This window comes from Neolamprologus brichardi, chromosome 2 (assembly GCF_056152115.1).
Source record: "Neolamprologus brichardi isolate AB-2024 chromosome 2, ASM5615211v1, whole genome shotgun sequence".
Classification (NCBI taxonomy): Eukaryota; Metazoa; Chordata; class Actinopteri; order Cichliformes; family Cichlidae; genus Neolamprologus; species Neolamprologus brichardi.
In genome coordinates this window covers 32,114,857-32,186,945 of record NC_142105.1, presented here as the reverse complement: position 1 = coordinate 32,186,945, position 72,089 = coordinate 32,114,857, and the positions used below count along the sequence as shown (strand labels likewise).

Here is a 72,089-nt window from a genome sequence, read left to right as displayed (position 1 = left end):
TCAAACAAAAGTCAGTCATATCTCCCAAACTAAATCTTTCAATGTGGGTGTGATTATTGTCAAACTAATCCGAACATTATGTCTTAAATGTGATCTGACCAGGATGAAGCCGAGAGCTGAGATGTTGTCTGTGGGTTACTCCAGACTCTTTTTGGTTTTATGAGGTAATCTCAGGCTTCACTGACTTGAGGTGGTTTCACCAAATTAAATACCTTTCAAGTATTAATCCTTTTCTCAAAACGCCTTTAATGATCATGGATTCTTTTACCAAATACTTTCTGACATATTACGCCACCATGCTTCTACACTAGCATATTTACACAGAAGGTATTCATGAGGGTCTGTGGTCTACGGAAAGGAGCAGATTGCATGTGATGGTCTTGTTAAGAAACATAACTCAACCGTGGCACAAAGTTCTGCAAATTGCTTTAACCATGCTATCTCATAACCTAAAAGTCGATTACATTATTGAAGACAGATCTGAGAAATTGCAGACTGTAGCCATTCGTTCCCCAGAGCCCCGCATGCTGCGTTACTGTAAAATGTGATACCTCTTCATTAATCTTGCTGATTGGAGCACAGCCCAGTAGGATGTATGCACTTTGAGACCTGACTGTACAGCTTTGTGTGTGTGGGCATGTGCACACATAAACTCACATCTGTTTTTCGCGAGTACATGCATGCATGTTCATTCACATCTGAGCACGCGTGCGCATGGTAAGTGGAACACGGGTGCCTTGAGACTCCCATCTCTCCACCTCTGAGCGTGTTTGTGTGTGATTTGAGCACCAAAGGAGAAGTCTTGCATCCATCTCATCCGACAGCTCCTGACCTTCTGGTAATCCCAGTATTCCTCACTATCTCACTCCCTATTACCTCACACATAAATGAATATATGCATGGACAGAAGGCATGTGACCTACTGCAGCATCAAAGCCAGCCAGTTCATTCATCTGTGGCTGAATTGACGTGCAGTCGCACTCAGTTCTCCGACATCAGCAACTGGCCGAAATCTGCCGTTGTTCCATCTGCATTCCGGCTTTAAACTTTGGAGTCTTATTATGTCATCTCATTAAGGCCGAATCTGAAGAGCACTTTCATTTGTCTTCAGTCACTGGAGAAATGAGAGAGTTCCCCATGATGGGATACAGTTTCTTCAGTGGTTTTGTTTTATGAGCCCAGCTAACAGCTTGTTTTGTTTGCCTGTCAGTGTGTTCACCAGTTTGGTTCAAACTGAAATATCTGTGTCAAAAACAACTATCCCATGAAGTTATTCCGTGAAATTTGGCCCTCATTCTCTCACCCCCGATTGGTCACAGTAGATGGCTGTTCCTCCGTGAGCCATTTTCCATTGCCACTGTTGCCAAGTGTTTGCTCATAGGGGGTCTTTTTTATTGTTGGGGTTTTCTTTGTATCATTAGAGGATCTTTACAACATTAACAGCCTTGAGCCAGCTATTGTTGTAATTTTGCACTATATAAATTATATAAAGAACATTGAATTATCCAATTCTGGGTTGTGGGGGAGCTTGAGTCTAATAGGTATTTAATGCGTTAGCTTCAGTCCCCTAACCAACCACTTACAGGAATAATGAGACCAGTCTCATTTCCAGTATTCACACAGGTATGACGCTTGTTTGGGAAACACTGTTGTGACATGTAGTTGCACTGGATACAAGAGGTGGGAATTATCAGTATATCCTATAGGGGTGGGGGAAAAAATCGATACTGTGTAGCATCGTGATATTTTGTTTGCTAATAATGTATCGATACAGGGACAGCAGAAATCGATATTTTGTTACAAAAAAGGTTTTTGTGCTCTGACTTCAGAGCATGTTGATCCTTTTTCTGAGCAAGAATCCTGACATTCCTTCACTGTCCAAATGTGTTTAACTTGTTTTTGGCAGCAATAAACATGACAGTTTACTTATTTTAATTTAAGACATGTTTTATTTTAATTAAGTTTAAAACTTTTTTATTTAATGTAAAATTATATTTTGTTTTAATTTACTTTCAAATTGTTCAGTTGCTGAAGGGGCTGCATAGTTTTCATAAACTGCATAGTTCAGAATAGCTATAATTGTACCAGATGGTTGATTCAGTTAAGTTGGACTAGACTGTAATACAAACCGTTCAGTTTGTCAACAATAAAACTGAAATGAGAGAAAGACTGAGTGTGAGACTTTGTTATTAGATAAAATGAATATTGATAAAGTTTACCTTTATGTACAGAATCTGAATATCGCAAAATATTTTAAAAAATTGCAATAATATCGTATCGTGCGTTAAGTATTGTGATAATATCATATCGTGGGATGTATGGTGATTCCCACCTCTAATATCCTACAGTGGACAGTGTATTATCCTACAGTATATTACAGTGATATTATTACACATTTAAACATTTTGCAATATGTTGAGTATTGCAATTGACACATATTAAGGTATACTGTGATTTAGCACTTTTTTCAACTGCAAATTGTGCCCAAAAGTCCCAAAAAGTTGATTCTGTTCATCTACACGTACATCCAGATAAGCAGAATCAACTTTTGGGATTTCCTTACCTGGATGATTGGGCATGCATCAAGACGGGCATACCGACGTTTTGGGTTATAGTACGCGCCGGGTAACCCTAACCCTATTCCTAACCTTAACCAGCACTGAAATGACATAAAGTAGCGTTTTCCAAAGCGATTTGAAGAAAATGAACTAAAATGTGTAGAGTGAGTCCAAACGGTTCTTATGTTTTCTCATTTTTCCGATGTCGTCAGGAACGTGTTGGGTACCCGAAAACGTAAAATGTTGACGATTTGTCACCTAGCGTAAAATATTACGCTTAGGGAGTGAGAACGTGTTGTCAAGACATATATCCCAAAAGGTAACCTTTGTCACTATCTGTTTTATCTGTTTTATCTGTTTTATCAGTTTGCATTACAGTGTAGTCCAGCTTAACAGCATGCAAACATGTACGGACTGGTGTACTACTACGCGTATTTTGAACGCAAGATAGTACTTCCAAGTTCTCTATGAGATAATGAGCTGTCATGAATCCACAAGCTAAGTTAATGCTATCCTGTCTGCTTTACTCAGCAGAACTCCCTTCTATGTGTCCGTGACTCAGGGTGTGACCCTGAGCGTGCATTTCAGCGTGCATTTTCAACATCTTTGCACGGATGCAGGTCTTTGCACATAAAGTAGGTGATGGATTACATTATTTAACTGGAAGATAGCCTTGTCAACCTAAGGGTGTCAGTGTTGGTTGTTTTTTTGGGGTTGAGCTGATTTAATGTTAGCTTTACTGTCCTCAGCTAGCATTAGCCCACATGGTGCATGAGACGAACCCTCATGTTTGTAGTGTTCCCACTCTAATGTTTTACTTCCCTATGAGATTCCATGCAAATCCCATTTATCAAACGCATCTCTTTTGTCCTAGCCTGATTTTAAAAGTCCAAAAGAAGGTCATATATTTTATTTAACTGCAGATGTTGCTTTTTTGATTCCCTTTGTTCAGTTTACTGGTTTGATGTGCCCCTAGTTTTCTCAAACAGCTGGAAAAGTAATACCACTGTTAAAGAGATGGTGTACTGTTAGTGATCATCATATAGAAAATCCCCCTAAATGCTCCAATCTTGTTCCCTATGGTATGTGAAATGTGATTTGCCCTGCGTTTTTCATGCACATAACTGTTTGTAAAAGGATATATCTGCATGTCTTAAATCCAGATGTAGCTACAAAGCCAGTCCTATTAATACAGAACAGACTGAGCAGACAGAACTCAATTTGTTAATCACATCTGCACAAATAGTGGTTTTATTTCCTTTTATTGTCTAAAATTACCCACCCTTGAGTCCAGCCTAACAGCTCCTATAGTTTTGTTCCTCTCTTAAATGTGATCATCACTCTAGGTTACGTTCAGAAACTCGCCCTGAAAGTGGTATATGGGGGAGCAATGAAAACATCACCACGCCATTATACATTTTTACAGTAGAGATAACTCTCATAGTTGTTGCTACCGCAGGAAGGTGTTACTCCTGTTCTATATGTGAATCCCTGGCTGCAAAAGTTTGTCTCAGCAGTGCCTGATTTACTGCCCGTTATCTTCTGTTTCCTCTATCGCGCCGAACAATCTGGTTTCACTCGGGCTCCCAGCTCTATTTAAAAGCACTTTGTCAACACAATGAGAAGAGGCGGTATTCCTCCCAGCCAAAGCACCCAAAATTATGTATTGTCGTAAAGAGGACGGAGAGAAAAAAATGGTAAGACTTGTTTTATAGAGCTGGTGCTGAAATTTCCTAATTTCTTCAAGATGTTGGGATCTTTTGTGGAGGAGATGAAAAGAAGTTGCAGCATATGCTTGGGGTCGCTGTTTGTCTCGTATAAATAAAAAGAAATATTTATCAAAAACTAATTGCTGAGGGTAAAAATACAACTCTAATTATGGTGATCTATTCTGCCTAAATAATACCCGGTGGAGCATTTTAACTGATTAAATGAACTAGTAACATGGATATAAGAACTGTAGTACAGAGAAGCTGGGTCTTTCATTAGTAAAAATGGGGAGGGGACTGGATGGGATGGTTTTTAGAAATACTATTTGTCAATGTGATGTTGCAAAGGGCTTTGAGTTTCCAGCATGTGCATTAAATAATACACCTAAAAGGTTCAGAGAAACCTGAGACATGGCTGTTAAATGCTGATCTTGATGCCTGTGTTGGCTTTTGTTGTGGAAACTATTTTTATGCACTCAGAAAAGCTTCTGATAACCACCTCAGTCACTTCTTCCACAAATGCAAGTAAAAATTCCACAGGAAAACTCACTTCTAAAATGGAGCGGTACAGCCTAAAGATGATGGTTTGTTATCAGCACACAGTTCTAAATATGACTGCTGCAAAAACAGCAATGTTAGCTGTCTCAAAGAAAATGGTAGAAGAAGTGGATAACACGAGAAGGTTCATGCAAATTAACCTTGAATTCTTTGAACAGATCTGAATGCTGAGTTTGGTCAAAATCGTCTTAATTATGTCAGACATCGTTTGTGTATTGCCATTTGCCACTCAGATATACTCAGCTTTTACTGTCCTTATCAACAAGTCGGGGCGGAGCTATTGACAAGAGGATGGACTAGAAAACCTGCAGGTGCATGTTGCCCCCCTTTACTTCTGAAATAATTGCAGCTTCAGTATATACGCTGCCTACGGTCCCTACATACAGCACTAAAAAAAGAAAAGAAGCAAGTATCGCTGTGTTGATAGACATCATATATGTAACCGGTGTGATTCTGCGTTGTGTCTGATAAAAAAGGTAAAAGAAAGAAAGACCTCCAAGTAAATAATTTGCCCACTCCAGCTCCTCTCCCACAGGGGAATTGTAGAAAAGGGGCTGGCATTTATTTTTACATGAAACATAAAGTATGCATTTACACGTAACATATTTGACATAAGATAAAACAAAAACATGAAATCCGACATACCTGATAAAAGAGGTAAAAGAAAGAAAGACCTCCAAGTAAATCATTTGCCCACTCCAGCTCCTACGACCAAATACAAACAGTGGGGAAGAGGGTTAACTCAACCCACCACAACTTCCAAGCTAGCAAGGAGTATATATTCATGCTAGCATTTATGGCGCCTAAAACACATTTATGATACACACATACTACACACTTATAACATCTAACAAAAAACAGGCTTAATAATGACAATAATTGAACTAAAATCACAATCAGAAACATCCAGGTGGCTAAATATGCATTATATGTGTGTTTTAAAGTGTTGGAAAGAAATGACACCCACCTCTCCCACAGGGGAATTGTAGAAAAGGGGAGAGACAAAAGGGGTACACTGTATTTATAGGGTTGCACCAAAGAAGAAGAAGAAAAGAATGAGGAGGGGCTCTAACTGATAATGAACATAACTACAGGCTTGGAGGTCCTAAAAGTCAGGTATAAAAGGAACGGTTTGGGGGTTTAGGACACATTTTGGGTAATTATAACAATGTGATTTATGACCCTGTTACATATACACCAGTTTCAATGAGATGTCTTTGCTAATGAGTGTGCAAAGTGATGACTGCCTTGTTAGTTCTATAGTTTGCACTACACCTCATTTTCTTTGGATTTTTGTTTTCTTTTTACCTTGAAGTGCTTCTACACAGAATTTTTCATCTTTATAATATAAAGTTACCTCTTTACGAAAGATAACTTTAGCAACGTGTATTTTCAGTGTCACTATAGCATATTATGTATGTATATAACACTATCTCTGCCAATGACAAGACGTAGTGTCCAGTAATCACTGTTCTCATCACACAGTAGTGTTATAAATCTAACTTTCTGCTCTTTGTTTTGATTTGGTAAATGGATTGGTACGTATAAAGCACTAAAGCACTTTTCTACTCAGTTGAGCACTCTACTACAAGTTTCATTCATAATGCACTTTTATCTAAGTCTAAGCACTTTTTGAAATTCGCACACTCTCCAACTCCAATGGATGCAATGCAGGTAATTCGGGCTCAGCGTTTTTCCCAAGGACACAACATCCTGACTGGAGTAGTCAGGGATCCACCGACGTTCCGAATGATTAGTGATTCATGAGTCTCTGTTAAGTTGGAGACAATACTCTGGCAGGGAAAGTGTTAACGGCTACTGTAACATTAAAAAGTCACAACCATCCACATAATGATGATATTTGTGTTTGTTTTTTAAATTAATAAGTAAAAATAAACCTATTTTATAGAGGTGGGAATCACCATACAACTCACGATACGATATTATCACAATACTTAACGCACGATACGATATTATTGCAATTTTTTAAAATATTTTGCGATATTCAGATTCTGTACATAAAGGTAAACTTTATCAATATTCATTTTCTCTAATATCAAAGTCTCACACTCAGTCTTTCTCTCATTTCAGTTTTATTGTTGACAAACTGAAGGGTTTGTATTACAGTCTAGTCCAACTTAACTGAATCAACCATCTGGTACAATTATAGCTATTCTGAACTATGCAGTTTATGAAAACTATGCAGCCCCTTCAGCAACTGAAGAATTTGAAAGTAAATTAAAACAAAATAGAATTTTACATTAAATAAAAAAGTTTTAAACTTAATTAAAATAAAACATGTCTTAAATTAAAATAAGTAAACTGTCACATTTGGACAGTGAAGGAATGTCAGGATTCTTGCTCAGAAAAAGGATCAACATGTTCTGAAGTCAGAGTTCCAGTCCACCTGTATCCATACATTATTAGCAAACAAAATATCACGATACTACACAGTATCGATGACCCTACTATTTTAAGATTAGTCTGAAAACTTTCCAAAAGTTTTGCAACTCCGTCTTGTGTTTGAATTTACTCAATATTAATGTTTAACGTGAGATTTGAAGCCTTTAGTAACCAGCAAGAATATCCAGCGTTAGCCAACCTTGCTAGGTTTTCTATTATAATATTGACCTTTATAATATTGTTAACCATTGATTTTTTTTCTGCCCTTTTATTTATGTTGTTCTATTACTGGGAAACTGTGTTGCGGTTTATGAGGTCATAAAGCGGCACTTTGTACTTGGAGTCTGTACACTCTGGGCAAATATGAAGTTGGACAATCTGAACGGAGCAGTGCAAAAAAAAGAAACATTAAACTGTAATATAGCTGTAATCTCTGGGAAGTGGCGAGATTTGTAATCAGCTTTGCCAGGCCTCTGCAGTAGAATGGCAAACAAAAGCAGCTCAAAGATTGGAAGTGAGTGACCCTAACTTGGAAGTTCGATGTTTACTTTCTACAGCGACTGATGGCTGCATGCAGGACTGTACTCTGTATACGTGACTGAGATCACAAAACCTCTGATGTAACTGTGTGACAGGACAGGACTGCTTTTAATTAACTCCTTTCTCTTTAACTTATTCACAGTCTTTGCCTTTTTGAATGAGTTTCCTCATTATAATTCACTTTATTGTGAGCTGTTGTCTAGACCACATAAGAAGTGCTAGCAGGGTTCTGGAGGATTTATATCCAGCTGGAAAATCGAAAAATCTATTGCAGCCATTATGGTCACTGCAAAAATACCATCCACTCCTCAGAGATACACGAGAATACTGTATGCATCACAACCCACAGCTCACACCAACCATCCCAGAGCAACACAGGGGAACACCCATGCTGCATTTCCACCTTCACGTAGTTGAAATTCAAGCACTGCTGCATAACTCGCCGAATGTAATTTCTTTGGTTTATAGTGACCAAAAACTAACAAACAGCTGAATCCCTCTGCACCAAAACCCCCAAATGAGTCCTCGGCTGTAAGCACTCATGTTAGAGTCTTGATTTGATTAATTTTGCCTGTCCTCTTGTTCTGCGCAGATGTGACACTGGTTCATAGCCAGGTTTGTTGCTGGTTTTCAGAGAGCATCCGTGCTCGGCCACGGTGCCCTGCCTTCCCCTCTGCCTGAGCTTCTCTGACTCACACACTGAACACTGTTGCCAGGGCTACCATTTATTAATATTGGTCCATAACTTTAAGCCTCATCTCCAAGCTACAGCATGGCTGATGGCTGACAAAGGCACTAAACCCTCTGGCATATACACAGATCAATGAGCATGCAAACACAGGCAGAGAAATGACTGATTGATGATTGATGCAGATTGTGAAGGAGAGCTCCCATAATGGAGCAAAAAACAAAACAAAACAAGAAAAAAAAACAGGGTGTTCACTGAGGATGGAGAGAGAAGTGGGGATGCAGAACACTGAACACCAGTGACCCCCTGTGGTTATGTTCAGCAAAGTGATCAGTTTACCCTCACCATGCTGAGATCAGGTTTTTATATTGGACCTATATAGGAAATACGTACCCTTAGGTTCACAGTTCAATCATGTAATTCATCAGCTACTTTAAGTGCAAAGACCTGCTTCATACAAAGTTGTGGAAAATCTGAAATACTGCTATGTGACACGGTCACACCCCGAGTCACAGACACAGAGAAGTGAGTTCTGCTGAGTAAAGGAGAAAAGATTGCATTAAGTTGCAATGCACTGACATCAGAGGCTGTGGAGTCATACAATATTATCTCACAGAGGACTGGAAAGTGCTATCTCATGTTCACAGTACCAGTAGTAGTATCTATGTATGTATAAGTTGTACGCATTTCTGCATGGCTGCTTTGTCTTTTCGTGAGCTTCTCTTACATATAGCATGTGTCCATTCAGACCTGTTAGTGTTGCACTCTGAAAGTAGTTATAAAACTTACATTTTTCTGAATTGTTGGGAAAATCTTTAAAGACTATTCTTATTTAATTGTGTTTTGTTTTTGAACACATTTCTAGTTAATTTTTGTAGTTTACTGGCTCCAGGAGGTCAGAGTTCAGACGTGTGATGTCATCAGTAAGCGCAGAAAAAAAAACAGTGTCTGAGACGTGAGGAAGCGATGTTTTGCTGATGATACGCTATGCTGCCTGTAAACTCCAAATTGAACTGAGGCGAATAAAGTTGCAAGAAAAAGGAGAATGGAGTCATGTCTCTCTGAGGGTGCAACATTAGCTGCCTAGATTGTATAGGTTTTTCATGAGTGCCACATATTTTCGGTTTGCTATACAGCAATGAAGGACTGCTAGGACTACCGCTCTGTATACTGTGCACTTCATCTCCAGGTTCAATCCCCTATCGCTCCATACTCTCTCTTAGAGTCTGCCACGCTTGCTTTAGCGATGCATTTGGATACTTCGATATTAAGTCTGTGAAGGTTCTCAGTCATCCAGGTCATCGTAGTCAAAGTCGCTTGCAAAGAAAAGCGTCTGGACTTCTTTTAGTTACTTGAAGACGTTTCACCTCTCATCCGAGAAGCTTCTTCAGTTCTAAGGTCTCTAAGGTCTCTCCACCATTTGACCTTAGAACTGAAGAAGCTTCTCGGATGAGAGGTGAAACGTCTTCAAGTAACTAAAAGAAGTCCAGACGCTTTTCTTTGCAAGCTCCTTTGACCTCGATATTAAGACTTTCGGAAGCCAAAAGACTGCCACCAAGATAGGTGAAGTCAACATTATTAAGGTCTTTGCTGGCAGTCTTTATTTCAGGCATGTTTGCTGTTCATTCCTTTGCAGGCTGAAGACTTCAGTCTTCTTGGTGCTTATTGTGAGTCCAAAGTGTTTAGCGGCTACAGACAGAGAATCTCCATTTGAATGGGCAGCGATAGCTGCCATGCACATAGGTAAGTTGCTTAAATCTGCAGTCGCCACCAAAGGGCGATACCTGTGGTTGCAGTACTATTAAATTTGGTGGGAAAACAGCTGTCTGTGACTTGAGCTCTCTAAACACTTTTGTGACGAAGTTATAGGTTCATTTACTCACTTTGTATCATCCATTCACTAAGTTTTGGTCATAGCCAATGAGTGCGTGGTTTCACAGTCCTACCCCACTCTCATTACATTAGATGGCGTCTGTGAAAGTGCATGTCTGTAAGCTAAAAGATCAGCTCTCATGCTACTATATATGCTCCAAGGTTGTTTGTTTGTTTGTTTAATTCAGTCTACTGCTGCTATGGCGAATAGAACGTGTTACAAAGCAAAGTCTGTAATCACTTTACATTTTTGTTACGATACTGTACTAAATTTACAGTCACTAAGCAAACAGCTCTATTACTACTTGTGTTACATGAGTTCTCAGGTTATCTGCAGGTTGGGTGAACAGAGACAATTAGCTGACTGAGTTTTTGTGCAAGGAGGAGCAAAATGGTCTGTTGAGAAGGGGAACTAAAGAAAACTAAAATATAATTTTTATTGCATGAAAGGGCATGAAGATAATGGTAAAGTGCAAACTGTGCTCAGGCTAGAAAGAACGAGCATCACGCTAACACAAAGCTGGTTGGATCTTTGGATATTTTAAAGCAGAGGGAATGCTGGCTGCAACCAAAGGATTTGTAGCTTTGCAGCTTTTATTTCTTCCTATGCCTTCTACTACAGAATCACGGTGCCCGAGATCTTTCTTTGAAGTGGTGTTTCCAACATTTCTGTTGGCTTTGTGCTAAAACTTGAACACTAAAATGCAGCGATCTGAGCAGATGTCCAATCAGCCAACAAAAAAACAAAATATAATGCCTTTGGGTGCCTTTAAATCTCTGAACAAAAACACCTTTTCCCATTTAAAATTAATTTTTGACGCTGGAATTCCAAAGATTCTGTTTTGTAGGCATCAGTGAAAACATGTCGTTTGTCTTTTTCTGACAGTGCAAATATATTAGTGTGCATTTCAACAAAAACACACACAGTAAAACTTCACAGCCTGGAAGAAGGTTTGCTCGAGTTTGCAGAAACATCAAGAAACAACATGAGGCACTTATGCCCCCAAATGCTCATTTGAGTGTACTGCTAACAGAGTTTGTGTCAATATTCTCGGTCAACACCAAGGCCGTGAGAACAAGGGGTACTGAGAGTGCTGCAGCACCCCCTGTTGGAAAAGGCCAAAACAGCACCACCTGGCAAATAGAAAAGAAGAAGGTTTAGAAACATTACAAACACTATCTGTCGGTATTTGTTTAAGAAAATTGTGATATTGTGAAAGTTGTGATTTCAAAAGCAGTGATAAAAGCAAATATTCTTTGCTTTTCATCCCATATTACACACAATCACAGTGGTATGAACATTAATTTCTAGATTTTTTAAATGTACATATATATTTTGTTAACTACCGTGTTATAAAAAGAGTTGGAGAGATGTTTGTTTTATCACTTGGCAACGCATATGTCCATGGATGTCTCCACAAAGAAACCTATTTAATTTTTTATTAATGTAGGGCACTGAAGAAGGAAAAGAAAAGGTTATATGAATTTCTCTGGTGTAAGTTCTATGAGTCACAGTGATGGCAAAAGCATATTATATATACATTATCCATCCATCCATCCATCCATTTGATCCCGCTTATCCTTTTCAGGGTCGCGGGGGGCGCTGGAGCCTATCCCAGCTGTCATAGGGCGAGAGGCGGGGTACACCCTGGACAGGTCGCCAGTCTGTCGCAGGGCCAACACACAGGGACAGACATTCATTCGCACATTCACACCTAGTGGCAATTTGGATTATCCAATTAACCTATCCCCACAAGCTGCATGTCTTTGGACGGTGGGAGGAAGCCGGAGTCCCCGGAGTACCACGCAAACACGGGGAGAACATGCAAACTCCACACAGAAAGACCCCGGCCTGATGGTGGAATTGAACTCAGGACCTTCTTGCTGTGTGGCAACAGTGCTAACCACCGTGCCACCGTGCTGCAACGACTGTGGCTCAGGGGGTTGGGAAGCGTATCTGTAACCGGAAGGTCGCCAGTTCGATCCCCGGGCTCTCTGTCCTGGTCGTTGACACTTTACCCTACCGCCTACTGGTGTTGGCCAGAGGGGCCCAGAGGGGCCGATGGCGCGATATGGCAGCCTCGCTTCTGTCAGTCTGCCCCAGGGCAGCTGTGGCTACAACTGTAGCTGCCTCCACCAGTGTGTGAATGCAAGAGTGAATGAATAGTGGCATTGTAAAGCGCTTTGGGTGCCTTGAAAAGCGCTATATAAATCCAATCCATTATTAAAAAAAATATATATATATATTATAAAATGGTAAATGTATTTGTATAGCGCTTTACTAGTCCCTAAGGACCCCAAAGCGCTTTACACATCCAGTCATCCACACATTGGTGATGGCAGCTACATTGTAGCCACAGCCACCCTGGGGCGCACTGACAGAGGCGAGGCTGCTGGACACTGGCGCCACCGGGCCCTCTGACCACCACCAGTAGGCGGTAGGTGAAGTGCCCAAGGACACAACGACCGAGACTATCCAAGCCGGGACTCGAACCGGCAACCTTCCGATTACAAGGTGAACTCCCAACTCTTGAGCCACGATCGCCTATATGTCTTTAAGTATGTATATTAATATATTAATAAGACCTCACAGCATTACAGATTTCCTCATGGAGTATTGTCGTCACCCAGCCAGGCTAACGGGATAACGCTAGAATGAGGGGACATAGGATTTTCAAATTGATATCTTAAATGTATCTAAACAGCAAGAACAGACCTGTAGCCACTGCAGCCAAAATTGAGGAGTTGGCAACTTGGCAACAATTGGCAACTTAGGATACGTGTCAATTTATTTTTCCACAGTCTTTGCATCTCAGTTGCTGAGGATTAAACTGGCATTTGTGTAATTTCATTTGAAATAAGGTGTCTGTACACTCTGACTACATCACGCCTTTTAAGCATGCGTCATCCTCAGCTCAGAAAAGATTAAGATGTGACAAAGTAAAACTTCCCCTGGGGGATTTTGGATTTATAGAGCGCAGACAGATGTTGTGTACTCGATACTTTCACTGACATTCAAAAAAATGGTGCAGAGGATGAACTTATTAACACTGCAGCTGTCACACACTGAATTGATGGCGTTATTTTAATGCATGCTGCAAATGTGTAGTATGATGGAGAGAGGTCATATGCTCTGAGAATGACAGCAACCCACAAATGCATTACTTATTATGCATGTGGTGGCAGAGCTAGAAGAAAAATGTTCCCCTAAAAGAAATCCATGTACAGTTAATGCAAAAGTCTTTTACAGTTAACATGAATGCAAACAGCACATAGTTAACAACAAAGACTAATTCACTGTGCATATTAAGTGTACAAGAGAAACAAACTGCCAGGGCGTCAGCTTCAACAAGCGCTGTATCTTAATGATATCAAAGAGTAATCTCTGCAGATAACATTCAAAAAGTCATCACATTGCCCCAGATACCAAATGCAGATGATCAAAGAAAACTTCTCTTTAGTGGGCCTGGAATCATTTAACAACACATGGCAATAATTGGTCTGTTTGTTCTGCCAGAATAGTTAAGCATGTTTTAGAAAACATCTGCAGTGATGGACAAAATATTATGGATATGGGTCATCCTCAAAAACATCTAAGATGATCTTGTTTTTTCCTATTTTCTATTATTTAAACAAATAGCAGAAATTACTCCATCCATACACTGACACATTCATTTATTCCTGGGGTCATAGAGGCATCAGAAGTGCAGAAATAGCTTCCTGCCTGTGCCCATTTTGGGGTTTTCTGGGTGGCACTGAGATTCCCCAAATTACCTGACCAGAAAGGCATCCAGGAGGCATCCTTTCACTCATGTAGGGCACTATTTTTATCACCTTTAACTTTAGTTAAAGTCAAATTTAGTCACCTTTATTAAAAAGTTTAAATAAACCCTTGAATAGTTCGGCTTGCACAAGCTGAAATGTTGCAGCAAGTATTTCTGAATGTCACAGCAAAACTTTGCCTAAAGATGATTACAGACTTTATGAAAGGAAAATAAAGCCGTGACTCATTTTTCAGCAGAAATACATGTCCTGAAGGAGCGCTGAGGGTCTCTGGACACAGTACACTGCCCATCAACAGTCTACAGGGTTCGAATAAAAGTTGCATAACCATTTTTACTGCTTGTTCATCCACCTGTCATGTTCTCTTTGTGTTATCAAGATATTATGCAAGCTAAACAAGCTTTATGGGCAATACTAGGTTTTATTGACCCATAAGCAGATTGCTATTACAATGCACAGTGACAGATGACAGCCAAACAGCTTTAGCTCAATTTACTTCTGTAATGGAGGATACTTTGGACCAAGGTCAAAATAGGATAGAGGCTACACTGAAGTCATCGTTAAAAAGTGTAGAGTTACAAAACTAAAGAAGCCGAGACTTCTGTGGCTTACTTGGTCGTACCAGATTCAACTATTAGCAGATTCTTTGCCAAGCCACAGCCCAGCTCTATATTACTTTAATTTACCTCAAGAGAACTAGGGTCATATTCAAACAGAGCTTCATTTACAGCTCATAAAAATGTCATTTTTAACAAGATAAGAGTTTGTTCCTGTTTTCATTTGTTACTTATGAAAATTCAGAACTTTACATGTTTATAAATTCATGATGTAATAGAAGAAAAGTCCTTTCAAACTTGTAACTCTCCTTTAGTCCATACAGTGCAGAATATTTGCCTCCAGTGCAGTCCTGAGACAACCGTGATTTCAGAAAGTGTTCATCTGCTGTAGATAGTATTTTAAGCCTGTGACGTCTTCTTTCTGTCCAGCTTCCTCAGACTTTTTAAGGATGCACTGCACAACATGCAGAGATATGCCAAGTTTTCAGCTAATAGTCTTTGGATGGATTTATGTCCACTTCTTGATTTCTTTATTGGTTACACTTTTTAGTTTTGTCTAGCCTTTGCCTTTGTCTTTGTTTAGTTACTTCCTGTTTTATTTTGGAGTCCTGATCAATGGTCATGACAGTATTGTAAAAATTAAAAATTGACCTCACAGCCCGTTGTTTGTCAGTGGTACAAGCTTCAGTCATTATGCAAATGTACTGTTTATAAGATTGGGGAAATCTGAAGTCAGCTGAAACTGAAGAAGTCACTTGGATGAGTGATGAAGTATTTCTTCCACTGAAAACGCTACGTGTGGATTTTGGTTTTCTTTTGGACTTTAAATCAGTCAAAATAAAACATTTTTGTTTTTCAGTATTATATATTATATATATTATAGCCTTATCTAGTCTTGAGTCCTCACCTTGCCATTCATGACATTAGGAATAACCTTGTTAGTATAAAACAGTGATTTAATGTCAAACTGGGTTATTCTTGTCATTTTTTATAGATTCAGCTGAAGAAATGGGAACAAACTATTTATTTTGCAACAGGCTTCTAGTAACAAAAGTAATAATAATAATAATGGATTGGATTTATATAGCGCTTTTCAAGGCACCCAAAGCGCTTTACAATGCCACTATTCATTCACTCTCACATTCACACACTGGTGGAGGCAGCTACGGTTGTAGCTGTCAGCCTGGGACAGACTGACAGAAGCGAGGCTGCCATATCGCGCCATCGGCCCCTCTGGCCAACACCAGTAGGCGGTAGGTGAAGTGTCTTGCCCAAGGACACAACGACCAGGACAGAGAGCCCGTGGATCGAACCGGCGACCTTCCGGTTACAGATACGCTTCCCAACCCCCTGAGCCACGGTCGCCTACCAAAGTGCCTAAAGGTACAATTTAAAATCAGTTCTTTGCTATATTGTCTGTTATGTGTTGCACTAGTTATTCCTGAAGGATTCATGGGTTAGTATTGAGTGGCTTAACATACAAAAACAAAATAGCAAAAAAAAAAAACAGCTGCCAGATGCCAAAGAGCAAGGGATGCACGCTGGACAAATGATCAGTCTGTAGCAAAAAGAAACACAACAAAAACATCCGTCTAAAGGTGGTCAGGTACAAGGACTGGACTGAGAATGAGAGTAAAAAACAGCCAATGTTCCAAGTAAAATTTTTAATAATCAAAACCACCAAAAAAATAACAAGAAAGTCTGGCTCCGTGGAAGCATAAACGAAAAAGATGGGTTGCTTAAGATCTTTCCCCAGTAGCAATGAGCAAATGACTTAAGAATGAATGAGCAAACACTTAAGTGTTTGCTCATTCTTGACATTACCAGATGTTAAATGTGATACAGCTTTGCTGCAGGGCAAGAATTTGTGGTAATGTTTCATTGTGGGCAAAAGTCTCTACAAAAATGACCCAGAAACACTAATGTGGAGCTGCTCACGTCATTGTCAAAGTCAGTCGAGCTTATGTCATAATATTAAATGCAATAAATACACATCGTCCTCTGTCTTCTTCATATTGCAATGAAAGATTCAGTTTTTGTGGTGAGTAATTTGATTGAAAAACCCTCACAAACATCCCTGAATACCAACTCAGGCTTTTACACTGATTATAATCAGACGGTTTTCATGGCTCTTCACTGGGTCAGATAATAAGATGTCCAACCTAATTTCTGGGTCACACGATCTAAAAATACTAGACAAGATGCTTTGAGTGTGACATTTAATTGTAATAGAGTCGGAAAGACTCGTTTTTCACAGTGGATTTAAAAAATACCATCAATAGAAAATTGTACTTAGTAGTCAGTATAATCTTTTAATAATATCAGTTTATATATGGTAGTGATAGGATGTGCGATCCTTAATAGTCTGCAAAAGCTTTGCGTGCATTCCAGAGTGCTCTGGCGGTGGGATACGGTAGGATTAACGTAGCTATGTCAGTTTTAGTCTTAATGCCCTTTTTTACATATAGATGAACTGTTGGATTTTCCAGACCAGCAGGTTAAGGGAAGTCGGTTATGGGGTCACACTCTGACACACACACGCACACACACACACATACATATACACCTCCACATTCCAATGTAAGGAACAAACGCCCACTGAAGTATAAATAAAGACCAGGGCAGTCTCAGAGTTGCGAGTCTCTGAGCCTCACTCTTGTGCGAGCGCTCTGGTGGCTGCCCTTGCTAGCAAGAAAACTGTGTGTTTATCCTCTCTGATTCTCAGCTGAAGAAGTGTTTTAGAATATATCTCTTGACAAATACAAATAGCATTGCACACATAATGTTGAAGTAGCACACTAGCAGCATTCATGCCATCCATGTTTATTGGCTTTAGTTTCATTTATTTTTTTAGCAGAGAAACTGCTTGTTGCTTTAGCCATGATGAGAACAAGACTGACTCACGAAACAAATATCCTACACTGTCAGCAGGTTTACATGAGTGTCTTTCACTGAAATATCTACACATTGGATGTATTTGTGCACACATTAAATGTTGTGCATGAATTATAATAATACATTTATTCATATAGCAGCTTCAGTTTGTTTGGTTATTTTGACACACAAGCGAAAGCAGAAAATATCAACATAAACACAACAGCCAAGAAAGCCAATAATATATATACTGACCAGTCACTTTTCATTTGTTAAACCTGTAGTAAATGTCAAACCTAAATATCACCCATCTCAGCAAACGTAGGCATGCAGACATGTTCAAGGCTAGAAACCATCGCTTACTGAGAATTGTCTGAAAAAAGAGATTATCCAGGGAGCAGCAGCTCTGTGGGTGATATTGCCTTGCTGATGTCAGAGGTCAGACACTGACGTTGTTTTTGAGTTGATAGGAAGGCAACAATAAATTAAATAACTACTCATTACAATCAATATTTGTAGAAGAGCATCTCTGAATGCACAACGCATTAAGCTTTGAAGCAGACGGGCTACAGCAGCAGAAGACCACACCAGCTGCCATCCCTGTAATTTACACAGGTTCACCAAAATTGCAGAATAGAAGATTTTGCCTGACAGACGATTTTCTGCCACAGTCTTTGGTGGCGTCAGTATTTGGCGTTCTAATTCTGTTTTGCTGACCATGTAAGCCAATTTATCGCCAGAGTTTATGCATCTTCTGATGGGTGCCTTCAGCAGGATTACAAAGCTGTCATAGTCTGGGTCGTTGTGATGTTTGGAGTGTGTTTTTACCTGCCTCTGAGTCCAGATTGAGCTGGGTTCTCCTCTCTTTGGGGCAGAGCCAGCATCCAGCTCTTGCCAAACACACCTGTGCTCCATCAAGATGCAATTAAGCGCCTCCTCTTGTCACCAGATTATCTGCTACCTTCCAGTGGTAAAGTGACTCCCTGATGTTGTTGTTATCTTGATTTTTTGCAGCACTAAGCTTTTCTGTTTTCAGTATACTCCGCCCAGGAATCAAAGTAACCCTGCTCTTCTGACCCCTAGTGAACCCCTGGTGCTTCTAATCTTTTTTTCTCAATGAAGTTCTTGTACTAAGTAAAGCGAGTCTGCATTTGAGACAAAAGCTCAAAACTTCAGTTTTCCTGAACATCACAATGAGTTCATTGTACTGAAATGGCCTCAAGAGTAGGGATGGGTATCGTTTAGGTTTTATCCGATACCGGTGCCAAACCGGTACTTTTGAAACGGTGCCGGTGCTTAAACGGTGCTTAAAGAATGGAGAACACAAACTTGTCCTAAAACCTCTCATGTTCAGCTGTTTTTTTGTAAAAAGATAACAATGTTAGCCTTTTCTGCAGCTATGGGGCATATATGGTATCACTCTTGGCTGGAAGCAGCTTAAACAATGGAAAAAACACAAACTTTGTCCAAAAACCTCTCATGTTTAACTGTTTTCCACTTTTTCTTTCGTCATTTTAGCCTTTTTGGCCAGGGTGAAGGGAGTATCTGCCATCAAACAAGAAGACAGCCGCATGTAGCTATGATGATGTTTGCTAGTTCACCTTACATGCATTAATGTAATAACGTGGTTAGCCTACTCAACGTAAATTACACACGAACAACATTAAGCTACTCACGCAGAGAAGAACGGCTGCTGCTGCATCATCATCCTCATCATTTCTGCTACACTGGCAGGGCTAGGGGCCAGGACTCTCCTCTTCGGGTTTTTGGGGGATGTTGCTAACTCCGGGTCCGATAACAGGCACCACACCCGCAGTAGATGTGCACGGTGTCTCGCAGCAAGCTATCAAATACGGCGCATTTCTCGGCTTTTAAAAAAACGCTATGCGTCACCAGGTGTTTCATCAGATTCGAGGTGTTACCTCCTTTGACGGTATCACAGTATCAGCTTAAAGCACTTGTTGCAGCTGCTGAGTTTGCATCTTTTGCTGTGAAGTACAGCTAGACTTTTGACCGCTTCGCCTTGGGCATTTTTAATCTGTAGCTCTGCTCTAAAAGAAAATACGTACCTGGACCCGCCTACTATTCTCAGAAACGTAAAATGATTGGCTAGAATCTAAAGTGTATCACAGCTCAGGAAAAAAAAGCACCGAAATGTGCGCTGCTTTTCGGTCTGGTTACTACCGGTACCCATCCCTACTCAAGAGTCACAAGATCTCAATCCAATAGACCACCCACTGAATGTGATGGAATGGGAGATTCATATCATGGATGTGCAGCCAACATATCTCCAGTAACAGTGTGATATTATCAGTTCAACATGGAGCAACATCTCTGAGGAATGTTCCCATCACCCTGTCAAACGCATGCTGTGAAGAATTAAGGCAGTTCTGAGGGTGAAATGAGGTCCCAGCTGATAAGGTGTAGTACTAACTTTATTGCTGCATTAGGTAAACCTCCATCCAAGTGCTCATCAAGTTCAGGATCACAGGCTACACAAATGCAACAGTGCTGATCACTACACAGCTGTGTTGCCCTATTAAACCGTATACCTTCGACTCATCAAGCACAGCTTTGTAACATTGGAGCAGCTAGCTATTCATTAAAATCACAGGAAGCTTTGCTTTCATATTCTCTGATGCTCCAGCCTAAGAGACACTCTGTGATCCCTTTACATTACCCAGTGTTATATCATAGGCTTTTTCTTATTCCAGCACACTGTGCTCTGGATGTCTGTCAGGTTTTGAAGTCATGTTCAAAGCTAATGGATCCCAGAGCACCACAGAAGTGTTGCATCTCAAAAATATATTCACATCAGGTAGTTATAGTGTCAGTAAATCATGGCATTGGCTCGTTAGACAATCAGTAACATTGGGCAGTGAAGCACTATGTTACTGCGTTGTGTACTAACTACCCCCATATCTCATGAATGCCAGAGTCCATCTGTCAACATGACAATGACAATCCTTTCAAAGGTGTGGTAATTGTTGGATGACCAAGAAACAAGATACTGGTTTACAGCAGTATGTTTCTGATAAATAGTCCAATGTGTGTGCTTGTCTGTGTGTTAAACTATGCAAAAATAACAGAATTGGATTTGTTGACAACCCGAGGTGATAAAAAATGTTTAAAAAGAAAATGTAAAGAAACCTTTCACTCTATCAAATGAATACTTTCACACTGACAGCCTGTTGAAAAAAAATATCAGCCTTCGTCATCTTGAATAGCATGCACTTGAACCTGCTGCACAGCTGGTAGAAATGACAGTCATGCCATTAATGGGTTTGTCTACATTTCAGTGCTATATCATTAGCAGATTGCACACATACAAACCAATGTGTGACCCAATGACTGGGTCATTTTAACACCATCTGTTGCAGATTTATGAGTATGCTTGGGATCATTTTCCTGTTTAATGTCCTACTTCTAGGCAAGCTTTAGCTGCTGGAAAGATGACCTCAACTCAGTGAATGCAAAGTGCTGAAGTTCTGTGGCTGCAAAACAAGACAAACTCCTTTCTCCTTGGTATGAAATGTTGGTATGAAATGTTATTGCTTCGTCTGGTTTTCATCAAACATTCAAACATCTCCACTTTGGCCTTGTTTATCCAACAGACATTGTTCCAGAGGTCTTGTTGTTTATCCAGATGCAACTTTGCCATATTTATTTTAGACAGAAGAGGCTTTCTTCTGGCAAGTCCTTCCAAAAGGCAAGTCCTTACTTTCTATGGAGGCATTAATGGTGTACTGAGCAGTTCACTGGACTCTTTAGAGTCCTGTAAAAACTTTCTTTCTAATTAAGGCAGAAAACAGTAACAGTAACAGTAACTACCTCTGACCGCCTTCTGGGCGGAGCCCTGTTCCCTCAACTGCCCTACTTACCTCTCATCCATTGGCGACAATCAGAAAGGCTTATTTAAGACCAGCGCACTCTTCTATTCGCCACCAGTTTGTCAGCTAACTCGTGGTGGTAGCCAGGTTTTCATTGCTACTTGTTTTCGTGTTCATGCTCTGTACTTACCTTGATTTCCTTGTGCCTCCAGTTTCTTCGTGATGTCACTGCTTTACTCCCCTGCAGCTCAATAACCTGGTCTCCTTGGCAAGATTCTCCACACCTCTCTGCAACCTACTCACTGGAATTAAAACTGCTTTTACCTGCTTGTCCCCCTGCCTGTCATCTCCTCTGTATTATCAGGAAAACAAGGTTGGAACAAGAGTCACTCACTCACCTCTCGAATGCTCACTCGGCTGCCCTCCTCAGAGCCTCACAACCTCCGCCTTCAAGCCCGCAGAATCAGTATTCCTCTCTCCTCCCTGCATTAACTCCTCACTCTCATAACCTGACCTAGCTCTCGCTGAGACTCCCCACTATGTGCCCTCGTCTTGCCATTTCTAATCTGTGTTCACAACAAAGCTTGTTTAAATCTTATCGGTGTTCCACTTGGTGTCTGGATTTGGATCCACATCCATGTGCCGGCCTCCAGTGACAAATTCATAATGTAAACCCATTACGATGGCATTTTCTGTGGTCATGAAGTTTACTTCATCTTCTATACAGTCTGATTTTTTACTGAAACCACAGACATTACCTTTGATGTCGATTAAAAACAATACAGGGTTAAGGCACTTCCAGACCAGATGCTGCATCCATCTTTTATTCATGTATCCTGAACATTTAGTTTGTCCTAAAGACAGACCGGAGGGACACATGTGGCCAGGCTCTGTCCAAAGGAAACATCCTCTCGACTGCAAGACCCAAGAAAGTCAATGTGCTCAACCCCTAAAAAAATAATCCCCTTTCAATTTCAGCTTTTGTGCAGCTTCATCAAATGAAACGTGTGTTAATTAGTAAGCTATCCAAGTGTTGATAGGTGAATTTAGTTGGTACCTTCATTTACAAACACACCATCTGTCTCCCTGTGGCTTTAATTTGATTATATTACATAACTCACAACAAGAAAGCCAATTTATGTCTTTGCATAAATATCAAACTATCTCTTCAAAATGAAAATTAAATATTTAAAAAAAGAATTGAGAAGCTAGACGGATATTCGAAGACAACCTGATGTATTGCTGCTGGAATTAATCTCCTCATACATTTCCCTGCTCCTTTTTCCTTCCTCTTCTTCCTCCTCCTTTCAGCTAAGTGGTATTATCTGTTTGGCATGAGTTCAACGATTTAAAAATACCAAAGGGGTTTTTGTGGTTTGATTTTTATGGGAATCTCTGCAGAATTGCAAGTAGTCTTGGTGTGCAGACACAAACACGACCGCATGTCTTTATTATCTGTCCTCAGATAAATACGGTCATGGTACGTCCTCGCCGGTCGCTCTGCCCCTTTTATTATGTTTTGTTATGTTCTCTCCCAGTCCCCTGCTTCCTTCTATGTGGGTATGTGTGTGTGAGTGTGTGTGGCCTGTGTGCTGGTTTACAGGCAACACCAGGCCTAAGGAGTTCCCTCGCTGAAGCCAGCCATATCTTCCACCAATCAAGATTCACCAGCTGCAGCTGATGATCCTCGTCAGCAGTCTAACAGAGTGGCTGGACTTCAGTTGACGCTGGAGTGACATTGGTTGTATCCCAATTCAGGGTCTGCAGCCTTAAAGTACGCAGCCTCAACGATCCTCGAGGGCCGCGTACTTAAAGACCGCTAAGGCCGGAAGTGCGAGGCTTGTGAAATGGGACGGTCTAGCCTACGTTGCGCTGCCCAGGTTGCCTAGCAACCATGATACTAACAGCTGGAAACGTTTCATACAGCTTTGTTTGACAGAAATGAAGGAGAAAATCTTTTGTTCATTTGTTTGTTTCTACATGAGCTTTGATCATTCTCTGATTAAGCTCAGCTATTGAACGGCGTATATTTTAAAGTAAAGGCTGTAAAACCAAGTTAGTACAAACGTCACTAATGTAACTTAACTTTGCCGACATGTGGCCAACAGGAATGTTTTAATGTTCTTCGTTATTAAACATTTGCACATAAATAAATGACATAATATTCAGTTCTTACTTAAAGTTTACTCTTTGGCCGCCCCTCATCCACCGTTTTTTTTGGCAAAATTATCCACACCCACCGCCGCGCTATGCATTCTGGGATATGTTGGGCCACGAAGTCTACACCGCCACGTCCTTAAAATTCAGGGAAATGAAGGATGCATTTGAGGGCCGCATTTCGAGCAGCCTTCGAATTGGGACAGCCTTCGTCGCGTCGCGCTGACGTAATCGGCCTTAAAATGCGGCCTTTAAGGCTGCAGACCCTGAATTGGGATCCAGCCCTAGTCAGCACAGCCCCGGCTCTGAGGTGAAACTGTCTTTATCGCTCATCCTGGAGAAACGTTAATCTAATCATCACATCTTGTTTTGTTAGGAACCTGGGAAAGAGAGTTTGACGGGAGCAGAGCACAGCTGTAAATATTGTGTGTGGGATTTCACCACATACCACTGACCAAGAGCACTGCACAGGAGTCAGGAGTAACCACGAACAGTTTGCTTTTCGCTGTTCATGTCTCACTGTTCTTTTCACTCTTTGTGGAAAAGGAAGTGTACAGACACTTTGTATATACTTGTATCAACTTCCACTTACTAAACAAAATCACAGTTAAAAATAAGTTCCCTCTGCCCTGTTGTCCTCAGCCTTAGAGTTACTGCAGGGGACACCATTTTCACCAAACCTGACCTTTGCAACGCGTACCATCTGGTCGCTTACCATCTGGTTTGAGGTTTTCCAGGCTCCGGTGAACGACATTTCGAGGGACTTCATGAATCACTTTGTTTTTGTTTACCTTGGCAACTTTCTGATGTTTCCGAAGACCCGATCATGAGAATCTCGTTTGCCTTGTTCTTCAGTGGCTACTAGAGAACCCTCTGTTTGTAAAAGGTGAGAAATGCAAGTTGCACATTTGTTGGTTTCATTGTGGAACAGGAGCAGCTCCGGGCGGAGATTAAGGCTATGGTGGAGTGGCCCAAACCCCAGACTACAGATTGAGTAACCACAAACTGAGTCACGACTTTTTTTGAACTGTTTATTTTTCACCATTCACGTCTCACTGTAAATAAATTCACTGCCTCGAACCAGGAAGTCCTGTGTTTGGCTCCTGTTCTTGCCTTCAACCTGACAAATACTCTCCAATCACACAGTCACAGAACATAAGCAGCTTTATCCATGTTGTTCAGTGTAAGACTGCTTCTCTCTTCTCATATACACAAACAATAACAACATCAGTAGTGTTCAAAAACGCACAAAAGTGGAAATTTCTAACCCACAGCCACTGAATTACATCATAATACAATCAAAACTGTTGAGTCAGATGCAAGGGAAACAAAAAAACACACACAAAACAAACAGGTGGGTGTTTTTCATGGATGGATGGATGCATATTTTTGGTCGGGAATTTTTCCAAGTACTAAGATTCCCTTCCAGTGCCACCACACACGATTCCTACCGGGGAGATAATGAGTTGTGACAGTGGAGGAGGAGAGAGAGGGAGCGAGAGAGAGAGGGCAGTAATGCTTTTACGAGCAACACCCCCACACACTTTCACACACGCGCTGCATGCAACATCAGATCCTCAGCCACTCCGTGTGTGGATCTGTTCGCAAAGGGCTCGGAGTGTCAAGATGCCTTCTTTCAGCTGGCTGCTGGCTCTGTATCTAGCAGCACTAACAGGTAAAAAAGTTCCTCTTTATCCTCTTTGATTAGGATCTGCTCTCTGTGCGAAGACTTTCATTGAGCCACTGTGGCGATCAATATTTCTCTTTGTTTACAGTACAGAGCTGCTGTTATAGGGACAGTTACAGTCTGCATGTACATACACTGCATGATTTAAGCACTTGGACCATTTAAAGAAGTATATGCATTTTCCTCTGTCTGTGCCGGGCGGTTTTACTTGTCTGTATTTCTTTGCACAAAATTTGACTGCATAAACTCTGCAGAGCGGTTTTTCATCAGCAGTAACTTTGATTGATTGCACTTCTCTTGCTGGATGTGGTTAATGGGATTGATATGAACTCTGCGTGTCCAGTCTGACTCTTGTCCTCAAAGCCTTGAGTCACATTGGTCCCGCAGATTGCTGTGACCTTCAGATTGTCTGAAAAGATTTGGTCCAATAAGCCCCTTTTAAAGGGAAAGATTACTTTAGACTAATCCAAAAATGTGCCTGCATAGCTCAGTTCAGTCACTTGTATCACTTTTCCAAGGTCTTTTACCTCTGTGTGCATGCAATTTCAGGAAACACTGATGGTGCTGTTGCACGAGAATCAACTGAAAGGAACTGCTCTTTGACCCCACCGGTAAGATTAGCTTGTCAACTGAATGTCTATATGAGGGGATACTGTTGATTTCTTTGCTAAAATTACACAAAGGAAGCTGAAAATAAACTGAAGTCAAAGATGTGACTGATCCATGTGGAGGAGTAGAGGCAGGGTCCAAAATATATGGAAGCTTGTTTTTCACACCAATAACAATTGAACAAATGATTTTACTCAGCAATTTGAGTCAATGAGTTGAAAATGTATAGACTCAAAATTTCAACTTATTGACTTAAATTTCCGAGTAAGTCGGAATTTTGGAACACTGTCTGAAAATTTAGAGATCAATAGGACAGGCTACAAACAGCGGACTAATTGTGAGGCCAAAGCGATCACGAGGATCTCAAGAAGGGAAGGCTGGAATAATAAGGGAATCAAAAGTGTACACCGGGATAACAGGAGAAAACGAAACATCAACTTAAACACTAACTAAACATTCCAATCCCAGAGATCGGGACATGTTGCATGAGTTTTGCACACGTAGTTAATGATTGCAGCACATGGACTGCAGTTAATGATTATGGAGGGAAATGCAGAGATGGATGAATGAGCAGCTCCTCGAGTTTTTATTCAGTCTGAACATTTTTACTCTTGCTGTGTGTGTGTGTGTGTGTGTGTGTGTGTTTTGTAGTACCTCCCCAGCACAGCAGTAAACACCTCTCTCCAGCTGGAGGAGCTACGAGTGCAAATGCGTGCCATGAATATTTCTGCCTACATTATCCCTGCCACCGACGCTCACCTGGTACACATGCTGTCCATCATAATTATGTCATCTGAGATTAAAGCTCGCGTGCGTTTGTTGTGTTTGAGTTTGTGTATGCTTTTTTCCATTAGAGTGAATACATTGCACCACGTGACGCCAGGTTGGCCTTCATGACTGGTTTCACTGGTTCTGCAGGTACAATCCTTCTCTGTCTCGTCCTCCTCCTCCCCATGACTCACTCCCGACATCTTCGGTCACGCAGCTCCTCTGCTTTCATCCCACATCCTCGCCATACATCTCGCTCCTCGTTTATTTGTTTCCCCTGCTTTCACTTGCTGCACGACTGCATGTCCTCAAATGTAGGCACTCGCCCTCGCAGTGGAACTTCACTATGAAATGATGAGCTCTGTTGTCACGCTTTAACTGTGAAAGAATAAGAAAGTAAAGCGCTGATTACACTCCATCAAACCTATGTGAAACTCTATTATGAGAAGCCATATTGTCTGGGTTTTTATTAAGATTCATTGATGGGTATTTGTGATGTGAGGGTGCAACAGTGGAATGATAATGTAAACCCTGATTATATATCCACACCACATCACCAGACTCTTATCACTGTTTCTTGCTCACCCTCTCATTCAATCACACATACATCTTTTAAATTCAGATTAGCTGTCCAGTCACACACTGAGTCAACTCTGACATTTATAGTCGTTTGTAATTCACTGTCGCTGCTGCCCTCTCTATAACGCAGCTGTTTTCCTGCCTCTCCTCAGGCACTGCTGTAGTTACCCTGAACAAGGCCGCTCTGTGGACAGATAGCCGCTATTGGGTTCAAGCTGAGAGACAGATGGACTGCAACTGGGAGCTGGAAAAAGATGGTAGGAGTGGTGCTATTTTGCTTACTTGTTATGACAACACAGCAACCATTCGATTCCAGTTAAATGTTTCCTTTTTAAAAAACCATTACAGCAGATTTAATATCAATAAACATCGCTCATTAACAAAAATCTTTAACACCGATGCAAAAATTAAGACACTGCAACTAATGGGACGTTACTTTTTTTTATAGCTTTTCATGACAGCCAATGTCATTCAAGGATTGCAGAAAAAAGATGCCTGTAAAGGGCCACATACACTCACCCACCAGCCTTCATTAGGTACATCTGTTCATCAGTGCATTAATGAAAATATCTAGTCATCCAATAACATGACACCATTGGCTTTAATCACCCAAGCATGGTCAAGACGACTTGATTCAAGTGACATTGAGTGTGGCATCGTTGTTGGTATCAGACAGGCTTGTGTGGGTATTTCAGAAAGTCCTGATCACACCGAACACATCAAAGCTTGAAGCAGATGAACTATAGTAGCAAAAGACCACGCCAGCTGTTCACTCCTATGATCTGAGAACAAGAGACTGAGGCTCAGCAATTTACACGAGCTCCACAAAATTGGACAATGGATGATTGGAAAAATTTCTGTTGGTTTGCTGAGTCTCAACTTCTGCTAAGACATTCAGATAGTATGATAGAAATTTGACATAAATCGATGCAGTTATCGATATTGAACTGTTCGATACAGTGCTTTCGGTTCGGTACGCATATGTATGAACAATACAAAATTTTTAATTTATTTTATCAACTTTTCTTCTGACGATGCTGTCTGTGTTGAGCGCTCAGTGGATCTGCGTTCGACTACTCCGCCTAGGCTGCGCTGTCGAGTGCAGATCCACTGAGCACAGCGCAAGCTAGCAAGACAGAAGTTAAGCTCGTTGCAACATGGCAAATTGAACCTCCCCCACCCTCATTCAGATCTGGCATTTGGAACTGTTTTGGTTTTCATGTGAAGTATGACCCTGAAGGTAAGCGCGTCATGGACAAAAGTAACACAGTATGTCGGATGTGCCACAATGCTCAATTACATGGGTGGGAACTAGTGCGTTAGCGCAGTTAGCTCGTTAATGTGTTGACGCTGTCCAGCCCCATGACTGCACATTTACTCCGACATCATCCTAGTGCAAAGACAAGTGGAAGCAGACAAAAACAACAAGCACGCATGCTACAAACTTTACCCGAGTCATTTAGACAGCCGTTAGCACATGATTCTCCTTATGGGGACCTGATATGTTTAATATGCTGCTGAGAGTATAGCCCAGAAGAAGCGTATAGTATAGCTTTTATTTTGGAAAGAGACATTTCTCTGTAATAAACTCTCTTTTCCAAAGATGAGGGATTTCTCGATCAGATAGATTTATTTTTTGATTACTTTGTTGTTTCAGCAACATTAAATTTAAAAACTGTACTTTTGAGTTAAAATATATATTTATAATTTTAATAAATGACAAATTAAAAAACCATGAACTTTTTTTTGTATCGAACAAACCGTGACACCAAAGTATCGAACCAAACCGTGAATTTTGTGTATCGTTGCACCCCTAATATATATATATATATATATATATATATATATATATATATATATATATATATATATATATACACACATACATATTTTGGGTCACTTGGTGCCAAGTGACCATCATTTAAATCTACAACCTACCTATTTATTGTTCTTACCTGTGCCCACTCCTTTATGATAACAGTTTACCATTTGCTTCCAGCAGTATGAAGCACCACGTCACAAAGCTCAAATCATCTCTAACCGGTTCCTTAAACATGACAGCAGGTTCACTGTCATGTTTAAGGAACAACTGCCATTGCTTCATGTTATGACTGCGTTTCATCATTGTGTATAAGTTGTTTTCATTTTTCATCTTTAGTGATGAATTGTTGTATCTGTTTCTCATATTACTTCTTTTCTTAAAAGGCTATGGTGGGGTTATGTGATATCTTCCTCTATTGCCCATACAACTGCTGTGTATATGATACACATAATACATATACTTACATTACAGCCATGTGTGTATTAATCCACAGCTTCAAGTGCTCAGGATTTGCATTCCTGGTCGGGGAAACATTTGCTGAAACAGTTGTAGGAAATTACTGAGCAACAAATGCTTCTTAGGCTGCAACACAGAGAGAGGTAGGGGAGGCTGAGAAGTATTGTCAGGCAAATACGGAAAAAGACATTAAAATTTATAAGAGTGATGCATGGCTCTGAATGTTGATCTGACCTCTGCTCTTCAGATAAACAGCTTTAAAATTCAAATTCAGGCTTTGCTGATATTAAGTATTACAATGAAAGGAGTTTATTCTTTACAGGAAAAATTCAGAAAACAATTCCTGCAGAGGTTCAAAATTCAGGTGGGATTTTAAAAAAACAGCAACAAAAAACCCAACAGCTGCAAAAACTGACCACTTTTTAGTGGGTTTTTCCAAATATCTGACTTGCATAGGCCCATCCACTGTTGCAAATGCTGTTAACCAAATAATTCAATTGCACTGCAATAACTTAAGAATGTTTTAAACATCATCATCAAGTCAAGTGAGCTTTCTAGATGGATTGTCACCCCAAAGAACCCTTTCTAACACCGACGTTGAACCAGTTCAAATGTTACAATGTATCATTTCATTGATAGAAACTGTATTTTCTGATTAACATTATTTGTGCTCATTTTATTTTATATTCTTTTATAAACCCAAAAGTTGTTTTTAAAATCGCTGCAATGTTTTCCACCTTCTGCATCATTTTCTCTAATAACCGGACTGCTGTCTGTCACGTGTGATGCTCTGTAGTGTCCATCAGCAGTGTGGCAGAGTGGCTTATCTCAGAAGTGCCAAAGGGTGACGAGATCGGCTTTGATCCCTTCCTCTTCTCTCTCAGTGAGTCTCACGTCTCTTCCCCACCTGTCAGTCTGGCTTAACATCAATAAAGTGCTCACCTAAGTAGATGGGAAAATTATTGACAAAGCCTCCAGACGCCATGCAGACTGTTTACTTGTGATTGATTCGGTTCAGCGTGTGTAATCATCTGCAGTTTCCTCCATTAGAAACGCAGGAAGACTACAACATCAATCTGGAGTCGAGCGATCGCAGCCTCAAGTCCATCACAGAAAACCTGGTCGACAAAGTGTGGAAGGAAAGACCGTCGGTCCCGCCTGACCGCCTCACCCGCCTGCCTGACCGAGTCATACGTAGGTTTCCTTTATGTGAAAGTGTGTTTACGATTGTACTGAGCACACATCTTTCAGTCTGTTGGTCTACCTGTGTGTGGTCCTTTTGATCTGTGTGCTGATAAATACCTGCAAACTGGACAGAGCGCAATAAGCCGCTCGCAAAACAGAGCCATAAATAGCATGTCGATGGTTTTACAACAGGCTGATGGATCAAATACCAACTTAGACCGGACGAGCAAATTGTCCAGTTTATGGTCAGAATAGGCACATTGAATAAATGGAGAGCACCATAAACCTAATGGACTGTATGTGACGACAAGCTGCACAAAAAAGAAATCCATATAGCTTGCAAATATTGTCTCATAGTTTAGACATGAAAGCTCGTTCTTCTGCTTGGCTAACTGTCTGGAAGAAGTCCATTAAGTAATGAGAAGCTTGCACATCAGAGTAAAGGACCTATTTACTAGAAAGGCCTTGGAGTAGCCAAAGCATTATATTTGAAAGATCCATCAATCCATTTTCTTCCGTATATCCAGCTTAGCATCACGGTTGAGCTGGAGGCATTCCCACCTGTCATAGGGTATGATGAGGGGTACACCCTGAACTGATCACCAATCTATCGCAAGATTAACAAATAGAGACAGGTGCTGCTGATCTACAATTCTAGTAAAAAATTTAAGAGCTACAAGTGGAGCACTGAAAGCAATTCATTGATTTAAGATCATAGTAGTTAGTTGCTAGGGATGCACCGATACCGATACTGGTATTGGGTATCAGGGCCGATACTGTAAAATGTGTGTGTACTCATACTTGTAAAAGTTAACCGATACCATGAACCGATACTAACTTATTTCATTAATCAGAGGGTGGCTTGTCATTTCTGTTGTAGTCTTCTAGATTGGCCACTAGGGGGACATCCCGCGCTAAACAGGCACAGGGTTAGACGAGTGAGACTGGCGGCTCCAGATAAAAAAGAGAAACTGGAGGCTGCTGTAGCTAGGCTAAACAAAATGTCAGCAGTGTGGAACAGCCAACTTTAACTCAGGTTTTGGAAAAGCGATGAAAAATGTCAAGAGAAAATCCACGGGCAGTTTAAATAACAGAGGCTCTGACTCATTTTATCGCTCTGGATGACCAGCCAATGCCGGTCATGGAAAACATAGGATTGCACCGTCTTCTCAGCATACTCGAGCTACGATATGAAATTCCCAACCGCCCATACATCAGGGAGATAATGGTGCCAAAACCTTCTGAAGAGGTGTGTGCGCGATGTCAGTCCTTGGTTTAACGGCACAGTGGACTGATGAGGAGTTTGTTTGTCAATGCCAAATACTTTCGTTATTTTGTTTGTTTGTTTACAATATGGACACTCTGCAATAATTTAAAAGTTTATTTTATTCGCAAACCTAATTTGTATTTATTTTATTCCAAACAGAAGTATCGGTTTTTGTACTCTGTATTGGCAAGTACTCAGATCCAAGTATCGGTATCGTATCGGTTTGAAAAAATTGGTGTCGTTGCATCCCTATTAGTTGCTTTAGGAAATAAAGTGAAGTTTTATGTCTGAAAAGCACAGACTACCTCATAAACCTTTGCTTTTGAGATCTGTTTAGAGTTACCAAAGATGCTGTTTCACCGTGAGACTGGTTACACCCACAGATGGGTCACAATGTGTTGGATGCAACCCCATCAGTGGTATTCGGCCTAGATTCTGCAAGGTTTTGAAAAGACCAATAAGCCCCTGGATGATTTTGTAAAGAGAAATTGTCTACTTAAACAGTGGAAACCACTGTTTGGATGGGATATGATTCTTTTTCTCCCCCTTCATTGATTCAGTTTGTGTTGCTGTACCCTGGTTTGGTGCATCTGCATTTGTCCTTATTTACTTTGTCCAGCTCTCCACAAATTTGTCACCTTTCTGTGTAAGTCATTTCAAATGTTGTGCAAAGTAGACTTGAATTTCTGACAGAATTTCAGTAAGTTAGCAGCTCTTTTGTGTCTGTTAACAAGACATTTCTGTCACTTACAAGCAGCGGAAGGAACTGCAAAAACAACTCTGCCATTAACTTCCTAATAGAAAAGGTGATCTGGTTAGCTGTTAGGTTTATATGGTTGATTGTCATTTATGCTTAGAAATATTTACTCATATATGCTTCGAGTTTTATTATCGGTTGCATAATAATGGAGGTTTGATCCGTAGTCGTCTGTGGAGACTCTGTGTGCCACCCAGAGCACTCTGGCATGCACACAGGACTTAAGGTCAGGAGAAAGGTTATATCTTCTCTTACTGATTTATGGTATAGCAAACACAAGTATATCTGTTTTAGTCTAAGTGCCTTTTGTTTAGATGAACTGCTGGACTTCCAGACCAGCAGGATTAGGGAAGTCGTTTATGTGGTCACATCTGGACCCCCCCTCACACACACACACACACACACACACACACAGATACCTACACATACACACAGACGGTGCCTTTTGTTCACATGTACCCCTATGTAAGATATCCTGTCAATGAACCTATGCATATTCATGTAACCACAATAAAAAGAGTGCTACAGGGAAACTGGCTGAGAGTCCGACGGAGGTCAAGTGGGCGGAGCGACATCTGGCTCCAGTCGGGTCTCCCTCATGCATGAGTAATATAAAGAACTTTGCCTACTTGGTGTTCAATGCTTTTGCTGTGTAGTTAAACTGTCTCGTTCCAGCGAGGGGTTGTGCTAGACAGACCCATCATTAGAACCTCTTGGTTGTTGTTCCAATCCAATCCAATTTTATTTATAAAGCACTTTAAAATACCCAGCACAGGAACAAAGTGCTGAACAGAAAATAAGTTAAAACAATAGAATGACAGAAAACAGCAAAAATAAATAAATAAAACACATAAAACATCAAATTAAAACGGCCCTATATTAAAACAAAAACAAGATAAAACAGCATCGAATCACCTAAAAACAACTAAAATAAAAAACCAACATCTGACGTGGTGTCAAAGGTCAGGGTAAAGAGGTGAGTGACTTAAAAACAGATAAAGAACTGGCCTGTCTAATCTCTAAAGGAAGCTCGTTCCGCAGTTTTGGAGCTGCTACAGCAAAAGCACGATCTCCTCTAAGTTTACGTCCAGTCCTGGGTATCTTCAGGAGCAGCTGATCAGCTGACCTGAGAGCGGGTGGGTGTATAAGGCTGTAGCAGCTCAGAGAGATAAGATGGAGCGAGGCCATGGAGAGCTTTAAAAGTAAGTAAAAGAAAAGTTGTTGTTGATGATGAGACGATTAAATTCTCGTAGTAATAAACACCCAGATATTTACTGTATGAACGAGCAGTGTGACGATAATCTGTATTGATTGTTTGACCTAAAAATGCAATATTGATAAACTGTTAATAATCACGAGTTGTGGTTAAAGACGTTCTGTTCGAACTATTTTGGCATTATTTGCTAATAATAACATTTGTTTTGTTTAAACCACATTATTTGTGAAGTGAAAATGTTAGAATCCCAGTGTGAGCAATTAAGTGTTATTTTTCTTCACACTCTCTACAAACTCACTTTGAGCAAAAAGCACTCAGACAAGTCCAAGTTAAAATTGTAGCAAGCAAGTGCTTTCTATATAACATTCAAACATATTCCTACTCCAGTGGAAGCATCAGAGAGCGACGTGGGGTCGGTATCTTCTAGATTGAACCACCTACCTTCCGATTAGCAAGCGGCCTGCTCTACCTCCTGAGCTACAGCCGCCCTTCGAGGATGGACAAAAGCACGCTGCACGACAAATTAGCATCAAATGTGTCTCACTGGATGCAAATGAAAATTAAATATGTATATTTGTAGAGAGGACCTGGCAGGAGAAAGTGGAGCACATACGAACTCAGATGGGGGACAATCCATACAAGCCCACAGGCCTCCTGCTTTCAGCGCTGGATGAAACGGCTTGTAAGTAACTGCAGTCTTATATATCTTATAATGCTGTTCAGAAATGCCTTCGTTAATTGTGGTGCGTATTTATATTGAGCTACAACTGGATCACTGAGAAAAGCACCTGAGACATATCCTGCTCTAATGAATTCATTGCAGGTCTTAGACGCTCTTCACCACCACGAGGGCAGAATTTAAATCCCCCCATTTGATTCAAGCTTATTTGAATGTCCAGAACTACATTCCCCTATTCAGCATGACAAGAAGGAAATATCAGTTCATGTTAAAGTCCCCCTGAATAGCTTTCCTTATTGCTCTTTTACTTGCCCAACGTCCTGTCCCGACAAGCTACTCAGCTGCAGCATATAAATGAACCTGAAAATGTCTCAGATCTGTTTTAGATGTGTTTGTGTACCAGTAACAACACGCTGCCTACCAGTGACATGCAGCTGCTCTGCATATTTGTTTGCGTCAGGCCTTGTTTTCTACAGTGTAACAGCACAGCAGTCAGTAGAAAACTGACTTTTTTTCTCATTTCTAATTAATTAATTTCTTTAATTTAAAAACCTAGGAAACACTACTAATATCGTGATTAAAAAAAGGGTTGACCAAAGATGATTTGATTGGATTTTAAGTAATATTCTTACCTTTAGAGGATCTACAAATATTAAAAAAGACACATAGTAAGGATACCTTTGTCTAAAAGTATTTAAATAAATAATAGTAATAATAAATAATAGCAGATAATTACTATAATAATAAATAATTACTGTTGCTAAATAAATTTATTTGTTTTTCTGTCACATTCGTAGACTCTAAAAAACTTTTTTTTTTTTACCTCCGTTAATGTTCTTAAAGTATTGCTAAAGTACAATAGTTTATTTTAGCAGTTTTTGTATTTTAAATACTTCCCGTATGAACTAATGGTGAAGAAGTTTAACTTGTCGGTGTATTGGGCTGATCAGATATCAACTGAAGTTAAACTAGGGCCAGGGCCTTTCTTTCACGTCATAACATGTTGTACCAATATGCAGCAAGTCAGTGTAACCTTTATTGGATGGACAACCAGCCAAGTAATCCATCCATTAGGGCTGGGTGATATGACCACAAATCACTCAATGTACTGGCAGACCATTGGGATCTCAGGTAGCATGTCTACTTGCAGAGAGCACCTATTGCCTGATGGAGGCAGTGTCACGTTTTTGTTTTTGATTCTGGAGAACTCCAGTGTGGCTCCCTTTCCTGTTTCAATGGACACAAGCGCAATAAAATACAGATGAGCTATTTTTGCCACTTGTTTCTCAATTATGACCCAAAATGAGTGACTGAGCACATGACCTCATCAGGAGAGTCAGCTATCGCCCCCTGCTGGCAATCAAAAGAATGCAGTTTTAAGGTACATAAACTTTACTTTCTGTCTTCCGATCTGGAAGCCACGTCCATCTTTTATACTGTCTAAAACTACCACTGGGTACAAAATCTTCACCCCACTAATGAACATTTTAACTTTAAAGAAAGTAATTACAAAAAAGAATCCTTTAAGATAAAGAATATTAGGATTATTCAAACAATTTCTCTATATGTCAACCTAAAATCACTCCTCCAGCTCCATCACTCTAAGTGACAGGTTAAATGATGTGATTGAATCAGAAATAAGCAAGATTTCCGCAGACTGAATTATACAAAGGCAGTCTACCCACAAACCAACACAGGAAGGGTACCATTCATAAGACTGTTTGACTTGAATTAGAGCCTGTTTTGAAATAGCAGCTACACAGAGAGAGTCGCATAAGTCTCACAATAGATGCAAAGAGCGCTTCATGGCCCAAATTGATCCCAGTGAGGAAATAAATGAACTTGCTGACAGTGAGATGTTTTCTTTGTTTGTTTTTAGGGCTTTTCAATATGCGCGGCAACGACATCCCGTACAACCCTTTCTTCTACTCCTACACTCTACTCACAATGGATGAGATCTGGTAGGTTCATTTTATTAGACACTACACTTCACCGAATAAAAATCCTTTTGCATTTCCTTATTTCCTATAATTCCCATCACAAATACCAGCTGCAAACCTATTATCAGTGGTTTATATATTATGTAAAAGGATATGCAGTATTTATTTCCCTTCACGTCGTGTAACAGGCTCTTTCTCCACGTGGAGCGGGTGACTGAAGAGTTGAAGGTGTACTTGAATGCCTCTTGTGAAGGGGCCCTCTGTGTGCAGCTAAAAGGTTATGATACCATCCTCGATCATCTGAAGAGCTATGTGACCAGGCCTGAGGTTAAGGTGTGGATCGGTACAGAGTACACAAACTACGCTCTTTATGAGGTCATTCCACCACAGGTATGCAGAGCTTTTATTTCTTTTTATGTGTTGCACTGCATAATTATGCCCACCGTGATCGTTTTTTATTTATTTATTTTTTATGCACTGCTGTTCTCGATGGAAGAGCTGTTGTAAATTATAAAGCTGCACTAATCAATTCTTAGACTGTTTGTCTAATGTATAATATACTGAAGAGAACACAGATTCATACTTTCCCAGTCAAACTGTAAAAAATAAACTAATGCATCTATTTTTATTTTTGTCTGCCTACACTTATCAAGGGCTCAAACCTGTCACAGCTCAGATAGGATGATAGTCTGTGACAGGGCTCCTTCTAAATTTACAGTGCACTTAACTGAAAATATTAGACAGATGACCTATAAAATAAAACTGCAAAGGTTTATTGCTTTCTGCTCATTGTAAAGTTGATGGCCACAGACTTCAAGCTTTAAAAAGTTGAGGAAGGACTAGCACTTCCTGAGAAAGATAATGCTGCAGACATAGTGTCTAGTTTTCACACACAATGTGTTAGTGCACACTCTTTGATGGATCATCATTTGAGCTCCAGCCACTCTCACACTCTTAGCCATCTCAGACTCCTTTCCACACACCAGCGCACTACTGCGTAAAATATCCTCCTGAGAACCGAGGAAGAAAAAAATCTTCCCATTAAACTTTTTTGTGATTTCTTTTCTCTTTGGAGCTAAAAGAGGCCACCCAAGAGGCCAACACATGCGATATCAATGGAAAGCCCAGGATGTCCTCTATTTAATACATCGGGACTTGATAGAGTAGCTCAGATAAATCAAAAGATACAGACTAAAAACAAATATCCATGACAGAGGACATAAATGAATCGGCTTGTTCTCAGGAGGGACCTGATTAGATCATTGCTGTCAGCTGCTCTCACCTGGCACTGCCAGAGCCACGAACCACTTCCCGCCACCACGTAGCAAAATTGAGTTAACCCAGGGAGCCGTCCGGCTTAACCTACAGCCCCCCTCACGAATTAGAAAGGAAGTCAGCTCCAGCAATCTGCACCTCCCAACCTATGGATCACTACTAGGTGGATACTAGCAGTTAATCCAAGCATTGGCATCTTTCATGTTATGAAACCACTGCAGTGGGGCGTGGAATGAGCAGAGGGTGAATGGGCATCGCAGGGGGTAATAACAAACAGAGTCAACCCCCCATTGGATTTCCAGGCACTCTTTTTTTGGGGTTGATGCCAATATATTCAAGTGGGACTTCTGTTAACAATGAGAGGCACAAAAGGCTTCCTTGTTTAAAAACTTTTGGAAAAGCAAAAAATACGTCTTTGGGGGGGAAAAAGAGGCACAAAGGGCACAGACATGCCAGTGCTGTGGCCTCGAACATGTTAAACAAGAATTATTTGTCATGTTATTTGCATTGGCTGCATGGGCTGTGGGTCTGACATGGAGCGTTGGAGTAGTTGGTTGCCAGTGTAGCACTTCCTGGGCTATGGGAAACCCTATCAGAGCACGACAGACAAAGTGTTTGCTTTTCACACACAATGCTTTATTGCGAACACTTTGATAGGTGATCGCATCTGAGCTCTTTCCCTGGACCGCTCGAACCACTCTGCTGCTACCTCAAACTAATGTGGCAAAGGGTGAAGGCAGGATCCTATCCTTAAATTTAATTCAATTCAATTCAATTTTATTTATATAGCACCAAATCACAACAAAAGTCGCCTCAAGGCGCTTCATAGATACAGAGAAAAACCCAACAATCATATGACCCCCTATGAGCAGCACTTTGGCGACAGTGGGAAGGAAAAACTCCCTTTTAACAGGAAGAAACCTCCAGCAGAACCAGGCTCAGGGAGGGGCGGGGCCATCTGCTGTGATTGGTTGGGGTGAGAGAAGGAAGACAGGATAAAGACATGCTGTGGAAGAGAGACAGAGATTAATAACAGATATGATTCAACACAGAGAGGTCTGTTAATACATAGTGAGTGAGAAAGGTGACTGGAAAGGAAAAACTCAATGCATCATGGGAATCCCCCGGCAGCCTACATCTATTGCAGCATAACTAAGGGAGGATTCAGGGTCACCTGGTCCAGCCCTAACTATATGCTTTAGCAAAAAGGAAAGTTTTAAGCCTAATCTTAAAAGTAGAGATAGTGTCTGTCTCCTGAATCCAAACTGGAAGCTGGTTCCACAGAAGAGGGGCCTGAAAACTGAAGGCTCTGCCTCCCATTCTACTTTTAAATACTCTAGGAACAACAAGTAGGCCTGCAGAGCGGGAGCGAAGTGCTCTAATAGGGTGATATGGTACTACAAGGTCATTAAGATAAGATGGGGCCTGAATATTTAAGACCTTGTATGTGAGGAGCAGGATTTTGAATTCAATTCTGGATTTAACAGGAAGCCAATGAAGGGAAGCCAAAACAGGAGAAATATGCTCTCTCTTTCTAGTCCCTGTCAGGACTCTTGCTGCAGCATTTTGGATTAGCTGAAGGCTTTTCAGTGAGTTTTTTGGACATCCTGATAATAATGAATTGCAGTCGTTCAGCCTGGAAGTAATTTAGTGACTCAGGAGCCATCAGAGCAGTGACAACCACTTCCTTCGTCAGTCACGGACATACTTGAACTCCATCGCTTGGAGCAACAAGTTCCTCCACCCTTTTCCAACTGAGAACCATGACTTCAGACTAGGAGGTGCCAATTATCATTCCAGCCATGTCACACACAGCTGTGGCCTTCACAGATGTGAAAAATAACTATTCTCTGTGCAGTAACTCCCTCCTGATATCACATATCACTATGAAGATGTTCTTTAGTCAGACCATGTGGATTACATGATTTGAAAAAATGACTGGTCAGGCTGAGTTTAAGTACCCCTGGGTTTTGTTTCCACCTTTTTGAACAAGGCCTTTCTACTAAGAAATATGTAGAATTTTACAAAATGGGTAATAAAAAATAATAATTAATAATCATTATTTTTTTCCATTATGTAGGACAAACTATTGACAAGTTCCTACTCTCCCGTGCTGACGACAAAAGCTGTGAAAGATGAGACCGAGCAGCAGATTTTACGGGATGCTCACGTATGTCGTCCACTCAGACACACATAATGCCTCCAAAGGAGATACTGAGTAAACACACATCTGAGTAAATGCATTACCCCATTCAAAGATGCCTTTCAACATGCCATATGCATTTTTAATCTGCATCATTTTCATTGTCACGGTGACTCTGTGCAGGTGAGGGATGCCGTTGCTGTTATCCAGTTCCTGATGTGGCTGGAAAAGACCGTGCCGGGGGGGAATGAGACTGAACTGACCGCTGCAGAATACGTCGACAAGTGCCGCAGGTGGGTGGGAACAGGGACAGCTGACATGAAGTGTTTGAAGCCAACTATTTAATTTGAAAATGTAAAATTTAAAGGAGTTGTTACGCATGAAAGATGAGAAATTTTAGAAATTATGAAGCTCAAACTCAAATTTGTAACAGTATAATTAAAGAATTATGTGAACGTCATTCCAGCAAACAGAAGGACAGCAGAGGCCCAAGCTTTGCCACCATATCTGCAAGTGGACCTAATGCTGCTCTTGCCCATTACAGGTGAGATTAATTTTCATCCCGACATCTTTATACTCATTTTTGCATTTTTAAGGATGCATTCATAGAAGATTACAGTACCCTATCATGCTGGATGCCAAAAATGACCTAAATGTTTGCTGAATCTTTTTAAATCATTGTGAGGTGCTCAGATATTCAAGATTTTATTGGTGCACTTTTTTTTTCTAATGCATTATAAGATAAAAAATCAATTGGAATTCAAGTGAATGCTTTTCCATTATGACCCAAGATGTTCAAACCAAAAAAAAGAACACAAACTAAACAACAAGGTCCTTAAAAAACGTAAAAGTTTAAGGCTAAAAAAGTAACAGAAGATTTAATTATAGGTCCCTTTAGGACCTTATATGATTGCTTAACCCTGACATTACGCATCTGGATTTGTAATTGTCTAAAATTCCACAACAAGGCAACATTGTAACATTTTTGTGGTATCATTAACTTGTTGCCGCTTTTGTTGGTGGTTGTGGTGTACCGGCAGCAGTCTTAACCTTCCTGAATATTTCACAACCAACCTGACTTTTCCAAGGCATTAATTAAATGAATATTGTACCTTATTATATTTGCATGATGTTCTGTAGTTCTCAAAGCTGTAAAAATAGAATAACATTACTGGGATTTAAAAAAATAGAAGGGGAGAAAAAAACCACTTAAAGCCAAAACAGGAACTTGTTTTTGCCGGCATGCTAAATATCTGCTAGAATATCCTAAATATACATCCAAAATCTTCTTTTTGCATGTTTTTTGACGGGATCTTTTTACTCCTAAAAGAACTACTTAGTTTTACCAAATATACTGAAAGCTGGTTGAGCTAAGATTGTCACAAACTCAAGAAACACGTTTCCTGGAAACAGTCACAGAATCATCACCTTTCATTTTACAGCTCCTACAAATTATTTATAAACGTCCTCAGCTCACATGTCACATACTCGAGTTCTGATAAAGCGTTCAGTTATATAAGGTGCCAGTCTACAATAATAATAATAATAATACATTTTATTTGAGGGCGCCTTTCAGAAACCCAAGGTCACCTTACAAAAAAAACACAATTAATAAAAGGTAGTCATAAAATACATAAAATAAGTTAAAATTACAAAACAGAGCGTGACAACAGATAAAAATCAGCATTAAAGCGAATAAGCCAGTCTAAACAGGTGTGTTTTGAGCTGTGTCTTAAATACGGAAAGGGTGTCAATAACCATCATCTCAAGCCCCCCCGAATGTTATAAAATGAGTACCCTACAATATTATAGAGAGAAACCTCTACAGTCAGATGATATGAAAAACAGCAAAGCATTTTGTAGGAAACTGTGGCTTTATCATTTTAATTCAGTGTTTTGTTTAGTTTTTTTTAAGGGTCGAGTGCAGGAAAAACACTGTTACAGAAGCTGATTCAGATTCACTGTACTGTGGGCAAGTCCCTCGATGGTGGTGGTGATTGATTCGTAGTGTTAGACTGTTTCCAAGTCAAGCAGAATGAGCGGTTTTGTTAATCATGAATTAAAAAATAAATAAAAATGGTGTCAGGAGTAAAACTAGACTTAAACCAAATGACAGATTGTATCCAAGTAAGCCTAAACCTGCTCAACCATTGTGCTTTTTAAAATTGATATTGATGTCTGATTTGTATTGATGTTAAAAAGGGACTGAGTGTAGCACTTTTCAGTTTATGGGGAAATCTGGAGTAATAGTACAGTATGAGTAATTACAGCAGAATACTGCCTCAGGTCTTCCTGGAACAAGACTAACTGAATGAGGCTCGTATGCAGAAACTGAAAAAAAAAACACGCAAACATATTCAATTCACTCATTTTGTTTTTTTGCATTCAAACTGACATCAAAAGATGAGTCACTGTACTAAATGCCTGTACTTTACACCTGTCTGTGGGAATTTTTGCCCATTTATCCACAAAAGTATCTTTGAGGTCCTGGCTCACAATTGCCATTCTAGTTCATCCAATCGGTGTTGAGCTTTGTGTTCTAATCCAACCACGTCTCTGTGGGACTTGCTTTGTGCACTGAGGCAAAGGCATGCTAGAAAAGGGTGTTCCTCAAAATGTTACCACACAGCTGAAAACAGAGAATGCAACAAACCCTGACCTGCTGTGGCATTAGACCACACAGAGAAGTATGACTTGACACGTCACATAACTCAACTGCACCACAGTCCAGTAGCATCATGCTTTATTCCACCCCAGATGCTTATGCAGGATTGTATAAGGCTTGTATGCAGCTGCTCAGCAATGGAAGCCCATTCATGAAGCTCCTCTCACACAGAAAATGTTTAAAACTATGAGATTATTGCATCAGCAGTAAGTTGGTGACTTCTACACACAGTTCCTTAGCTGTAACCTAGCTCTGTAAGTTTATGTGGTCTGCTACTTTGTGGCTGGGTTGTGGTGGTGGTTCGTTAACTGTAGTACCTCTTACAGTTGATTGTGTGACATCTAGGGGGGAAGAAATTTCACACGTTGTCGCAGCAGTGGCATCCTATTATCGAACTGCACTCTTTAGAGTGACTCATTGTTTCACGTTTGTAAAGCAGACCGCATGGCTCTGCTGTGGCTTTATACACCTGTGGAAATGGGAGTCAAAACACCTGAAATCAAATATTCAAAGGTGTGGCCATTTAGTGTAAATGTGCATATGTAGTCTTAGGGGCTGTTTATAATAAATAAAATAGGTGTCAGGAGTCAGACACTAAACAGTCTTGTTTTTAAAAACTGATTCTGCTCTGTAATTGCAATCGTCTGATTTGCATTGATTCGTAAAAAGGGACTAATTGTAGCCCTTTTCAGTTTATATGGTGAGCTAACATTATTATTAATGGGTAAGTACAGTATGAGTAACGACGCTATGCCTCACAAATCTGACTGGAACAAGATCAAAGCTAACCAGTAGTCCCTGAATGAAGGCTTGCATGCAGAAATTGTTGGAGTATATCGAGTAAACTGTGGTATTAGAATGAAGGCATTTTCCTTACAACTTATTTGTGGAGTTATTTTATCTTTATGTTGCATTCAATCCTCACACCATGACCGTCATTCTCAGCACTCTTAATGCAGTTCTCAAATCAGGAATGGTTTTTCCCCACCCATCCCAAAAGCCTTCCTCATTTTGTTTGAATAAACTGCTTTCTCTTTATACTACACTATTAAAAACATTTTTTCCAAATATTTATGAAAGAGTAAAGTCATCTACACGCTGTCAGTGGTAGAAGTAGCAGATGTCCTTGATTTGAAGCAAATAGAAATGCATGCTCTCAGTCTTGTGTCAGGAATGCCTGGTTACACACAAGCATACGAGTGGTTTAGAGACAAAGTTAGAGAGAGGTGCTGGTTCCAGTAAGGTTTTGATGAAAACACAAAATGATTTGACTGAAAGGTTTTTAGTCATTGGTTGCAGAGTTAAAGTGATCGAGTGGCTTTGCATGTGTTGACACTTTTTTGTCTTTTGTAAAAATGAGTCTGTGTTGTGAGAGATGTTTTGAGAACTAAGCGTGAGGATGACTTTCCTGATGTGAGAACTGCATAAAAGGCATCGAGGAAAATCTGTAAAAGATGAGTAACTGAGAATATTTTTCTTTTCTCAACTTCTGTGCCTCACAAAATGAGGCCCACACGGTCTTATTATAAACAGCCTGATTGTATCTTTCTGAGCCTTAGAGCGCCACGGTTATCACAAAATAACAATAACATTATTATGTTTTTGGGTTTTTTGCATGAAGGCATTTTTTTTTCTTTTGCTAATAGTTTAACACATTTGAAAAACACCAGGAAGCAGTGCTACTATCATTTCCTGTTTTTGTGCTGCAGCCCTACAAAAGAAACAAGCCGGAGGTTGACAGTTGATGAGATGTACCTGGTTGATTCTGGTGGCCAGTATCTGTGAGTAAAAACGATCTCTGCACACACTTGTGTAGTTTCATTTTATGTCACGAGTGTTTAAAATGAGTCACCGTGTCGCTCACTATTTTCAGAGATGGCACCACTGACATCACTCGGACGGTTCACTGGGGAAAGCCCACAGAAATGCAAAAGGTATCACTGAGAGAGAAGATATGTTAATATTTCCTTATAATCAGTCTAATCAGTCATATAGCAATCAATCAACTTTGCTCCTTTCTATTTTTTTCAATATGCTAATTCTTTAATTCTTATTATTTCCTATCATTTACCACATGTCTTGCTTCACAGGAGGCCTTCACTCGAGTGCTGATGGGAAACATTGAGATATCCAGAACCATTTTTCCCTCCGGGACAAGAGGTGGGAATGAAAAATAAACATATTTTAAATGAAATCTTTCTGTTTCACCACTAGAGAGCCCCCTTCCTCCACCATAGACCATAGCTGTGAGTAGATGTAGCGTGTCTGTTACAGGATGTCTGACTGGAGGTTTTTGTTCATCAACAGGTGTGAACATGGAGATGCTGGGTCGCCGGGCATTGTGGGAGGTGGGCCTGAACTACGGCCACGGCACAGGTCACGGTGTCGGAAACTACTTCGGAGTTCATGAGTGTACGAACCTTCATTTGGAGATGACTTTGAGATGCCAAATATGCCGCATGCTGCTTTTTGAACACTGTTTTATTTTTCAGTGCGCACACTTGCATCCATGCATCACAATAATATCTCAGAAAGGTTTCAGAAAATGGGCTACACTGCGAGAGAAAGGGTTTATGAATTTAATCTTTCCAGTAGTAGTTACTAAGTATCTATCTGTGGATGAGAGTTCAAATGTGTCCCAGGTGTACAAAAACTTTGAAAAAGCCACAAAGTACAAGAATTTCAAGGAAATGTATAATTTAATAAAAAAAGAGAAGTGGCACCAAATCTTCCACTAAATCAACCATGTTGAAACTGAAACAATTTAACGGTTATCCCAATTTGTCTTCTGCATTATTACAGATGCAGAAGACAAAGTGGGATAAAAAACCTTTGAAAGCATTACTGTTATTCATCCCAGCCTCCGCAAAAAAAGATGCTAGAGGGTATTAAAACACTTTGTTTAGTTATCACGCTTTTCTTGCCTCTCTCCACCTTCTGAGTTAAAATGAATAAATAAATAAAATCATACAGCGTGTCAAGGATAAATAAAATTGCGCTGATTTTTAAGTGGCTGGTCCATTCTGTGCCCCAAATGGTGTTTAATTGTTTTTTAACAATATCAGGAGGAGATTATTCCTAATAGGGCTGAAGGTGACAATTATTTTCATCATCTCTCAACTGTTTAATATATAAAACATTGAAATGTCAGTTAAGAGTCTGTTGATCCATTTATCCATCTACTTTCTTCCACTTATCCAAATCAGAGTTTCAGTTTGGCTGGAGCCTGTCCCAGCAGCCATAAAACAGAGAGGCAACCATTCAAACTCATTCACATTAATCTAACATGCATGTCTTTGGACTGTGGGTGGAAGCCCAGAGCATGCAAATCCACACAAAAGGTCCCCGGCCAGCTTACAGCCTTAGCTAAATGCCTGAGATGACCATATTATGGATATCCACAGCGACAGTAATGTATGCCACAGATACAAAAATCATAAAAGCTCGCCTTTAACTTTCCACAAAACTGTTCTCATCCGTCTCAGCTGTATTTTCCACCAGATTAAGAGTGTTAAAGAGTAAAAAAGCTGAAACTGAGCAGCCTGAAGTCTGACATTTTGGCTCATGAATAATGACCTCTGACAATTCCTCTTTAATACTTGATATCCACTGACCAGCATGATCATGAAAATACACTTCAGGTTGCATGATGTTCACAAGCTTCCAATGTATATATTGTAGAGTAAATCATGGAGACGTTTATTTGTTTTTCTGTAACGTAACTTGCATTTTAATCACGAGTTAATGTAATGTATCCCCAGGGCCTGTTGGCTTCCAAAGCAACAACATTGGCTTCAGAGCCGGCATGTTCACGTCTATCGGTGAGTTTTTATTTTGTAAAGTTTTTCTGTGCAAAATGTCAAAATCCTGAAAAATCGCTTGATTTTGCTCATAGAGCCTGGATATTATAAGGAGAATGACTTTGGGATCCGGATCGAAGATGTCGCAGTGGTCGTACCAGTTCAGACAAAGGTGAAAATTAAATGGTGCTTTATTGATAATCTGGAATTATATCATTTTTTTAATGTAACGTGAAGGTGACGTTATGTGGGTTTTCTTTTCTGTCCAGTATGGAAATAACTACCTGACCTTTGACACTGTATCACTGGTTCCATATGACAGAAAGCTGATTGACATGTCACTGCTCAGCTCAGAGCAGGTAAGCAATTACATCTCATTGCATAATCAACTACAAGACATTTGCCTCCAATTTCTGAAAATGAGATACAAATATGTGCTGACGTGAATGCTCGGCTGCACCTCGGTGTGAGTTTACTTCCCCAAAACGAATTTCTAGTTTTAATTTGTAAATACCTTTGGGTATACAAACCCGTCATATCAGAGGCTCTTTTGCCTGCAATACCAGTGCTGGTTTCCTCTTAAAATCCCCCATTATACGCTTCAAGCTGCAGTTTGTCTACGGTTCACTGATCAAAACGCTCTGTAAAGAAAACAAAACCACGTGTGAAATCAACTTCTGTGTTTTGGCTCTTCTTTAGAAGTGGAAAATGTAACAACCTGTTATGCTGCTTTTTTTTTTTTTTCCAAATCTAGATGACATAAACTTTTGATAAACAGAAACAGATGTTACTTTTTTAGAGTTCATGAACGTTTAAATCCTGTTATTATTTAAATCTGGTGCATTTTTGTGCACTTTAAAGAAAATATCCCAACAGCACCTGGTTAGAAATGTCTTGTTGATGTTAGAGAAGAATTGTAAAATATAACCACTACAACCAAGATATGCACAAGAGCATCTCTGAATGCGCTTTGAACCTTGCAGCAGATGGTTTACAGGTGCAGACCACACAGAGTGCTTGCCAGGAGACGAAACTGAGGTTACAAGTGACACAGATTCACCAACATTGGATAATACAAGATTAGACAAATGCTGTCTGGTCTCATTTGAATGAATGCATGAATCAGTCCTGTCTTGTATCACTAATTGAGTACACGGGGATGGTGTAATAGTGTAGGGAATTGTTTCCGGGGCCCCACCGTATGAACTGAGCATCATTTAAATCCAAAGCCTACCTCAGTATTGTTGCTCACCATGTTCATCCTTTTGTGGACCTTTATCACAGTGTCTCAAAGTCTCTCACATGTTGGCAGATAGCAAGGCTCTGTACCTTTGAACAGCAGTGTTTTAAGTACAGTTTCTTGTGAAGCCCCTTAAAACGGGAGTGTACAGCAGACATACAGCACGCAATAGGCTTGGTTGTTGCCCAATCGATGGTTTTGTCGATTGTTTTGCATTTTGCCACAGGAAGGATTGTTTTGTAAGTCCTTTAAAAATGGATCACGTCATTTGACTGGTTGTGCAAACTGAATTTCGTCAGAGCCGGAAGTCTAAGTCGTCAGTTTCACAGACTTCTTACTGAAAAGTATCTTTTCCAGAGTCCATAACACACCAAAATGAAATAAAGTGGTTCATCTGAGGAGCGATGACGATACATTTTTAAACATTTATAACGCTAAACATTTCTGCGTAATGACAATAGGCTGACTGTGAGGAAAACTGAGGAACCACAGGATGTTCGTCATGTGTTGCATAAATGAGTCATTACGTGCGAACACTTTCATAATGTGCATTTATTTCTTCACTAAAATAAAAAGGAAATTCTGTTTTATCCTCGTTAAGCAATTTTGGTTACTTTGGAATAAAGCTGATTAAATTCAGCTGGAATATTAAACAGTAAACATTCAGTAAATGTTCTTCTCTCACCAGCTTCACTGGCTGAATAAATACTACGAGACAATCCGGAGCCTGGTGGGTCCTGAGCTGGACAATCAGGGCCTTCGTGAGGAGAAGGACTGGATGCTTAGAAACACGGAGCCTTTCGCTGAGATTGGCTCGTCTGCCTCCGTCTCTTCCTCCTCGCTGACCCTCATCGCTCTGGCCGTCGCTATGCTCCAAAATATTGTCTGAGCATCTCCGTCTCCACTGCACTTACTCCATTCGCAGCAGACTTGCACACTGTTACTCCTATGCAGTCTCAGTTGAGCAGCTATACCGGGTTGAGAGATGCAATTTAGCTTCTTTTTTTTTTTAAATTGAAAGATGTATTTAATAATTGAATTATGTTGGTAAATGTTTGATGTGAGTTTTAACTGATTTGTTGTGATTTTTTGAGGTTTTAAACTGGACATTTTTATGACCAGATAATATTGTTTCTATTTTATTAAAGTAAAGACTAAAAAAAAAAGGGTTTGTTAAGGAACTTGCAAAGTGGTTTTCTTTGTTTCTCACCAGTCTACACTGAAAAAAGGGCCATGTTGGATTTACTTAATTCAATAGTGGACATTGGCTGCACACAAGTGTTTTTGCTTTGGCAGAAACTTAAACAACTGAGTTCAATCAACACAACTTATTCATATTCAACAAACCTGTGCATTTTGTGTTGATAAAACACGATTGAAACATGTTTAGATGAAGTAAGGTGAGCTCTTGGAATATTTTAATCCTTTGCAATTTTGTCACTATTGAATAGCTTTTACCCCAATACTACATGGTCACTTACATACTACTTAAATACTTAAATACTACATGTTGTCTTCATATTACATAATGTTCAACAAAGTCTAGAGTCCGGTTAACATAGGAATTGAATGATCTAAAACGACTAACGGCCTCCTTGCTGCAGAATTTCCATTTTTACCCAGGTTGCAGGGGGGTTTGGGCATAAACCAGAAGTGATAGGATAAGAGGCAGGGTACAGCCTGGACAGCTCACCAGTCTGTCACGTAGAGACAAACAACCATTTGCACAATAAACACAATAAATAGCAATAGCATACACGTGGCGTGTGTGTAGTTGTCTGCCTCGTATAACTCCAGTGATTTTCCTGCAGTTTGAAATTTCCTGTGATTTTGTGAATTTCATGAGTCCAGCAACTAACCACTCTTACTAGATTGTATCATGTTATCTCAACAAGAACAAATTAAGTTGTTGAATTTCATACAGATCTTACATGATTTAATTACATTCAAGATAGAAACGTGAAGTTTTTGCATTCAAATTACAAGGTAGACTTTTTTAATGTAACAACCACCCAATTTACTTTTTTCGGTATACCGAAAAAAGTAGAGGCGGCTGCTCGACTTGACTGAGATGGATGCCTTCCTCAAATCACAATCACCCGTGCGGTGTCGCGAGATTTAACATCAACATATCACTCGAACATGATATGAACAATTTAATCTACCCTCTTTGCATATCATGTAGTTTCTGCACTATATAGTCAGTGTTGGGGAGTAAAGCAATACATGTACCGCTGTTACGTATTTAAAATACAAAATATGAGTAACTGTATTCCGTTACAGTTACCGTTTAAAACGGTGGTATTTAGAATACAGTTACTTTGTTGAAATAAATGGATTACACGGCGGTACTTCCCTGTTTCATATTGTCGCGGGTCAGGACTGTTTGGGTTTTGTTTGACAGCTACGTTCTGTTGTTCCAGGCGGCAGCGTTATGGTTGCCATGGTTACAGGGTGACGCTCTCTCTCTGCGTGTTTCCTGGGTGAGAGAGCGCCTGTTGTTGTTGTTGTGCTAAGCTAATAGGCAGAATGCTACAGGTATAGCTCTAAAGAATGTAGCATCATGGGCAGTGTAGTCCGTGCTGCAGGGAGAATGGACTGCCATACCCGTTATGTGTCTGTGAGCGAGGGAGGGAGAAAAAGGAAAAGTACGAGCTGTCATCGAGCAGAAACGGGAGCTGGAAGCATGTAAATATAATAATAACCACTGCAGCCAAGAAGAGAGCCTGACGAGCCCAGTTGTAAGTAAGCTATTAAGACTCGACTGTACACCGTGTTCGTGTTTTCCTCCAAAAACAATAAGTTCCGTTGGAGCAGCCTTTCAACGCCTCTCTCTGTCTCTCGCTAGCAAAGTTGACCCAGACAACAAAGTAAAGCTAGTTTTCAGCTGGACAGGAACCCACCGTATTAGTCAGAGGTCCCTTTACTACGGTTCGGAGCCGCGGACCTTCAGTAACAGTAATAAATCACAGCAATAGTACATTCATGTAGTTGTAAACAGCATGATAATATATTAAGTAATCCAAAGTATTCAGAATACGTTACTCTCATCGAGTAACGTAACGGAATACGTTACAGAATACATTTTGGGGCATGTAATCTGTAATGGAATACATTTTAAAAGTAACCTTCCCAACACTGTATATAGTTACACTTAACCTTAAAGCATGAGGCACTTGTGTGAAATACACGCAAGATCCTTACATAAAACCAAGAGATGGCCAATCCCTTTTTTTTCAGTGTATAGAGAATACAGCACAATGAGGGAGCAAAAACATGGAGTGTTCCTGTACTGAAATAATACACTGAAATATCCTGTTTATATACTGTAAGTGTTCAGACCCTTTGTTATGACACTGAGCTCTGGTGTGACCTATTTCCATCAAAGGTCACTAATATGCTTTCACAACCTCCAGTGTCTAATTAAATTTAGTCAGCGCCAAAGAGGGTTTGTGCCAAAGTAAAAAATGAGCTTTGAGGACAAGAACATTGTCTCTAGATGTAAGAGATGAGTTTCCTGGGGAAGGATGCTAGCATCAGCAGTATGTGGTCCAGTAAAAATAAGTAATTGGGACAGAGGGCCAATGCTGACCCCTGTGGTCACAGTTGATGAAATACAAGAAGAGGAGAGAGAAACCTCCAAAAGACAAATGTGCAGAAGCATGATGGACACCACCAGATGTTAAAGTTAACAGGTTACCAGGATGTTTTTATTTTACAGAAGTAGTCAGCATACCTTGCATATATTTTACATGTAAATGTTTTATTTAATATGAGTTTTTACTGATCAACAAACTGCAACAGTAACACAAAAAGAGTTGACTGGTGATTTCATACATGTTTGTCTCTAATTTAGAACATAACCAACTCTGGAGCAGCATAAGTTACCAGCTTGATATACCCAGGTAAGAGGTGATTTAGTTAGTAGAGAAACCCGAGGATTAACTGCAAAGCTACACTGCTTTCTTGTCCAAACTGCTGATTGGTACCCAGGAAAATAAATAACAAAAACTTAAATGGACAAGTGGCACAGAGGTGAGTTTTTAACACACATTTTGGAGACAGTAGCTCATATTTGTAGTTATTTTAGGTTGCATTTGGCCTGAATTGGTTGCCCTGACGCAGTGTGAGTGCATAAGCTCAGCCACAGGTCAACCTTATATGGGCCAAATGTCAGCTGTGCTGTTGTGTGTGCACCACATCTAGCCCACGTAATGTTTTTCAGATTCAAAACTGAGCTAAAAGTGAGATAAACAGCTCAAACTTTGCAACTAGAAGAGGTTCATCAACTGAATAAAGACATAAAAGAAGACTTTTATTTTGAGAAACGTGAATAACGAATGCAACAAAGTGACAACATGGTTTCTGAGTGTCTGACTTCATGAAATCTCTGAAGCTTTTTTGCCAAATGCCATTACCCTGGACACACAAACACACACACACATGATTTCGTTGTTGTGGCCTCTCCTCTGGGATGATGCGTGTTGGTGAAAATGCTCATATGAGTGCTTCACAACAAGACTAATCACGTGATGTCATAATGACTATGTCCACCTCTTTTTTACTATGTAAATGTGCCATCTTAGCTCACTTCCCTTCCGTATAAGCCAATGTTCCTGTAACTGGCTGCCACTTGCAAACAGAATATTTGCTGTGCTCATAAATATGGCTATGTGACAGGCATAACTGCATTAGGGAAAACCCCAAGGGATGTGCACGATATTCAAATATTTAAGTAGTCATTAAGTTATTTTTTGTGTTTTTTAAGTAACCATTTATGCAAATGTTTTTTGTTCTTAATGGTGCCTGGCAGACATTAGTTTGCTACTATCACACAAACATAACAGTAATGGACCAACAAAAATAAAACCAACAAAAATAGAGTTCAGCATGTGTGACATTGTGATGAAAGATATTTCTATAAATAGGAGAAAACACAAAGTCAAAGAATGAAAGCTGTCAAAAGTTTTTGTGTGAAATCCTTCAAAGAAACCAACAAAAAATGAGGTCCAGTGTAAACGCAGGTGAAACATGACTTTCAAATACAGCTGTAATTAATTAAACTGTTAAACTGGATACCATTGACACTTTTCACAAATTCAAATAAAGAAATAGGAGTGCATGTTGTGTTTTGGTGACAGGTATTGCATTGTGATTCGCTCATTTTTTTTATTCCACTATTCAATGAATGATGATCAGATCACTCTGAATTTTTCCAGAGAGTTGACTTGACTGTACCTCAGTTTTTCTAACCGCAGCATAAAAAGCTCTAATCCAGTTATTTAAAGATGTAGACTTATCTGCTTCTCATTAATCATCTTATTAATGAAGCTAAAGCTGTGCCTGTTTCTTTCACAGAAACTGTGATCACTAAAGGGAAAACCCCCAAAGTTGGAGATGTATGAAAAATGCACCACCATTTTTCCACACAAGCGTGAGAGGACCTCAAAAAGTGTTGGCAGGGCCAAAACATGTGAGCTACAGTAGTAGTACCATCATGCTGTTGTAAAACTAACATAGGATGTGTTTTTTTACATGTTTCTCACTTGAGTATAAAAGGTGCAGTATTCTAATCTGAATCAGACGTAATCTGATGCTAAAAGAGGAAGTGTCGATACAAACTAATGTTGCTAGAATGTTCTAGAGCAGCGGTCCCCAACCCCCAGGCCTCGGACCGGTACCGGTCCGCGAGAGTTGAGGCTCAGGTGTGAAATGTATAGTTTTCAGGGTTTTTATCGGTTTTCAGCGTTATTTTGTTATCGTTTTTATCGTTAACTCGGTTTTCCTGGGTCTTTTCACGTGTGTTATGAATAAATCTTCTTTTTTTCGGTACCGGTACTAGTTTTATTTTGTTGTATTTATCCGCGACACCTTAAAGGCCGGTCCATGAAAATATTGTCGGGCATAAACCGGTCCGTGGTGCAAAAAAGGTTGGAGACCGCTGGTCTAGAGTGTTTAAGGTAACCAACACAACCACATTGGCTGACTTGTGACGATTACTGGTTGATTGTGGCTGTTATGGCTGTTAATGGTTCTTCCATGTGCTAATAAGGCCATTGGTTGTTAAATGAATGAATTGATAAATTTCCAAAGTCTCAACAGATTTTGATCCACCATGTAACACCATCTGGAAAATGTCTGAACAACCTAATTTTTCAATATGGCAGTGATCACAAACAAAAAGCAGCCAATATCCAAAAGAAGAGCTTTAAATGTCCTTCGAGGAGTCTGGATAACTGTTCTTGGAGAGTACTTAAAGGAATGAGGAGGAAGGTTGTCATACCAAATATTGACTTTCAAACTTGTTAGAATTGTACAGACTCTGTATTTACATTTTTGAATGAAATGCTGTACCTATTTCCAGTTTTTCTAGCAGAATACAAAGAAATGAGGAGGGACTTGAGACGTTTGCACAGTACTGTATTAAAATTAATTGATCATCGTCATGAATAGGTGCACATTTAAAGAGGTTATTTCTCCAGACAAAGGCACAGGAAAGTAAACAGTGGCTGTAAATAGGCAGAGATTATATTAAATGAGAAATATGCATCTACAAAGAGAATCAGTATTTGAAAACTGATGCCAAAAAGGCTACTTAGGGCACACAAATTCCCAAATCATGAAGTTCTTCATTAAAAAATGACAACATCTGAAATCGAATCATAATCAAATTCAACCTGCAGCTTCACATAACTGGACTCGTGGTTCAGCAGCTTAGAGCCGCTCCTGCTGGTTGACTTGGGTTGCTGGGCAACTACTCTGTCAGCATGACTTGAAGGTGTGAAGACAAGCGTCGACACTTCACACCCTGCATCTGCATCTCTGGTCATTAAAAGCACATGACGGAGCCTTTCAAAGACAGTCTGATTGCTCTCAGAAAAGGCGTTTTCACCCACTTTGGTGAGCTTGTGGTGAAAAGAAGAGAAGAGGAAGAAAAACGATGCGATCATTGTTCTCTATGATAGAAAGATCTTTTATGTTTACCATGTATTTACTGTTAAACACTCCCATATTAATTTAACAGAAGTCTTCCGCTTATCACTACAATCCAAGCAGTGCTGCGTATTTAAGTTGAGGTACATACACACCTGTGGACTCTCTTAAATCTGACTATGAGTAGTTATTCACCTTCAAATAACCCGACCCTTTAGAAGAGCTTATCTTGGTGTAGTTCCAGATTAACTGTGATTCAGTGAAGGCAGATGAAGTTATGTCGGGTTGAGGTGCAGATCTGAGCTACAGCCAAGCGTGGTTTGTAATCTGGAAACACTAAGAGTATAAAAGATGGATGTAGCCACCTCGATGTCACCCACTGCTTATTTATGTCTCTTTTTTAAGAGCATTTCCTTTGTTGCTGTCTCTGTGTTTTGGCTGATCTCAGTGTGAAACAACCTGCTGTTAGCAAATGAGCATTATAATTGAATGTTTTAGTGAACAAATCTCATCAGTAAGCAGCATGAATATTTGTAGATTTCACTTGGATTTCTCACTCTTTGAAAAAAACGTTGGAAAAAAACGTATAATAGATGGATAGGCTTGTCCATTTTTTATGTGTGGAAGTAGAAAGTTGGCACTCAAGAACCAAACCCTAACCCTTGTTAAGGAAGAGAAATAGGGAGTATTTGAAACCCAACCAATTTATTTCTTAATTGTGATTTAACATAAAATGATCTTCCATCCATCCATTATGGACCTGCAACCTATCCAGGTGCCACGTGCACTTATGGACATCCTTATGTTTGAACATGGTGTTCATTATGGACAAACTGTTATTTGTACAGAAGTAAAAAACTTCACAACATTCAGGTTCAGATGAGGCAAGCCATTTCCCGTTCTGTCATCGCCTACGCGGTCATTGAAGTCTCCCAGTAGGACAATGGAGTCGCCAGATGGAGCATCCCTGAGCACCTGGGCCCCATGGATTAAGGCCTGACCACCAGGCGCTTTCCATCAAGTTCTTGGCTCCAGGCCTATCTCGGGCAGGGTACACAGGTCCCTTGCTCTTCTTGAGCAAGAGCAAGGGACCAGTCATTGGTCCATTGAATCGCTCTTTGTCTGCCTCCTCACTCAGGACTAATGTACCTTGGGAGCAGTGTTGGGAAGGTTACTTTTAAAATGTATTCCATTACAGATTACAGAATACATGCCCCAAAATGTATTCTGTAACGTATTCCGTTACGTTACTCAATGAGAGTAACGTATTCTGAATACTTTGGATTACTTAATATATTATCATGCTGTTTACAACTACATGAATGTACTATTGCTGTGATTTATTACTGTTACTGAAGGTCCACGGCTCCAAACCGTAGTAAAGGACCTCTGGCTAATACGGTGGGTTCTGTGTCGGGCTCGTAGCTGAAAACTAGCTTTACTTTGTTGTCTGGGTCAACTTTGCTAGCGAGAGACAGAGAGAGGCGTTGAAAGGCTGCTCCAACAGAACTTATTGTTTCAGAGGAAAACACGAACACGGTGTACAGTCGAGTCTTAACAGCTTACTTACAACTGGGCTCGTCAGGCTCTCTTCTTGGCTGCAGTGGTTATTATTATATTTACATGCTTCCAGCTCCCGTTTCTGCTCGATGACAGCTCGTACTTTTCCTTTTTCTCCCTCCCTCGCTCACAGACACATAACGGGTATGGCAGTCCATTCTCCCTGCAGCACGGACGACACTGCCTATGATGCTACATTCTTTCTATACTGGTAGCATTCTGCCTATTAGCTTAGCACAACAACAACAAAAGGCCTCTCTCACCCAGGAAACACGCAGAGAGAGAGAGAGTCACCCTGTAACCATGGCAACCGTAATAGAACGTAGGTGTCAAACAAAACCCAAACAGGCCTGACCCGCGACAATATGAAACAGGAAAGTACCGCCATGTAATCCATTTATTTCAGCAAAGTAACTGTATTCTGAATACCACCTTTTTAAACGGTAACTGTAACAGAATACAGTTACTCATATTTTGTATTTTAAATACGTAACGGCGGTACATGTATTCCGTTACTCCCCAACACTGCTTGGGAGACCCTTTAAGGAGGCAAAGGGATCGCTGGGACACACAAAGCGCTTCACCATGTCAAGGTGGTGATTCACAGAGGGGACAACAGCAACATGGCTTTCATTTTGTAAATTATCATCTCCATTGAAGTAACCTTTCATTCCCTTTGGCTTATCCAAATCTGCTCGGAGTAAATAAGATGATAAATCAGACTGCACTGCTACCAAATAAGAGAGTAGTGTCCCATGGTTTCTCTGTCAGATCTGGTTCTCACTTGTTACACTTGGTTACAGAAAAAGCCAAAAAAGAGGTGCTGCCCTAGTTCACTGTGGTTGAGCTAATAACTATTATGCTGGAAACTGCCTTTTGCTTTCTGTTCTGAAATGCTCTTACAAAAATGTCCAAAAAATTATTTTAAAAAGCATCTTTACGTGTCCGTGAGTGTAATCATAACAGCTGTGTCCGTAATAATGTTTTGTTGTTTTCTTTACACAAATTTCATTATGCATGAGTATTTTTATTTTTTCTTTACGTCAAACGTGCTAAGAGCTCTTATTTTGTTATCTCTGCAGCACTGTAGTCGCCCAAACGTCTGAATGCTTCTGACACTATGTGTTAGGTTGCACTGTCCAAATCAGCTGTTGCTTGTTGTTTTCATCCCCTTTGAGATCTTTTGCGAGATTGCTTGCCAACCTTTAACCGACTGACAGGAAACTAAAATAGGGCATCCTCTTATCATGTGGTTCTCCCCCCCTCGAAAATAACAAACTAAACTTGACTTGCATACTTCCCTCTTTACATTTACTGCCAGCCGTTTACTTCGCCTTGTCCTGCCAGCTCAGTGCGCACTCACAAGCGCACACATTTCTGAGTCACACAAGTTGTTTTTGTCTCAATGCTCCATTTCTCTCCTGTCAGGATGTGTCCGGTGGTTTTTGTTTTAACTCACTTGTCCCATAAACCACTCTGTGAGTAAATATGAATGAGTTTTTGGGTAATCTGATCAGCGGTTTTTGATTTTTTATGGCCTCCTGTAGCTGTAGCTGCAGCTGCAAAGCTGTTACTGAGTTGCTAAATATGTCAGCTCTAGCTGCCTTTCACTTCCACACTTCAGCTCAGTAAAACTGAAGCTAAACGACAGACTGCAAAATCAAAACCTTTTATTTGTCCTCAACATCATGAGCACACAAAGGAGGCTGACAACACAGATGTTAAGATACACAAGAGACGTTTTTACAGCCAGTAAACTTAACTGCAACTTTTTGCAGAAGTTCTAAAACGATACAGGGGTAGTAATGTTGTATAAGTGGCTGCGGGATGTCACTACAGCTGTGACACTGCAGCAAAAGATCATCAACATCTTTTGCTGATTAATATTCCTCCAGCCAGCTTTTACTTGACTTAACTTTTATCTTTAAAACTTTTTTTTAAAGATGATGAGAAACAGGTGATTGTGCACCATTTGATATGTGGTAACAGTCAACAGTGTTGTAATGAAATACTCATTAAGGTTGCATGTATCAGTTCAGTTTTGAGCCACAGAGAGCAAATAGCATGCGCTTGTGAGCAATACTTGTAACAAAACCACGAGTCTCCGTGCAGTCACCAAAAACAGGGTTTGCCTCTTCAGTTTCAGCGCGGCCACGTGACTTCCTGCTGGCTTCTGCAGTTTATTCGGCAGCAACAGAGCACACATCAGGCTTCCTCAGTTTTTTAATCAGACTCAGGCTGTGACCGCGTAGTCACAGAAATCCTCAGGTGATTAAAGCGGGTCCAACTTTCCCACAGCTTTCTGTCCGGGGAGATCTGAGGATCACAGCGGGAAAAGATGTTGAGGCGAAGGCCGTCAAATGCCTCAGAGAAGGAGCAGGTGCAGAAGAAGAAGGTGAGCTTTTTTTGGGTTGCTGTAATTCTTTGTTTTGATGTGTGTGTGCAGCTACACTTAGAAATGCTTATATTAAATAGAAAGTCATCGTTTTTATATTTGTTACTTTTTGTAGACTTTTGTTGCCACACACACTCGTTTGCACTTCGACATCAGCTGTCTTCTTTGTGTGCACATCTTTTCAACACAGGATGTCAGCTTAAGTTAGTTCAGACCTTTGCGGTTAAGCTGAACACACACGAACACACGAAACATGAGGAGCAGCTTTTTGCCTAAAACAGAATATTTCCTTTTCTAACTACCATTTTGGCTGCAGCCTCGGTGCATTTTTAGAAAAGTAAAGTTCCTCTATTCTGGCGGGGTGAATCATTGCTGCAGATGTAGTTTGAGTCAGAGAAGGCTCTGTGGCTTCTGCTGACTTTGTCTCCAGCTGCTATCAAGATAGTGAGCCTCCTACACTTGACACCAGTGCTCTTATTTTCCATGCAGCTCTCCACCCCGCGGTCGTTTTCACGCCGTGTCATTACACAACTCGCTGCGTTTGCTCTTCTCGTGTCACTGCTGCGGTTGTCGGCTTTAATAGAAGATTGATTTAGCCGAAAGGTCTGTGGCTGTTGAATAAAAACTGAGGATGGGAAAAAGAAACATTTGCCACCAGAACTCGTCATATTAAATGTCACTGAGGCCCAAGACTGCTGAAGGTTAAGCTTTGGTGGTTAAACTTTACAAGGTAGACCGTAAGCCACCGGTGCTGGCTGCATGTCTGCATTGATTGGCTGGCAGCAGTTGCTAAAGCTTTGCCAGTTTCCTGTGGTTTGAGCAGAGAGAGAAGGATGAGCTGCGATAATATGTTGCACGGCGGCGTGGTTAAATGGAAAATTAGACAAAAAGTTTCCACAACAGCTACAAGAAAGTCTAAATCTGGAAAATATGCAAAAAAATGAGTCAAATTTGGCTCTTTTGCTCAAAATTACTACAGCTTGAAAACTTCCACTTTGCCTTTCTGGTGTTTGAACTAAAATAAAAAGAATAAAAAAAAACAATGTTGTTGCGAGGATGAAATCATGTTCTTGTATATATTTTAGCTTTGGTGCTCACGTCCTTCCCCCAAAGGTCTCGTGTATGCCACTTTTGAAAACACAAGCTATTTATTGCAGAAACCCTAATGAATCTAGTCACACATCATTTCCTTTGTGTTTCCTGCTAAACAGCTGCAGTACCTTTGTAAAACCTTATCAGATGCAGCCACATCACCGTGCAGACGTTCAATTAGCCGTGACTTCAACTTCGATAACAGTGTGTGGAGAAACACCGGCACACATTACTTCTAAGAAACCCCTTCTGTTCACAAATTTGAGGAGATAAGATCGTACTAAGTTCAGCATTATCAGTTATTCCACAGAAAACCACTGAACAACTGTCTGATCCTCTTTGCTGTTCATGAGTTCATGATATTTAAGTGCAATGCACGTTTTGTTTGCAGCTCACCCTGCAGAGGTCCAGCAGCTTCAAGGATTTCATGAAGCCCAAGCCTACCTCTCCTGTTGTGTCAGAGAAGGAGTTCAGCTTGGAGGAGAATGTAAGTTTCTTCCCTGGGATTTGCACAAAACAAGCAAAATATACAAAAATACCTATTTTATCTCTTCTTTTAACTTCCTGAATAGCAGTTCCTCCAGATATTTTGTTACATTGTTCCTCGTCTCTCGTACTGTGGCCTTCTCTAAATAACGCCTCAACTAGAGGTCAAGTGGAAGCTTTTTTTCAGTTATGACTGTTACAGAAGTGCCCAGTTGGTGCTTCCTGATTTACACGTGTGAACAAATGATAACACTTTTAAAATTAACAGAATATATTAATAATTTCCCAGCAACATTGAGGTTACTGAGTGGAAGTTAGAGAGAAATGATTACAGAGGAAGTAAGAATGAGAAGCATTGCACAGAGCCCCAGATGACAACAGCATGCAGACAGGATGTCCTCCGGTCTAGTCAAGCAGAGAGCCTCTCCGTCCGAAAATCATAAATGGTATTCCCCCGAAGAGTGTAACCATTTAAATTTGGCCTTGTTTTTTTTCATTTACGTCAACTCTGAGCTTAAAACTTTCTGCTGAGAATTCATCTGTTACACCCCTGTCAGCGGTCTCTGCAGACGTGGGTTTGCCATTGTCATTGTGGTTGCTGAATGTTTACACTGCCGATAAACGGCAGCGCTTCTTCATGACAGTGTTTCATTAAGAATAAGTGCACGACAAGCTTCGAGGGCTTCTCCAGGGCCTAATTATTTCATATTTGTACCAAAATTGGCTTCAAATCAAAACATTTCTCACTGAATATGAGTGAATGGAGCTAAATTGACAAACTTATGGTTAGTTTGCAAATCTAGTATTGATTTTTAAATCAGGGAAGCCAAGCTTGACCCCCCAAAATTCTGTTAATATCAGCTGACTAAAGTGTTGTATAGGTTATGCCAAATACAAAGATAATTACCAATCAGCAAATCACTAATAAATACACTAAAGTCTGCAAAAATATCAAAACATCATCAAATAAACAATAATACAAATAAATAAGACCGCGTGATAAAACCCAGGAAACCTGCTCAACTACTACACGACTCAACTTTGAGCTTCTAAAAGCAGCTGGTTTACAGACCAGGTTAAGTAGGATGGCACAAAACCACTCAGGCTCTTGAAAGCAAATAGTAAAATTTTAAACTGGATCCTGCAATGGACTAGGAGTCAGTGCAGGGAGGCCAGTACAGGTGTGATGTGATCGCACCGTTTCTTTCCTGAGAGAAGACGAGCTTCTGTGTTTTGTTCACCCTGCAGGTGATAAAGTAACGACTGGTGAAGAAATAGAAATAATTACAACAGTTTAATCAGGAGGTAATGTGGACAGATGGTAGACTTCATTGAAAAAAGCTTGTCTTATGCTTCCAAACTACACCTGAGTAGCAGAACCAAAACAGAAACCTGTGGGTATTATTAGTAGAAGGTTATGGTGGTTGAACGTGACCACTAACCAGGTGGGTGCTGTTAGAAATTCTCTGCTGCTGCTCTTCATAACTCACCTGACAAATCTATTTTACTTACAGCAATTTAAGGATAAAACTGCATCTGTTGTCTTGATGTATTCTGTCTATTTGGCACTCTTTTTAATATTTAATGTTAAGTTTTTGGGCTACAGCTCTTGACTAAGCTCCCACTGTTGCTTTTTAGGATCTGCATGATACTAATAATCACTGTGATTAAGCTATGTGCCGTCTCGGCTGTTAACTACCTCAAAAGCCTGAAAACGACATTTTTAGATGTCAGTAATAAGCACGCAATTTCACACAGTTTGTCTGCAGACTCTCTAAAACTGTGCTTTCAAGCACCACAGTAGAGCGCTTGTGTGTCTGTGTGTGCGTGTTCGTGCTACAGAGAGACAGAGAAATGCTTTGTGGATGGCAGCAACATGTGTGCACACAAACCCCATTACCACAAATGCTCTTCTTAGTCTGTGAGAAAAAATTTATGACCTGGCTTCGATGCCACCGAGGAAATTCATGTCAGTGGCTTGGATTTTAATATTTTTTTTACTACTCTCAAACTTAATTCCAGTGACTTTAAATAACACTGAAAACTCATCTGGTGGTTTTCCCTTTTCTCCTTTTCTCCAGGTAGCGGATGGTATGACTGCAGAGGAAGCAGTGAAAAGTGGCAGCAAACTGGGGAAGAAGTGGCGCAATGTCATTTCACGCACCATGACCCGCAAAACGTCCAAGATGGTGCAGAAGGCTTTAGCTGAAGAAGGGGTAAAGACTGTTTAAGTTTCACAAAGTAATCCAAAGGTTAACATGTGATGCACACCTAAAAAAAAAGAAAAGAAAAAAAAAGTTCACACTACTACAAATTTGAATCTGTCTCCACCTTGTGGACAAATCCATGTACTGCAGAGGGGTTTATTCTTTTACCTTGCACAAAAACTTGCATGCAATGTTTTCTAGATTTAACTAAAATACAGCAAACTGCAGAATTTAATGTTACAGTTCAGCCAGTGCTGTGCACTCTTATTGTAATCAAGTATTTTAGATTTGTGGGGATGCTGATGTTTGGGTAAAGAGCCTGAATAAACCCTCCTCCACTGCTTCTGCTTTTTCATGTCTATCTCCTAGTTTGGTATAATGCTCACTCAGTTCAGAGCTCTAAATTTAGCAGACTGCCACCAATCTGTCATGTAAAGGTTAATGTCTGTTAGCACAAAGACAAGCCAGACTGTGTTTTTAAAGAAGAATTCACTTTTTTGCAAATCAATGACAGATGCCCTAAAGTATTTTCCAAGGTAATGAAACACGTTTGAGACAAAGATAATGAGACACTTCTTTGACGTTTTTATTATGTATGGGAGGTAAATGTGAACTGACCTCTGACCTGCACTGTTGTCCCCAGGGGGAGAGCGGTGAAGAGCTGTCTCCTGTCTCCTCCGACTGGCTTCCAGATCTGAGCGCAGGCCAGAGGACGTCGGTGTGCTCCACAGGCTCGGAGGACACCATGCCCAGCCCCATCAGCCGCCAGCTCTCTGGCAGTAAGTGTGAAACAAAATCACTACTTCAGGCTGTGTGAGAGGAACAGGAGTACACGGATGTGACAGACAGCGTGTGGCCCAAGGATACACTGAATACTTTTTTAGGGTGATATTAATTTTCTTTTAACAGCAAGACAATAATTATAATGATAAACTAGATTCTTGACTATCGAATTCTTTAAAGGAAGGATTTTTACTCAAGTAAAAACAGGAAAGGCTCTCCTCCCCTAAAAGTGCATTTTAATTTTAGATTTAAAGGAGGTCACTGACTCAGTCGACCGGATTTCCTCGGTCAGATGCATAGAGAGTCTTTGGCATTATAACTGTTAAAACAGTGTTAAAACGTTAGACCAGGCTTAACTTTGTTGCTGTTGGAGTAATTTAACAGAGGTAGAAAAGTTTCCCAAACAGGTGCTACTCAATCCCAAAGCTAAACTAAATTGTGAGTGCCACCGCTTTTCTTAATTGACACAATTTAAGGGATTTCATAATCACTTAACAAGCAAACGATGCCTAGTTTGATCGAGGCGAACCCAATCCTTATGAGGTTGCGTTAGGAAGGGTATAAAAAACTCTGCCAAATCAAACATGCGGAGCTACCCGCTGTGGCGAAACCACAGGGAGCAACTGAAAGTAGCAAGTTGATCATTTTACAGGTGACTGAAAAGGGAAGTTTTCCCTGTAAGATGTTCTTGTAACTGTTCAAGTCTTCAAAAGGCCGTGTTTCCCACTGGAGGAAAAGTGCTTTGACTTAATTATCCAGCATTCATAGTTAATAAGTCCAACCTAATATTATATATTTACGTTACAAATGCTATTTAGAGGTCTGATATCTTTGTAAAATGCCATATTACTTTAATAAAAGCCTGAAAAACCCTTTTATATCGTATAAAGGCCCAGTGTGCCATCGGCATGATTCCTGGACTCATACAGGGATGTTTACAGTGTGTTTAAACCTCTGGGGCAGAGGCGAAGGCCTCAGGATGAATCTGACCCAGCTTCTTATCTGTCCTCCTCAGACAGCGACAGACAGAGCCTGGACAGTGGATATAGCCAGAGGGACAGCATGCGACTGGAGGAGAACGGCGTTGCTTACAACGGCCCGTTCTGCGGCCGCGCTGTGGTCCACACCGACTTCACCCCCAGCCCCTACGATGTGGATTCGCTAAAACTCCAAGTGAGTCTCAGAGGGGGGAGTCTTCCTCACTGAGGCGTCCTCCAGGGAGCTTGTTAGCTGTGTAGAAGAAGACGGGTCATTTTGATTATCATCCGTGAAGGAAGAGTTTAATCTACAAGACCCTCCATTACTGGTTTGATAAAATATAATTTCAGTGCAGTTTATACAATGATGTGTGATCAGAAAAGTCTGCTTGAGGGGTTCTTAAAATATTTATAAACTCCTATTTTCAAAGCTTTTACACTGGTGATCATTATCTTAAATTACTGGATAGATTTTTGATCAAATATTGAGCAAAACTTTGAGATGATCGCAGACTTTAATTTAAACTCATAATTCTGCGAGTCTTTCGTGAGTTTCTTTTATCTCCTGTCAGGCTGCCAGTATTAATGCTCTCTCTTTTCATAGAAAGGGGACATCATCCACATCATCGAGAAGCCCCCCGTGGGCACCTGGACCGGGAAGCTCAACAACAAGGTGGGCTCCTTTAAGTTCATTTATGTGAACCTCCTGCCCGACGAAAGCCCCCCGACCAGGAGGAAACGCTGCAGCAGAAAAGCCAACCGAGCCAAATCCAAACCCAAAAGCCTGGAGGAAGTCCTGGACAGCATCGGCCTGATGGTGAGGGAAACTGCAGAGCAACTGTTGCGATGGTCACCTCTGTCTGATCGCAGAGATGTGAACCTTATTCTCTCTCGTGTTGCAGGAGCTGAGTTCTTTGCTGTCCATGCATGGTTTCCAGACTCTGGAGGACTTTGCAGGGCTGAAGGAGTCTCACCTGAACGAGCTGAACATCACAGACCCAGAGCAGCGCTCCAAGATCCTGAATGCCACTGAGCTGTTGAGAGACTGTAAGTTTATACACTGTGATGCTGCAAAGCTCATAATGTCTAATCAAAGGATGGTGATTTCAGGAGCACTTTGTCATTTTTTTATGCTTCAACTACACAATCAGGTGCACTTTATGGCTCACATTGTGTTATCAGTGCTTCGTCTTAATATCTTGGCTCATCTTTGCTGCAGAAGGACAGTTTGTGAATTTAAACTTTCTTTAAAATTCACTCAAAACCACTTCATATGACTCAGTATCTACTTCCCCTAAACCGCAATAACCTTTATTTGTATTATTTTGACCACAGTGATGACTGTCCATCAATTCCTAATAATTATGTAATATTATATAATATTACATAATTATTTATTATTTATTGTTATTTATTTATTATTTATTATTTATAATTATAATAATTACAGAGATGGTAATTATTATAATAATAATGCTAATATTATTAGCATTATTATTAGCACAATAATGCTAATATTATTAGCACAATAATGCTAATATTATTAGCACAATAATGCTAATATTATTAGCACAATAATGCTAATATTATTAGCACAATAATGCTAATATTATTAGCATAATAATGCTAATATTATTAGCATTATTAGCTCCATTATTAGAGTCGTTGCTCATTGAAACCACTCAAAGTAATTTAACCTGCAGCATATTAACTTATAGCTGGAGTTCATTTTCATACATACTACAATCACTTTGGTGAGATGTGAACGGATGGAAGTGATTATCTGTGCTGAGTTTCTTGAATCTGCAGCTGTTTGAGCATTAAATACTAGTAGTTTTGTCTCTTTTTTTAGCCATCTGACCCACAGATTTACTGTTTTGGTTCACTCTCTGCTGTCCCACCGTATTTATGCACTAACACAGCAGCAAATAACAGTCAGCTGCCTGCATGTAGTGGATTTCCCTCAGGAGGTTTGAGAGAACATAAACAATGCTGAACAGGAGTGAGCTAGGGTTTAGATTCACCAGGTGGACACAAAGTGACTCCGGATGAATGATTGTGTTGTTCTGTTACTGCTGGATGCTGAGCGAGATGAAAGGACCTGTCAGAGTTCAGGAAGAATAAAAAGGATGGGCGTAAACCTCTTTATATTAAACTGTGATTGTTTTTGTGCTTGTGTAGCTGAAGAAGAGTCGGAGCCAGAAGAGGAGGAGAAGGAGAAGGAGGAAACATCTGGGGAGGACGCCAAGGAGCCGCGGGATTCGGGTTGTTTTGAGAGCTCAGAGAATCTGGAGAGTGTACGCGAGGAGCCAAAGGTGGAGGAAGAGGTAGAGAACCGTGAGCCGGAGTCCGAGCAGCCACAAGAGAGCCAGACGGAGCAGCTGGAGGATGTGCAGGAGCAGCTGCAGGAGCTGACGGTGGACGAAGGATCTTGAGACGTGATGGACAACTTGTCAAACTTCTCTTACTCCTGGTCCTCTGGGTTTCTGTGGATGCAGATTTAATCCCACTGAAATATCTCTTCATGGTAGAAGAGCAGACTGTATGAACACAATAGTCACACAGCCATGGACTGTTGAGCGAGTGGCACAGTTTTGGTTTGTTCATCTGTCCTAGCTGGACACATTATTTTAAATGAATGTTTTTTTGTATTGTGTTGTTTGATTTATAAAGTTGTTTGTCATCATTTATCATAATGTATCTGAGCGTAACGGTACATATTAAAACCATCTTCATGGGACGTAGTCTCTGAGACTGCGTCTAAGAATGTAAAATACTGAAATGTAACTTGAATACAACTGCTGCAAGTTATAATGTATATTACAGCAGTTTTTAGGATGCAGTGATGTAAATATTAAAAAAAATTAAAGAAAATTTGTCATCAAGATGTGGATTCTGTAAGCTGTTAATTGCTACTGTTTCACATTTCTTTTCAATCGCTGTCTGTGAGTCTGTCAGCGCACACACTGTATCCAGAGGTTTTTGCAAAGTTATCATCATTTGTGAAGCAAATAGTTTTGCTTGCCATGTTTCAATTTAATTTTCAATGTTAATGTTTACTTTCATTCTTTTAAAACATTTGGTTTTACTTTTAGTTATCCGATTAGTCTGTATTCGTTTTATTTTAATAGGCACTCGCATAAAAGTACAAGTTTCAGGTTGGACTCTCTTTTGCTTTCAGAGCTGCTTTCATTCTTGAAGGCACAGATTCAGCAAAGTGTTGGAAACATTCGTCACAGGTTTTGATCCGTGCTGACACGATAGCACCAGAGAGTTGCTGCAGATTTCCTGGCTGCACATCCATGATGCGAATCTCTTGTTCCGCTACATCCCAAAGGTGCTGTGTTGGATTGTGATCTTGTGACATCACCACCAGCAGCCTGAGCCGTTGATGCGTGGCAGGATGGACGCATGCCTTCATGCTGGTTATGCGAAATGCTGATGCTATCATCCAAACATTGCAGGAGAAATTGAAACTCGTCACCCAGGCAACATCTTGAGCCCATATGAATTGTAGTCTGATAAGAGTTCCACCTGGTGTGGTCTTCTGCTGCTGGATCTCCTTCAACATGCTCACATTTTGGTCGAAACAACTGGTTGCAACTGATTATAGTTTTCTATCAACTATAAGCAGTGTGGCCGATCTTCTCTGGCATCAACAAACCCTTTTTAAGCTCAGAAAACTGACGCTTGTCTTTTTTCAGACCATTCTCTAAATAATCCTGGAGATGATTCTGAAATACTCGGACCAGCCTGACTGCTGCCAACAACCATGCCGCATTCAAACTCACTCAAATCACCTCTCTTCCTGATTCTGATGCAGCTTTTGAACACAACAGCGAGACCTCCGCCACGTCCCGAAAGACGTGGAGCTCCGATGACGGAGCAGCCAGTCGAACAAATTTCCTTCAGATGTATATAATCCATGTTTTGTTGCCACGTCTCAGTTAAACACATGAAGTTGAGAGATTCCTTTATAAAAAAGATCGTTTAAAATAAACGATTTGTTTGTGATTGAGCGAGTGTTGAGCAGGGCAAACCTGATTGAAGACGTTTGGTTGGTGCAGTCAACAGCTGACTGCAGTGGCACTCGAATTAAACACCTGTGCGCACCTCTACACCTGTTACGCCGGGCGGGGACTTCAGGGCTAGCAGAAGCTAATATCCATAGTGGTACATCACCTCTGCCTTCAAAACGGCGGTCGAAGGAGGGACGCTAAGTGAACATGGGGCCATCAGACCATAGATTCCGAGCTGGGAACTGAAGTGTAGCGTCGGCACCAGGTGACAGTAGATGAATTGGTCGTAGGCACCGGGATTCTTCCCACATCCACGAAGCTAATCTTCGGTACCTTCTCAGTCGCACCTGGACACCGGCCCTGGTTCCCCCACTTCCTTCTTTTCTTCGTGTTAAATCCCACCGATATGTACGGTAACATGCACTGGGTGAGGAACACACAAAGGGTGGAGGGAAAAATGTCCTGTAACTGTCCCAGCTGTCAAAGTAGCTCTCCATTGAATCTTTGATATACAGTGTTAGGGAGTAACGGAATACATGTACCGCCGTTACGTATTTAAAATATAAAATATGAGTAACTGTATTCCGTTACAGTTACCGTTTAAAAAGGTGGTATTTAGAATACAGTTACTTTGTTGAAATAAATGGATTACACGGCGGTATTTCCCTGTTTCATATTGTGGCGGGTCAGGACTGTTTGGGTTTTGTTTGACAGCTACGTTCTGTTGTTCCAGGAGGCAGCGTTATGGTTGCCATGGTTACAGGGTGACGGTCTCTCTGCGTGTTTCCTGGGTGATAGAAGCCTTTTTGTTGTTGTTGTGCTAAGCTAATAGGCAGAATGCTACAGGTATAGCTCTAAAGAATGTAGCATCATGGGCAGTGTAGTCCGTGCTGCAGGGAGAATGGACTGCCATACCCGTTATGTGTCTGTGAGTGAGGGAGGGAGAAAAAGGAAAAGTACGAGCTGTCATCGAGCAAAAACGGGAGCTGGAAGCATGTAAATATAATAATAACCACTGCAGCCAAGAAGAGAGCCTGACGAGCCCAGTTGTAAGTAAGCTATTAAGACTCGACTGTACACCGTGTTCGTGTTTTCCTCCAAAAACAATAAGTTCTGTTGGAGCAGCCTTTCAACGCCTCTCTCTGTCTCTCGCTAGCAAAGTTGACCCAGACAACAAAGTAAAGCTAGTTTTCAGCTACGAGCCAGACGCAGAACCCACCTTATTAGCCAGAGGTCCCTTTACTACGGTTCGGAGCCGCGGACCTTCAGTAACAGTAATAAATCACAGCAATAGTACATTCATGTAGTTGTAAAAAGCATGATAATATATTAAGTAATCCAAAGTATTCAGAATACGTTACTCTCATTGAGTAACGTAACGGAATACGTTACAGAATACATTTTGGGGCATGTATTCTGTAATCTGTAATGGAATACATTTTAAAAGTAACCTTCCCAACACTGTTGATATACAACATCATGCCCCGATCATAAGTATTGGTGGCAGAGACAAAATCAAAACACAGGACGGTAAAAATAATATTGCAAGTGACAATACCGGCCAATATAAAACTATACCCGCGAGCTGTACTACCGGCACAAGCGGCAAAGCCAAACACAGGCGCTATCTTGTCCCACAGATGATAGCATCCACAGCAATAATGTTGCTGGTGAGTCTATTTGAGTTATAGATGGTAGTATAATAGTATACTGCAATATAGATTAAATGGACTGGTTCTTATATAGCGCTTTTCTACTCTTTCTGAGCACTCAAAGCGCTGTACACAACTTGTACATTAACCCATTCACACAAGCACATTTTTCTAAGTGCTTTCTAAGTAACATTCACACACATTCATACTCCGATGGATGCATCGGAGAGCAATTTGGGGTTAGTATCTTGCCCAAGGATATTTGGCATGCAGACTGGGGAAGCCAGGGATCGAACCACCAACCTTCCGATCAGTAGATGACCTGCTCTACCACCTGAGCTACAGCCACCCCTTAGTATATAGATGGTATTTGTTTAATAAGTTTAGGACAGGTCATAATAAAAACACTTTGTGGAGGTCAAAATATGACAAAGGAATCTAGAAAAGCAGCAGCTGAACTCAAAAGGTCCAGCAACTACAACCAACAGTCTACAACAAGCCTACTTACACAAAGGGAGGAGCTCCAAAGGCATTTAAGGTAAAACAAAAATTAAATATTTTTTACTAGCTCAGGGGAAACAACAACAGCAACAACAAAAGTATTACTGTATTATTCCCAAACAAAAATGTATTAGTAACATGTGAAAACAAAGATTTATGTAATATGTTACTAACACTGAATGGTGACTGGTGATGGAGCAGCTACACTACTGACTACTGATGCCTTTTATTTGTCATGACAACCCCGCGGTTGTCATGACTTCCACAGTTGATATCTCCGTGACTCCAGCAGCTTCCAGGTGTGGAAATAAACTGAGCGTGGGTTATCGACTTCCTCAGAGGGTTTATCTGTGCTGACAGAAGGTAGGATGTAGATGTTTGGACTTCAGGGCCATACTGTGAGGTGACGGTGAGGCCGGTTTCTTTTTTTAGCGCTCAGAGCAGTTTTCGGATTTAAGCTTAGAGTTAAAATAAATCGACAGTTTGCAGCAAACCCTGCTATTAGAACACGAGAGCCATGGCTTCTCTTTAGATGAGCGATGATCATGACCTGATCAGCAAATCATTTCTTGTGAATCTAAAAAATGCAAAGTGGAGACAATAATCCACCAAAACAGTGACGGCAAAGAGATGGTATGCAGTTGTTCAAAAAGGGCTGTTTTTGTAGAATATTTGTCTGTTTAATGAAAGTGTGCACAATTTCACCTCCCTGCAATGAATATCTTTTGTGTTACACACCTTAAATTATGTAGAGGAAGGCTGAAGATTTGCATTTCTTGATTTTAGCCGTCATAGCTACTTAAGTACATGGGATAGTCACATGAAATTCTATGGCTGCTAAAATATATTTAGCAAATAAATTTAAGTCACACTCAAAATGACACAGCAAGAGGTTTTTTCATTATTAGGACTATATCAGTTTTTCAGCAGTAAAACACGACAAATTTAATGTTTATAATGTAATAGAGACACTTGTTTCTGTTACTGTTTCCTCCATGTTTTATCTGTTTTGTGATAATTCAGTGAAAAAATATCTCAAAAAGTGTGATTTGGGTAAATCTTAAAGGATCATATCTGCCTGTGGGATAAACACGATTTATTTTTCCCACATTTTGGTCTTCTAGCTGTGAGTCCCTGTGTGAAAACAATTTTCTCGTATGTTTTATACATAGCATATACATCTGTGGGAGTTTACACCCACGCTGGCAGCTCAGCTGAGGAAAAGGACAAAGTTTGATCTCGTCATGCTGTAGTTTGGTGTGCAGCACAGTCTGCTTGTTACTTATTACTTGTTATTTTCTAACTTGTGCCTGATTCTGATTGGCTGTTGTGTGCTCGTCCAGACTGATTTGTTCAGTTTAATTCAGGTTTATTTATATAGTGCCAAATCACAAAGGTTGCTTCAAAGTACTTTATATTGCTAGCTAAATGCCCTACAGTAATTTGAGCAAAACTCTGAATCTGACGACTCCCTATGAGCAAGCATTTTGTGATGGTGGGAAGTAAAAACTCCCTTGTAAGAGGAACAAACCTCCAGCAGAACCAGGCTCAGGAAGGGATGGTCATCGGTTGTGACCAGTTTGGGGAAAGAGAAGAGAAAAGCACACAGGAAGATGGGACAAAACACCTACTGTTGCAGAAAGAAGACAGCATTTAACTATGTCATTAAATTTAAAATCAAATTAAATAAAAACCAATAACTGTGACACACTGCAGCGGCAGATAAACAAATGGGAAGTGAAAAGTGGTGAGTGGAGTCATGGAGTCACATGAAGAGTCTATAGCAGAACTAAGTGATGTTCAGGGTCACTTGATCCAGCCCTGACTGTGTTTAACCTTTAAAGCAGAAACATGTCTGTCTCATGTC

At 40.4% G+C, this 72,089-nt stretch overlaps 2 protein-coding genes across 3 annotated transcripts; both read left to right on the top strand.

Annotated features, from left to right (window-relative positions):
- Positions 1–23,769: 23,769 nt before the first annotated feature.
- xpnpep2 (X-prolyl aminopeptidase (aminopeptidase P) 2, membrane-bound) lies at positions 23,770–48,780 on the top strand. Its single transcript, XM_087829902.1, has 21 exons — positions 23,770–25,204; positions 25,766–25,827; positions 26,477–26,587; positions 26,680–26,743; positions 27,325–27,429; positions 30,247–30,333; positions 30,501–30,644; positions 34,456–34,557; positions 36,434–36,515; positions 36,683–36,884; positions 39,850–39,939; positions 40,096–40,205; positions 40,379–40,456; positions 44,287–44,358; positions 44,451–44,511; positions 44,668–44,737; positions 44,885–44,989; positions 46,339–46,398; positions 46,473–46,549; positions 46,647–46,736; positions 48,306–48,780. Exons 1-21 carry the CDS (start codon positions 24,991–24,993, stop codon positions 48,504–48,506), a joined length of 2,187 nt encoding a protein of 728 aa, XP_087686028.1. The 5' UTR covers positions 23,770–24,990; the 3' UTR covers positions 48,507–48,780.
- Positions 48,781–52,743: 3,963 nt separating this feature from the next.
- Positions 52,744–66,950, top strand: sash3 (SAM and SH3 domain containing 3). 2 transcript variants are annotated; one of them, XM_087851466.1, is made up of 9 exons: positions 52,744–53,090; positions 58,409–58,505; positions 59,989–60,084; positions 62,165–62,299; positions 62,934–63,069; positions 64,089–64,246; positions 64,655–64,867; positions 64,953–65,097; positions 66,232–66,950. In XM_087851466.1, the coding sequence occupies exons 2-9, from the start codon at positions 58,449–58,451 to the stop codon at positions 66,483–66,485; spliced, it is 1,194 nt and encodes a 397-aa protein (XP_087707592.1). In that variant the 5' UTR covers positions 52,744–53,090; positions 58,409–58,448; the 3' UTR covers positions 66,486–66,950. The 2 variants fall into 2 exon arrangements, with proteins under 2 accessions (XP_087707592.1, XP_087707588.1); XM_087851462.1 differs by lacking the exon at positions 52,744–53,090 and having other exon boundaries at positions 58,218–58,505.
- Positions 66,951–72,089: the final 5,139 nt, after the last annotated feature.

Coding starts and splice junctions, on each gene's coding strand:
- xpnpep2 (XM_087829902.1), top strand. CDS start 24,991: ATGAGTTGTGACAGTGGAGGAGGAGAGAGAGGGAGCGAGAGAGAGAGG. Junction 34,558..36,433: donor AGCGCTGGATGAAACGGCTT/GTAAGTAACTGC, acceptor GTTTGTTTTTAG/GGCTTTTCAATATGCGCGGC. Junction 46,550..46,646: donor TCGTACCAGTTCAGACAAAG/GTGAAAATTAAA, acceptor TTTTCTGTCCAG/TATGGAAATAACTACCTGAC.
- sash3 (XM_087851466.1), top strand. CDS start 58,449: ATGTTGAGGCGAAGGCCGTCAAATGCCTCAGAGAAGGAGCAGGTGCAG. Junction 64,868..64,952: donor TGGACAGCATCGGCCTGATG/GTGAGGGAAACT, acceptor CTCGTGTTGCAG/GAGCTGAGTTCTTTGCTGTC. Junction 65,098..66,231: donor CACTGAGCTGTTGAGAGACT/GTAAGTTTATAC, acceptor GTGCTTGTGTAG/CTGAAGAAGAGTCGGAGCCA.